At 46.0% G+C, this 72089-nt stretch overlaps 4 non-coding genes across 4 annotated transcripts; 3 read left to right on the top strand and 1 right to left on the bottom strand.

Moving 5' to 3' along the window:
- Positions 1-15672: 15672 nt before the first annotated feature.
- trnal-cag lies at positions 15673-15755 on the top strand. The gene has a single exon. It is a non-coding gene; the product is annotated as a tRNA-Leu (tRNA).
- Positions 15756-24453: 8698 nt separating this feature from the next.
- On the top strand, positions 24454-24536 carry trnal-cag. The gene has a single exon. It is a non-coding gene; the product is annotated as a tRNA-Leu (tRNA).
- A 17848-nt stretch (positions 24537-42384) lies between these two features.
- On the bottom strand, positions 42385-42466 carry trnas-gcu. The gene has a single exon. It is a non-coding gene; the product is annotated as a tRNA-Ser (tRNA).
- A 15830-nt stretch (positions 42467-58296) lies between these two features.
- On the top strand, positions 58297-58368 carry trnaw-cca. Its single transcript has one exon. It is a non-coding gene; the product is annotated as a tRNA-Trp (tRNA).
- Positions 58369-72089: the final 13721 nt, after the last annotated feature.

Raw genomic sequence — 72089 nt, 5'->3', positions numbered from 1 at the left:
GCCCACTCACCCAGCCTATCCAAGTCATCTTGCAGCCTCCTAGCATCCTCCTCACAGCTAAGACTGCCACCCAGCTTCTTGTCATCCGCAAACATGGATATGTTGCATTCAATTCCCTCGTCCAAATCATTAATATATATTGTAAAAGCTGTGGTTCCAGCACTGAGCCTTGCGGTACCCCACTAGTCACTGCCTGCCATTCTGAAAGGGGCACGTTAACTCCTACTCTTTGCTTCCTGTCTGCCAGCCAGTTCTCTATCCACATCAATATTGAAACCCCAATACCGTGTGCTTTAAATTTGTATACTAATCTCTTATGTGGGACCCTGTCTAAAGCCTTCTGAAAATCCAGATATAACACATCCACTGGTTCTCCCTTATCCACTCTACTAGTTATCTCCTCGAAAAATTCTATAAGATTCGTCAGACATGATTTACCTTTCATAAATCCATGCTGACTTTGTCCAATGATTTCACCACTTTCCAAATGTGCTGCTATCCCATCTTTAATAACTGACCCTAACAGTTTCCCCACTACCGATGTTAGACTAACTGGACTGTAATTCCCCGTTTTCTCTCTCCCTCCTTTTAAAAAAGTGGGGTTACATTATCTACCCTCCATTCCTCAAGATGTACTCCAGAATCCTTAGTGAAGACTGCACCAAAGTAGTTATTCAATTGGTCTGCCAAGTCCTTGTTCCCCATGATCATTTCACCTGTTTCTGACTGCAAGGGACTTACATTTGTTTTAACTAATATTTTTCTCTTCACATATCTAGAAAAAAAATAGCAGTCAGTTTTTATGTTCCCTGCCTGTTTTCTTTCATAATCTATTTTCCCTTTCCTAATTAAGCCTTTTGTCCTCCTCTGCTGGACTGAATTTCTCCCAGTCCTTTGGTAGGCTGCTTTTTCTGGCTAATTTGTATGCTTCATCATTTGTTTTGCTACTATCCCTGATTTCCCTTGATATCCACGGATGCACTACCTTCCCTGATTTATTCTTTTGCCAAACTGGGATGAACAATTGTTGTAGTTCATCCATGCAGCCTTTAAATGCCTTCCATTGCATATCCACCGTCAACCCAGTCTATCTTGGCCAATTCACGTCTCAAAGTTTCAAAGTTACCATTCTTTAAGTTCAGAACACTTGTTTCTGAATTAATTATGGCCCTCTCCATCCTAATGAAGAACTCAACCATATTATGGTCACCCTTGCCCAAGGGGCCACGCACAACAAGACTGCTAACTAACCTAACTTTCAGCTGGCGTTTTGTGGAAACCTGGTAAGGTTATGACTGTATAGCGAGCCACAAATCATACAATCATATTCAAGCCATAAGGTTGTCCTATGTTATGGGGAGAAGGTGGGAGAATGCGGTGAGGAGGGAGAGATTAATCAGCCATAATTGAATGGAGGATTAGACTAGATGGGCCAAATGGCCGAATTCTGATCCTGTGAGGGATAAGATGATTAAACCACCATTGTGAGGGGCCGAACGGTTGTAGTCACCGACCTTGTGATGGGCCGAGTAACTGGAAAAACCAACCTTGTGATTCGAACAAACAGTCAGACCTTCAGAGCTGTTGATAACATTGTCCCATAACAAGATGAGGTAAGGAATGTAGCTGACAACGCAGAAGCTATTCTTTAGGTCAAAGGCAATTAATTAGGTTAGGGCACAGATACTGCGCATGCTTAATCAGTTAAATGAATATTAACTTTACGCCCCTCATGACAAAGAACCTAATTTAAATGTACATGCGATGTATGATGTGGGAGGAGAGGGAATGATTGATGACGCACGGAGGAGAGGGTTGGAAGATTGTGAACCTCGGTACCCTGATTGGAAGGGGTCAGAAGGGGAGGCGTCCGATCAATAAAGGCTGTATACTGAATTGTATAAAAATAGACGTTTTTCCTTTGCTCGGTGTGTCTCAACTTGGAGAGGCACCCGATTCTGCAGACTCGCAAATAAAGCATTTCTTGTTTCCACGATTTAGTCTCTGAGTAGTGATTGTGAGCACAAACAATATATCTCACAAGTTGGGGGCTCGTCCGCGATCGCCACTCCGGCCACTTGACGGAGGCACGAAAGGAAGGGAAGGTGCACCCTGCTGATTCAGCAGTCTCTGATCTCCTTGCTTGCCGTCAGTGGTTTGAGCGAGTGATATTCGGACAAGAGACTCTGGAAACAAGAGGGAATCCGGTGAAAGCAATCGAGCAATTTCTGTGCACAGGACTCGGGTAAGAATATTGACTATTAAGTATTACTCGGGCGATTGGGTTCTGTTGGACGGGAAAAGGTCTGACAGGGATGGGTAACCGGAACGGGCAAAGTAAGGGCCCGGGGAAAAAGGCTCAAACTGGTGAAGAGCCGCACATTCCGCCTAATAGTCCATTGGGGCGGATGTTGCACGGATGGGGTGAGGGGGGGACTCAGGGTAAAAGTAAGAAAGTCATGATAAAGTATTGTTACTTTGAATGGCCAAAGGAACCCATAAAAGGGAGTTCAGTGTGGTGGCCAAGGTTGGGATCCAATGAGGATTGGGTAAAACAGGCCTTGAAAATATTCGTAAATGAGAAAGAACCGATAAATCAGATAGAAATAGATTACGCCCAGTGTTGGATACCCTACAATGGGATGTACCCACTAAAAACAGATGCTCAGAAGGTATACGTACGACGAGATGAGGAACGACAGAAAGGAAAAGCAAAAATGATGTTACAAGCAGTGCAGCAGGTAGTAGAAAAGAACAACAAAGGTGACAGAAGGCTGGGCACTTATGGTGACCAAGAACGAGGTAGAGGTAGAGGACGCGGAAGAGGAAGGGGTGAATGGAGGGACCAAGGTTGGGGTCCCCCGGGAAATAAAGAACAAGGATCAGGGGGATGGCGCACCGGGCCATCCCGGTGTTATCATTGTCACAAAGAAGGACACTTTAAAAGAGAATGTCCAAAGATAAGGCATGAAGTACAATCATACACACTGATGGAGGAATAGAGGGGTCAGGGGTTCCCCTCCTTGGGGTTTGTAGGACGTACACGGGAACCCTTGGTAAACTTAAAATTAGGTCCCCAAGGAGAAGACACGGTATTTATGGTAGACTCAGGGGCGGAAAGATCAAGTGTAACCAGGATACCGGAGGGAATGGGATTAGGGGAAAAGCAAGTCAAAATCTCTGGAGTAGGGGGAAAGGTAATGAAAGCTCCCGAGATAGAAGGAGTAATGGTAAGATATGAAAATCGAGAGGCCATGGAAGACTTAATCCTGGTGCCCCAGGCAGGAATAAATCTGATGGGAAGGGACTTACAAGTTCAATTAGGAATGGGCACAGCTCCCGTAGGTGGACAGATTATAGTACAACTATATAAATTGACGACCGAAGATGAAGAAAGAATAGTCTCACAGGTGTGGGCAAGAGAGGGAAATAGGGGAGGGCTAAGAATACCACCTCTGAGGATAGCCTTGCGAGAAGGAAGTGAAGTAGTGCAAGTAAGACAGTATCCGATTTCAATGGAAGGAAGGAAAGGGCTGCAGCCAATTATAGAAAACTTACTGAAGGATGGAGTATTGGAGAGTTGTATGTCCCCCTACAACACGCCAATACTCCCTGTAAGAAAGACTGACGGAACGTTCCGACTGGTCCAGGACCTAAGAGAATTGAATAGGGTAGTTAGGGCTCGACACCCGGTAGTCCCAAATCCTTATACCATAATGGGACGTATACACCCTAACCACAGGTGGTTCAGTGTGGTAGATCTGAAAGACGCCTTTTGGAGCTGCCCCCTGGCTGAGGAAAGTAGAGACCTTTTTGCATTCGAGTGGGAAAACCCAGACACACTGAGGAAGCAACAGTATCGATGGACTGTGCTCCCTCAGGGATTTACTGAATCCCCGAACCTGTTCGCGCAAATATTAGAACAAGTATTAGAGGATGTTCCCAGGACCTATGGGACACAATTATTGCAGTACGTAGATGATTTGTTACTCTCAGGCGGAGAAGAAGTGCCAGTAAGGGATGCAACCATAACCCTCTTAAACCTTTTAGGGGAAAAGGGATTGAGAGTGTCCAAAAATAAACTACAATTTGTGGAACAGGAGGTTAAATATCTAGGACACCTGATTAGTGACGGGAAAAGGAGAATAAACCTGAAAGAATAGCTGGGATCACCGGGCTGCCGATGCCAAGGAACAAAAAAGAAATCAGGAAGTTTCTGTGGTTAATTGGATACTGTAGATTATGGATAGACAATTACACCCGACAAGTCAAGTTCTTGTATGATAAATTGTGTGAGGAGACTGATAAAGTACAATGGGATTCTGAGGACGAACAGAGATTTGGAGAAATAAAGAATAGCCTGATCACCGCACCGGTACTGACCCTCCCGTCCATTGATCAACCATTCCATCTCTTTGTTAATGCGGAGAATGGAATTGCGTTGGGGGTACTGACACAAAAGAGAGGAGGGAAGCGACAGCCAGTCGCATTCCTTTCTAAACTCTTGGATCCGGTATCACGAGGGTGGCCTGTATGTATTCAAGCGGTCGCAGCAACAGCAATATTAGTGGAAGAAAGTAGAAAATTGACATTTGGAGGTGACCTGGTAGTATCTACTCCCCACACGGTCCGGACAATACTAACTCAGAAGTCCAACCGGTGGTTGACTGACTCCAGGATCCTAAAGTACGAAGTGATACTTATGGAAAAAGACGATTTGACCATTCTGACCGATAAGAATTTAAACCCTTCCCAGTTTTTATACTCGGCGGACGACGAGCAGGATGGGCAGAGACCAGAACACTACTGTAGCGAAGTTATAGAACTACAGACCAAGAGCAGGGAGGATTTGGAGGAGCAGCCTCTGGTAGAGCGAGAAAGGTGGTTTATAGACGGTTCTTCCCGCTGTATAAATGGAAAAAGATATAGTGGGTATGCCATAATAGGAGGAGAAGGATTTGAAGGAGTGGAGGCGGGCAGGTTGCCAGGTAGTTGGTCGGCTCAGTCATGTGAATTGTATGCCTTAATACGGGCGTTAGAATTGTTGGAGGGGAAGGAAGGAACGGTGTACACCGACTCCAAATATGCATTTGGAGTAGTGCACACGTTTGGGAGAATATGGAAAGAAAGGGGGATGATTACAGCAAGAGGAAAGGAGTTGGCACATGAGCAATTAATTGAGAAGGTGCTGGAAGCATTACATTTGCCAGAAAGGATAGCGGTGGTCCATGTGGCGGGACACCAAAAGGGGAACTCATTAGAAGCAAGGGGAAATGAAGCGGCAGACGGAGCCGCCAAAAAGGCAGCGACAGAAGGAACAGTGAGGATGTTGTCTTTAATACCATTAAGGGAAGGAGTAGGAAAGATACCTGTATTCTCACAGGAGGAGGAGGATAAAATGAATGAGTTAGGGGCTCGGCGTTCCACTGACGGGAGGTGGTGGACGCCGGATGGGAAACAAATGTTAACCAAAGGATTAACTCGGGATTTGACGACACAACTGCACTCCCAGTCACATTGGGGAGTGCAGGCCCTGTGTGACACACTACTACGGACCTACGCTTGCCGAGGTATCTATACTTTGGCTAAGCAGACAGTCTCCGGTTGTGTGTTATGTCAGAGGGTTAACAAGAAGGTAATGAGAGCTGTCCCTGGTGGAGGACAACAATTGGCTATAAGACCCTTCCAGAGAATACAGGTAGATTTTACAGAACTTCCAAGAATACAAAGGTGGAAGTACCTCCTAGTAGTTGTAGACCATTTCACCAGGTGGGTGGAAGCATTTCCCACGATAAATGCCACCACTCAGGCAGTAACCCGGATATTATTAGAACAAATCATTCCCTGATACGGGGTCATCGAATCCATAGATTCCGACCGAGGAACACATTTTGCCTCTAAGGTTCACCTGTTGGTTTGCAGTACCTTGGGAATAAATTGGAAATTGCATACACCCTGGCACCCCCAGAGTTCTGGGCGAGTGGAAAGGATGAATGCAACCCTTAAAACACAGATAACTAAGTTAATGGAGGAAACCAGACTACCCTGGACTAAGTGTTTACCGATTGCATTATTAAGAATACGAACGGCACCCCGTAAAGATATTGCGGTGTCTCCCTACGAAATGTTGTTTGGGCTGCCCTATCTTGGAAAGGTAGAGGGCACGCCGACCTTCGAAGGCAGCGATGTGTTCCTGAGGAACTATTTACTGGCAGCGTCTCGTTCCCTTGCAGAATTAAAAATAAAAGGACTGTTGGCACAAAGTCCACCACTCGACTTTCCAATACACGTTATAAAGGCCGGTGACTGGGTACTGATTAAAAGTTGGAAGGAGGAGAAACTGCAGCCCCGGTGGACTGGCCCATACCTGGCATTGCTGACAACGGAGACAGCAGTACGAACAAAAGAAAAAGGGTGGACACATGCGACCTGGGTTAAAGGACCCGTTGACCAGACGTCAGTTCCTGAGAAAGACGATCAGTGGACGGTAAAACCAGGGAATAAGCCCCTGGCATTAACTTTCAGTAAGAAATAAGTGTATGACACTAACAGCATGAAAGGAGCAGTTGCAGTATTACTAACTATGTATGTAACCATTATAAGAAGTGTTAATAACTGTGATAAGTGCTACCATCCTATCAGATATGGAGGGCGAACAACCAGAGCATTTACCTATCATTCCCATGTAAGTGATGTTTGCTACGACCTAAGGACTAGAGCTGTTTGTCAGGACGGAGGGAGGGGGTATTATGTAGTAGAAAATAAGGGACATGTAGGAAGTGTTGGGCACATTACCTGCCCAAAAGGGGAGAAATGGGTCTGCATGACCAAGGGAGGACAGTTCGACATCCCTTCCCGAGCCAGGGATGAAACATTAGACAGAATTAAGGAGGTAGTGATAGGGAAGTTAGCAGAAGCAGTAGTCAACAAACCTCCCCCACCTTCCCAGTCTTCTACTCAACTGCACCAGACTATGTATGATGAAATAAAGCAGCAGATTGAGATCCCCGAAGTGGGGAAAAACCTGTTTGTGGACTTGGCCCTCCGGATAGCCAGAACCCTGAATGTGACTAACTGTTGGGTTTGTGGAGGACCGCTGATGAGCTCACGCTGGCCATGGAGAGGATCTATCATTGAGGTATGGGACCTGATAAAGTGGAATTTGACGGTGGGAAGAGATCGAAGTCCCCAGGAATGGGTCCTGACACACACCCCGGTTGGAACTGAGTGTATCGCCAGGCCCTGGGCAAAGGATGCCATCCTAGTAGGCAGCAGCCCCTGCCAGCGCATCATCACCCAGTGGCCAAATCAATCCCGAGTGTGGTGGCCAGAGGAACCTCAATGGTATCCCACTGTAAAGGATGAAGGAAACTGTGCTATCTGGATGAAGACTGATGGAAGCGAATCGACTGGATATGGAATTGCACCGGGAACAACCCTTACCAGGGAATCCCAGTGTTGCAGGACATATGGAACAATGTTACCTCTAGTGGACAGGCCCCTGAAGGACTGCTATGGATATGCGGACACAAGGCATACTCGGTATTGCCAGAAAAATGGAGTGGGACTTGTTTAATTGGACTGGTACAACCAGGGTTTTTTCTGTTGACCACTGAGGAGGGGCGGTCGCTAGGAACACCCATCTTTGACGATCTACACCGAACGAAGAGAGGAATGGACATCGGAAAATGGGAAAATGATGAGTGGCCACCTGCAAGAATCATCTCATATTATGGACCAGCCACTTGGGCGCAGGACGGATCCTGGGGCTACCGGACCCTAGTGTATATGTTAAATCGGATCATAAGACTACAGGCAGTGCTGGAAGTAATTACTAACCAGACTGCATCTGCACTAGAGATGTTGGCGAAGCAGCAGACACAGATGAGAACAGCGATATACCAAAACCGTTTGGCCTTAGACTACTTACTAGCCGAAGAGGGAGGAGTATGCGGAAAATTCAACCTCTCTAATTGCTGCCTAAACATAGATGACAACGGGCAAGCAGTAATGGATATATCAGAAGGAATCAGAAAAATAGCACATGTCCCGGTACAGAGATGGAACACAATCATGGGAGCAGGATGGTGGGATTACATTTTAGGAGGAGCCTGGTGGAAAGCGGTGGGACTGGTGATTTTATGGGCATTAGCTGCATTGATCATTATTCCCTGTTGTATACCATGTCTCAGGGTTCTTATAACTAGAAGTATAAGCCAAATGCAGGCAGTTGTAGTCCCCATGGGGGAGAAAGGGGGCGTCCAGAAGATAATGATAATGAGGCCGAGAGAGGACCCAGAGGAAAGAGAGATAAAAAGAATGTTATTAGCTTTGGAACAGCAGGAAGTCTAGGAAAGGGGTTTAATACAGGATGCGTAGCAAAAGAAAAAGGGAGGATTGTGAGGGATAAGATGATTAAACCACCATTGTGAGGGGCCGAACGGTTGTAGTCACCGACCTTGTGATGGGCCGAGTAACTGGAAAAACCAACCTTGTGATTCGAACAAACAGTCAGACCTTCAGAGCTGTTGATAACATTGTCCCATAACAAGATGAGGTAAGGAATGTAGCTGACAACGCAGAAGCTATTCTTTAGGTCAAAGGCAATTAATTAGGTTAGGGCACAGATACTGCGCATGCTTAATCAGTTAAATTAATATTAACTTTACGCCCCTCATGACAAAGAACCTAATTTAAATGTACATGCGATGTATGATGTGGGAGGAGAGGGAATGATTGATGACGCACGGAGGAGAGGGTTGGAAGATTGTGAACCTCGGTACCCTGATTGGAAGGGGTCAGAAGGGGAGGCGTCCGATCAATAAAGGCTGTATACTGAATTGTATAAAAATAGACGTTTTTCCTTTGCTCGGTGTGTCTCAACTTGGAGAGGCACCCGATTGTGCAGACTCGCAAATAAAGCATTTCTTGTTTCCACGATTTAGTCTCTGAGTAGTGATTGTGAGCACAAACAATATATCTCACAATCCTATCACATGATCTTGTGATACTTGTGGGCGCTCCGGACAGCCCACTGGAAAGGAGTTACACAGCTTATAAATGACTCCACATTGAGTTTGGCGGAATGGAAGGGAACCTTAGCTACAACACATGGAGGGGAAGGTCTGAGACCCAATCATACGCCTTTTTTAACCACACGGAAGGTTGGTTAAGAAGGTTCAATGGTTGGGCATTAATGGTGGAGTAGCAAGATGGATTCAACAGTGGTTGAATGGGAGATGCCAGAGAGTAATGGTGGATGGCTGTTTGTCAGGTTGGAGGCCAGTGACTAGTGGGGTGCCACAGGGATCTGTGTTGGGTCCACTGTTGTTTGTCATGTACATCAATGATCTGGATGATGGTGTGGTAAATTGGATTAGTAAGTATGCAGATGATACTAAGATAGGTGGGGTTGTGGATAATGACGTAGGTTTTCAAAGTCTACAGAGAGATTTAGGCCAGTTGGAAGAGTGGGCTGAAAGATGGCAGATGGAGTTTAATGCTGATAAGTGTGAGGTGCTACATCTTGGCAGGACAAATCAAATAGGGACGTACATGGTAAATGGTAGGGAATTGAAGAATGCAAGTGAGCAGAGGGATCTGGGAATAACTGTGCACAGTTTCCTGAAAGTGGAATCTCATGTAGATAGGGTGGTGAAGAAAGCTTTTGGTGTGCTGGCCTTTATAAATCAGAGCATTGAGTATGGAAGTTGGGATGTAATGTTAAAATTGTACAAGGCATTGGTGAGGCCAATTCTGGAGTATGGTGTACGATTTTGGTCGCCTAATTATAGGAAGGATGTCAACAAAATAGAGAGAGTACAGAGGAGATTTACTAGAATGTTGCCTAGGTTTCAGCAACTAAGTTACAGAGAAAGGTTGAACAAGTTAGGGCTTTATTCGTTGGAGCGCAGAAGGTTAAGGGGGGACTTGATAGAGGTCTTTAAAATGATGAGAGGGATAGACAGAGTTGACCTGGATAAGCTTTTCCCACTGAGAGTAGGGAAGTTTCAAACAAGGGGACATGACTTGAGAATTAAGGGACAGAGGTTTAGGGGTAACATGAGGGGGAACTTCTTTACTCAGAGAGTGGTGGCTGTGTGGAATGAGCTTCCAGTGAAGGTGGTGGAGGCAGGTTCGTTTTTATCATTTAAAAATAAATTGGATAGTTATATGGACGGAAAAGGAATGGAGGGTTATGGTCTGAACGCAGGTGTATGGGACTAGGGGAGAATACGTGTTCGGCATGGACTAGTAGGGTCTAGATGGCCTGTTTCCGTGCTGTAATTGTTATATGGTTATATGATTATATGGTTATATTTACTCGTGTTGCCAATTATAGGGAATGATGGGCCACAATATCCTTCTGCATAACAATGCTGTCGAGGGCTTGCCATTACCTGTGTGTATTCCACCTCCCAACGGGCGTCACTTCACAATCATTGAGATAAAACCCCATCTGCCATTTCTACCCCTATTTGTGTACGTGATCTATATCACAAAAGACAATAGACAATAGGTGCAGGAGGAGGCTGTTCGGCCCTTCGAGCCAGCACCGCCTTTCAATGTGATCATGTCTGATCATCCCCAATCAGTACCCCGTTCCTGCCTTCTCCCCATATCCCCTGACTCCGCTATTTATAAGAGCCCTATCTAGCTCTCTCTTGAAAGCATCCAGACAACCGGCCTCCACCTTTGTGTATTCCACAGACTCACCATTCCCAATGAGAAAAAGTGTTTCCTCATTACCGTTCTAAATGGCTTACTCCTTTTTCTTAAACTGTGGCCACTGGTTCTGGACTCCCCCAACATCGAGAACATGTTTCCTGCCTCTAGTGTGTCCAAGCCCTTCTCGTTTTATACTCTTCAGCCAAATTAGTTGTTATATATTGGATAGTTAGTTATATATTGGATAGTCAGTTATATATTGGATAGTTAGTTATATATTGGATAGTTATATGGATGGGAAAGGAATGGAGGGTTATGGTCTGAGCGCAGGTATATGGGACTAGGGGAGATTATGTGTTCGGCACGGACTAGAATGGTCGAGATGGCCTGTTTCCGTGCTGTAATTGTTATATGGTTATATTATAAATGACACGGTCCAGTCCTGACGATATGAATGCTATTAATTTGTTGTCCGCAATGCTCTCGGCGCTGCGGGAAATCAATGACAACTCCTGGGTTGCACTTGAGAGGATCAACGCTCAGTATCATTAATAATCGTCATTACTCCTACTGCCCCTCACGCTCGGTGATGCTGACTTTCACAGCGTCACACACGTGCTGAATATGTTGCCCATCAGAGCCATCGATGGAATGGGTCAGGCAACTTAGCGGGTCAAGCAACATTTGTGGAGGGAATTGGATTCTGTTTTCAGAGTCAAAGCAAATTCAGGAACAAAGGAGCGGCGTGAAATCAGGGCGCCTGCTGTTGGATGGCCAGAGCTGCAGAAGTATCCTCTCTCCCGTCACAACCAAAGATACAACAAGCCGCGGGCCGGCGGTCAGAGCTCTTCTCCGGCGAGGAATCACAGACTCTGCGAGGGAAAGTGCACGCTGCCCCGCGATTAGAAGCTCCGCAGACCGTGGCTTTAGGATGTTATAATCCACGGGCCAGCGATCGGAGCAATTCTTCTGGCGGCCCCCGGCTGCGCGATCTGAGCTATAGGAAGAGATCGGGCCGGCTACACGACAGAAAGTAATTTTTTTTCTTACATTTCGTCGTTAGTGGGGAACCCGAAGAAAGACAGATCGGGTCGAGCACTTTATGGGAGAACAGCACGCTACGCTTGTAGATGTGGACGCCTTGACAGAAGCCGATTAAATAAAACCTCATATATTTGATTCACAAAATGGCGCAAAAAACATTACCCATGACGCCCATGACCAACTACGGCTTTTTCGCCTAGTGGTCTATCTTGCTCCTCTAGTATCTTTGGTCACCACTGAATCTCTTCGCACGACCACGACTCGCCGCTCTTCCACAGCACACACTCTCCCGACCCATTGCATCATCTTCCATGGACGTTCTCCCCCATCAAGGACACGTCATTGATTCTCCTCCCATGGCCGACCCATACTCCTTATTTCCCCCTCCCCTCTCCTATTGCATTCCCTTCTATTACCTCCGGATAACCTCTCACATCTTCGGTTCTCCTACCCATTCAATCCACTCCCACGGACCATGACACTCTCCCTGATCAATCACTCCCACCACTTATTGAATCCCATCCCACAGCGCCGGGACATTCCCCCATCACCCACACGCCATAACCTCTGAATCCCCTCCCATCACATGTAGACACTGCCCCCCACCAGCGATTATCTACACAACTGAACATCCCACAGCCCAGAGTCACTCTTCCCCGTCATCGATCCTCGCCATCCACGAAGCACTTCACACGGAGCACTTCCCCCATCCCACTCTTCCCAACTACTGATTTCCCTCCCTTGATCCATGAACAATCTCCGTATCACCGATTCTCCCCACCCACGGAACGGAAATTCTCCCCCATAGCAGAATCTCCCCAGTAACCGAATCCCCTACCACAGCCCTGTCGGAACTATTCAGACCAGTTCAATTCTACATTTCAGACCTGTTATTCCTCAACCGGACCAAGAACACCATTCTCACAAGGCTAGGGTTAGCGGCGGGTGCTGGCGTGTCTCCATAGGATATACACATGTAGAGGTTGGGAACAGGTTGGCTACGTTCTGAATGTCCGAAAATACAAATCAGCGCAGAAATGTATTCAATGGCAGGTACAGTCGTCGTGGGTGAAAGGGGACATGTCGCAAAAGCTTGGGTCCGCCAAACATTGCCGTCAAGAGTGAAGAGTATTATGTGTCATAGGTAGTGTCACCAGTCTGAAGAATGGTCTCGACCTGAAACGTCACCCATTCCTTCTCTCCAGTGTGCCTGACCCGCTGAGTTACTCCAGCATTTTGTGTCTACCTTTGATATAAACCAGCATCTGCAGTTCTTTCCCACACAATGACACTCTTACTTGTTGCAGCTTAACAGGCGTCTCATGAAGTGCTTCGAGAGACTGCACTGGTGATGGCGCTCATTAGCCTTCCAGACAACCTTCAGCTACCACAGATGGACACAACATGCTGGATTAACTCAGCGGGCCGGACAGCAGCTCTGGAGAGAAGGAATGGGTCACGTTTGTGGTCGAGACCCTTCTTCAAACTTCCCATTCCTTCTCTGCAGAGATGCTGCCTGGTCCGCTGAGTGACTCGAACATTCTGTGTCTATCTTCGGTGTAAACCAACACCTGTAGTTTCTTCATGAACACTTCAATCACTGCAGTTTGTTTACTGTCAATGCGGGGCCTCCAGCCGTCACCTTCGTTCCAGCGATCCGACGTGCCTCCCCTCGCCCGTCCACCTTTGTTCTCTGGGGGGCGCCTCCCGGAGGCCAGACCTGGGGCCCAATGCCTACCGGCCTTGCTCCTCGGCGGTCGCGTCCTTCGCATTCACCGGGTCAATGGTCTTTGGGGTATGAGCAGAGGCCGGCTCGGTGACTACACCCTGCAGGCCGCGGCCCTCTTTGGTCTCCTGTTGTCAATGGGAGCGATTGAAAGGCAAAATCATAAACTACCGTCTGCCGTGATTCGGATTTCAACCGTGGTTGCTGCGGCCACAACGCAGAACACTAATCACTATAGGGGGTGTGCACGTAAGGTCATTGGGGCATATGGCTTGACGCACGGAGCCGATCAATTCATCTGGAGGACATCCGTAACTTCCGGCATATGTTATTAATGCAAGAAACGCGTACCTGTTAAAACCCGCTAAAATGTTGAATTTTTGCGCTGTTAAAAAATGTGGAAGTCGGGGTAAGTGTGAGAGACATGTACCCAACTTTAGAATTCCAAAAGTGAAGCGAAATGAAGGTAAAGAGAAGCGAGAGCTGAAGGAACAACAGCAGCTAAAGTACTTGGCTAACATTGGCTGTGCAGATATCGGAATTGAAAATATTGGGAATTATCGCGTTTGCACACTGCATTTCATTAACAGTAAGGCATTATTTGTGTTTTTTCTTGATTCCTTTGGTATCTAAAAAGTCTCAGAAGTGATAAATCTGGCTGTAAATTTTGCTTCAGAGGCGTTTTCTTTTTGTATGTAAAAACCCACGAGAACCATGGGCGATTTAAAAATTTTACAGCCAGATTTATCACTTCTGAAACTTTTTAAATGTCAAAGGAATCAATAAAAAACACAAATAATGTCTTAGTTGATGAAATGCAGTGAGCAAACGGCCAATGTTCGCCAAGCACTCTGGCTGTTGCTCTCGCTTCTATCTACCATCATTTCTCCTCACTTTTGGAATTCTGAAATAGGCTAAACGCCTCTCACGCTTATCCCGATGACCATAATTATTTACAGCGCAAAAATTGACAATTTCGCCGGGTTTTAAAGGGCCCGCTACGCTGGAAACAATGGTAAGTGCTTACCTGCAGTTCATCGCTTGTACTCCATTTGGCGTAGCGTAGCAACAGTACGGGTCATGGGTCATGACCCGACTGTCGTGAAACCTCCCCAGACGATCGCACCATTCAAATGTATGCTAACTGCGCGGTTAAAACCTCTGATACTCGTGTGACTCGCCCACCGACGCTCCTGTGACCAATGTTAAAACAGTCTGATTAAGGGTCCCGATGGTAAACATCACCTATCCGTGTTCTCCAGAGATTCTGTCTGATCTACTGGGTTACTCCTGCACCTTATGTTTTGTTTTGTAATCCAACAACTGCAGTACCTGGTTTCCACATTAAACCAGTGACTCAAGTATCCCGGCTGCACTTTACACTTTCACACTGGCAGGTCTGAATCTGTGACCTGATTAGATAGGGGGGGGGGGGGGGGGGGGGGGGGGGGGGGGGATAACCGTTCCTTTAACTAGTGGTTGAGAGAGAAATAGATCACGGTCTTTAGAGACTGTTTGAAGAACGGTCTGGACACAAAACCACACCTGCCCACAGCCTCTACAGATGCTAGCTGACCCGCTGCGACCCCCCCCCGGCACTTTGCTTGTTTACCCCCTCATAATTCCAGCATCACAGCCCCTTGTGCCTCGCCTTTAAAGGCTACTAGCTCCTTGGTGTTAGCTACAAGGATATGTTGGACTATCTACGAGCATCGGAGGCTGAGTGGAAACATAAAATACGTTTATAAAAATACGAGAACCGAATATTGCTTAGATGATCATACTCCTTATCCCAGGGTGCAAATGTCAAATACAGGAGACTACAGTTTTAAGGTAAGTGGGGTAAAGGTTAAAGGATGTGCGGAAAAAGTTTATTACATATTACAAATTTATGCGGGCTATCTTTCCTTCCCTACGCTGAGTCCTGATGAATCGCCCAAAATCCCTTTCCCTTTGGTCTCGAGGCATGTTTCTCGGTACTGCTGTAAATATATAGAATGTGGCTCTTCCCAGTTCTGATGACAGGGGCATTAATTTGCTTAATCAGCTCATTTCCACTCACCGGTGAATTTGTAAGATTTTAATAAACCCTTGAAGTGAATGTAACACTTATTTTTTTATCTATAACGACAGCAAAACAAATCCTCGGATTCTCAACGGTAGAAAAATGAATATAGTTTAATCATCCTCATTGATTCCTGAATTGACACTTATCTTATCTGGAATGATTTGTGGTCATGATGGCCGAGCGGTCTAAGGCGCTGCGTTCAGGTCGCGGTCTCCACTGGAGGCGTGGGTTCGAATCCCACTTCTGACAATTTCACATTTTAAATTCTACCTAAAGACCCTATGGTTCTGCCTCTGATTGGTTCTGCTGGCCGCCGATGTTGTCTTGCTGGCTTATTCCCCCGGACTTTGGATACACTTGGTCCTTCCAAACGATCACAACTGCTCTCGTTTGACTTTTACAAATCCTACTGCCTTACTCGATCTTCGATTTGCCATTCGCTACCACGGGCAAGGTCATGACCCATCTTTCCCCACTGTACTATGCTATTCTGTATATTACATTGTTTAATGAACTCAGAGACTAAAGGAGTAAAATGATAATTGGGCAACTGCAACACTCTTACCTGGTTCTATTGCCTCTTGTTCAACTGCTTCATCCCTCCCCCACCCGCGTTAGCAAGACTCGCTACTCTCCCCACCTGACTCCATATACTCGACATACCCAAGATATACACAAGGGCTGCAGTAACTGAACGGGTCACTCAGTATCTCTGCAGAAAGGGAATGAATGATGTCTCGTTTCGAGACTGTTTTCAGACCCGGAGAAAGGGAATAGGTGACGTTTCTTGTCAAGGCCCTTCTTCAGACTGGAGAAAGGGAATAGGCGACGTTGCGGGACGAGCCACCTTCTCCAAACATACCCATTTACCTGTTTGTTTCTTCCTTCCCGTCCCCTCTCTGTCATCAACCATCTGCCGAACATCCATTCCCATTTTGGCTCCGCTTGTCAACTACCAGCTTCTGTCACTACCCTCCCTCTCCCCACGCCCATCTGCTCCCATCTGCCTAATCTGCCCTTAATTCGTTTCCACTACAACTTTCCAGTCTCTGTTTACTCCTCATTCTTTCTGACCTCTCGAGGCTTCAGGGTCGAGGTCGGTAACGTCGGCCAGGCCTTTATCTCTACTGATTTCCAACAGCGGTTTAAAGTCAGCTCCACATTCCAACATCAGCGGTCTCCGTCTTATTCAGTTCTCAGAGCAAACTGGAGAAACCAATAAACAAAGCGTTCAATCGAATAAATGGAAAATACAAAGGAATATGTTCACTGCCATGTAAAGATAACAATAACATATAACATATTCGCCGTATGTCATCCTGACTCTATTCAGGATGACATACGGACGGATGCACAATAAACCCCAGCTGTTGGCACCTGGAACAAAAAAAATCGAACTGCTGGAGGATCAGTACAGTTCACAGCATCTGTGGGTAGAAAGGAATTGTCGACGATTCATCAGGACGCACCGTATAGAAGGGAGGAAAGCCCGCATACATTGGGAAAAGTTGAGGGTTAAGATAGTTGCTGGTAGATGACAGGTGGACAGGAATGAGCGGAGGATGATAAGCAGATGGAGCTAAGTGCGGAGGGGGAATGATAAATTCGAGAGACAAAAGCAAATGAGTGACAGCAGACAGGGTAAGAAAGTAGGTGGAGCACGGTTGGGGAGGGGCATGAACGACCAAGTGCCTTTATTCCCAATGGAACGGAGACGTTTGAGTTAAATTAATACATACATTAATGAAGAAGTGGATAGAAAAGTAGTTAGAATTATTCCCCCAGGGTAACCTAGAATAGGAGGGCATATTAAATTGAGAGGGGAACACGTTTAAAAAAGATCTGAGGGGTAGAAGCCACTTAGCAGAGGCGTTGGTGAAGACAGATACAACTACAACGTTTCAAAGGCAGTCGGATGAGTCATTGAATGGAGAAGTGGAAGAAGTACATAAATTGCTGGAGTTATTCAGCGGTTAGGCATCATCTCCAGAAACAACGAACTGGTGTACAAGGCGGGTGTACCAGAGAAGAAACAAACTGCGAGAGTAACAAACAGGAACTGTTTCACAAAAGAAGACACAAAGTGCTGGTTACCTGAGCGATTTGAGTCTTCTTTATCAACCAGAATCCGCAGCTCCTTTCTTTTACGTTTCCATATTCCGTTGATTCTACTGGCGAGGTCGATCCCGCAAGATTTGTACGGGAATTATGAGCTATGCAAGGCGCTGAATTGGGAGAAAGCGTTGGTGATAGATACACAAGGCTTTGAGATTCAGTTGTAAGGCGGGAAGGAATGTGCGATAGTGCCAGAGCGAATCTCGATACCTAGTGAGAAGTTCTTTCATGGACATATAGAAACATAGAAAATAGGTGCAGGAGTAGGCCATTCGACCCTTCGAGCCTGCACCGCCATTCAATATGATCATGGCTGATCATCCAACTCAGTATCCTGTACCTGCTTTCTCTTCATACCCCCTGATCCCTTTAGCCACAAGGGCCACATCTAACTCCCTCTTAAACATAGCCAATGAATGGCCGCATCTACATTCTGTGGCAGAGAATTCCACAGTTTCACCACACTCTGTGTAAAAAATGTTTTTCTCATCTCAGTCCTAAAATATTTCCCCTTTATCCTTAAACTGTGACTCCTTGTTCTGGGCTTCCCCAACATCGGGAACAATCTTCCTGCATCTAGCCTGTCCAACCCCTTAAGAATTTTGGAAGTCTCTATAAGATCCACCCTCAATCTTCAAAATTCTAGCGAGTACACGCCGAGTCTATCCAGTCTTTCTTCATATTAAAGTCCTGACATCCCAGGAATCAGTCTGGTGAACCTTCTCTGTACTCCCTCTATGGCAAGAATGTCTTTCCTCAGATTAGGATATCTAAATTGTACGCAATACCCCAGGTATGGTCGCACCAAGACCCTGTACAGCTGCAGTAGAACCTCCCTGCTCCTATACTCAAATCATTTTGCTATTAATGCTAACATACCATTCGCTTTCTTCACTGCCAGCTGCACCTGCATGCCTACTTTCAACGACTGGTGTACCATGACACCCATGTCTCGTTGCATATCCCCCTTTCCTAATCGGCCACCATTCAGGTAATAGTCTACTTTCCTGTTTTTGCCACCAAAGTGGATAACCTCACATTTATCCATATTATACTGTATCTGCCATGCATTTGCCCACTCACCCAGCCTATCCAAGTCATCTTGCAGCCTCGTGGCATCCTCCTCACAGCTAACACCGCCCCCCAGCTTCGTGTCATCCGCAAACATGGAGATGTTGCATTCAATTCCCTCGTCCAAATCATTGATATCTATTGTTAATAGCTGGGCCCCCAGCACTGAGCCTTGCGGTACCCCGCTAGTCACTGCCTGCCATTCTGAAAAGGACCCGGTAATTCCTACTCTTTGCTTGCTGTCAGCCAGTCAATTCTCTATCCACATCAATACTGAACCTCCAATACCATGTGATTTAAGTTTGTATACTAATCTCTTATGTGGGACCTTGTCGAAAGCCTTCTGAAAATCCAGATATAACACATCCACTGGTTCTCCCTTATCCACTCTACTAGTTACCTCCTCGAAAATTTCTATAAGAATCGTCAGACCTTTCATAAATCCATGCTGACTTTGTCCAATGAGTTCACCACTTTCCAAATGTGCTGCTATCCCATCTTTAATAACTGACTAGCAGTTTCCCCACTACCGATGTTAGACTAACTGTTCTGTAATTCCCCGTTTTCTCTCTCCCTCCCGTTTTAAAAAGTGGGGTTACATTAGCTACCCTCCAATCCTCAGGAACTACTCCAGAATCTAAAGAGTTTTGAAAAATTATCACTAATGCATCCACTATTTCTGGGGCTACATCCCTAAGTACTCTGGGATGCAGCCTATCTGGCCCTGGGGATTTATCGGCCTTTAATCCATTCAATTTGCCTAATACCACTTCCCGGCTAACCTGGATTTCACTCAGTTCCTCCATCTCATTTGACCCCCGGTCCCGTGCTATTTCCGGGAGATTAATTAAGTCTTCCTTAGTGAAGGCAGAACCAAAGTAGTTATTCAATTGGTGTGCCATGTCCTTGTTCCCCATGACCAATTCACCTGTTTCTGACTGCAAGGGACCTACATTTGTTTTAACTAATCTTTTTCTCTTCACATATCTATAAAAACTTTTGCAGTCAGTATTTATGTTCCCTGCCAGTTTTCTTTCATAATCTATTACCCCGTTCCTAATTAAGCCCTTGGTCCTCCTCTGCTGGACTCTGAATTTCTCCCAGTCCTCTGGTAGGCTGCTTTTTCTGGCTAATTTGTAAGCTTCATCTGTTGTTTTGATACTACCCCTGATTTCCTTTGTTATCCACGGATGCACTACCTTCCCTGATTTATTCTTTTGCCAAACTGGGATGAACAATTGTTATAGTTCATCCATGCAGCCTTTAAATGCCTTCCATTGCATATCCGCCGTCAACCTTTTAGGAATCAATTGTCAGTCTATCTTGGCAATTCACGTCTCATACCCTCAAAGTTACCTTTCTTTAAGTTCAGAACCCTTGTTTCTGAATTAAGTATGTCACTCTCCATCCTAATGAAGAACTCAACCATATTATGGTCACTCTTGCCCAAGGGGTCACGCACAACAAGACTGCTAAGTAACCTAACTTTCAGCTGACATTCTATGGAAACTTGTTAAGGTTATGACTATATAGCGAGCCACAAATCATACAATCATATATGATATAAAATCATGAAAATTTCACATTTTAACTTCTACCCAAAGATCCTATGGTTCTGCCTCTGGTTGGTTCTGCCGGGCCGCTGATGTTGTCTTGCTGGCCTACTCGCCCGGACTTTGGATACACGTGGTCCTTCCAAACGATCACAACTGCTCTCGTTTGACTTTTACAAATCCTACTGCCTTAATCGATCTTCGATTTGCCATTCGCTACCACGAGCAAGGTCATGACCCATCTTTCCACACTGTACTATGCTATTCTGTATATCGCATTGTTTAATGAACCCAACGACTAAAGGAGAAAAGGATAATTGGAAAACAGCAACACTACAACCTGTTTCTATTGCCTCTTGTTCAACTGCTGCATCCCTCCCCTACCCGCGTTAGCAAGACTTGCTACCCTCCCCACCTGCCTCCATATACCCGACATACGCAAGATATAGACACATGCTGCAGTAACTGAACGGGTCACTCAGTATCTCTGCAGAAACGGAATGAATGATGTCTCGTTTCGAGCCTGTTTTCAGACCCGGATAAAGAGGATAGGTGACGTTTATTGTCAAGGCCCTTCTTCAGACTGGAGAAAAGTAATAGGTGACGTTTCGGGACGAGCCACCTTCTCCAAACATACCCATCTACATGTTTGTTTCATCCTTCCCATCCCCTCTCCGCCAACAACCATCTGCCAAACATCCATTACCATTTTGGCTCCGCCTGTCAACTATCAGCTCCTGTCACTACCCTCCCTCTCCCCACGCCCATCTGCTCCCATCTGCATAATCTGCCCTTAATTCGTTTCCACTACAACTTTCTAGTCTCTGTTTACTCCTCCTTCTTTCTGACCTCTCGGGGCTTCAGGGTCCAGGTCGGTAACGTCGGCCAGGCCTTTATCTCCACTGATTTCCATCAGCGGTTTATAGTCAGCTCCACATTCCAACATCCGCGGTCTCCGGCTTATTCAGTTCTCAGAGCAAACTGGATAAACCGATAAACACAGCGTTCAATCGAATAAATGGAAAATACAAAGGAATGTGTTCACTTCAATGTAAAGATAACAATAACATATAATATATTCGCCTAGCGTGCTCCCTCCACTCTATTCAGGATGACATACGGATGATAATAATAATAATACATTTTATTTATGGGCGCCTTCAAGAGTCTCAACCCCAGTTGTTGGCATCTGGAACAAAAACAAATCAAACTGCTGGAGGAACAGCACAGTTCGCAGCATCTGTGGGTAGAAAGGAATTGTCGACGATTCATCAGGACGCAGCGTAGAGAAGGGAGGAAAGCCCGCATACATTGGAAAAGGTTGAGGGTTAAGAAAGTGGCTCGTAGATGACAGGTGGACAGGAATGAGCGGAGGATGATGAGCAGATGGAGCTATGTGCGGAGGGGGAATGATAAATTCGAGAGACAAAAGCAAATGAGTGACAGCAGACAGGGTAAGAAAGTAGGTGGAGCGCGGTTGGGGCGGGGCATGAACGACCTTTATTCTCAACGGAACGGAGACGTTTGAGTTAAACTAATACATAAATTAACGAAGAGGTGAATAGAAAAGTAGTCAGAATTATTCCCCCAGGGTAACCTAGAAAAGGAGGGCTTATGTTTAAGTTGAGAGGGGAACATTTTAAAGAGATCTGAGGGGTAGAGGCCACAACAACGTTCCAAATGCAGTCGGATGTCCTTGAATGGAGAAGTGGAAGAGTAAATACATTGTTGGAGTAATTCAGCGGTTAGGCAACATCTCCAGAAATAACGAACTGGTGTACACGGCAGGCGAGGTAAGGGAAACGAGTAGAGTAGTTATGGATACTATGAGTTTCAAAGTAAAAGAAGTACTGACACTTTTGAAAAATATATAAGTGGATAAGTCACAGGTCATGACAGGATATTCCCTAGGGCATTGAGGGAAGTTAGTGTAGAAATAGCCGGGGCTATGACAGAAATATTTCAAATGTCATTAGAAACGGGAATAGTCCACGAGGATTGGCGTACTGCGCATGTTGTTCCATTGTTTAAAAAGGGTTCTAAGAGTAAACCTAGCAATTATAGACCTGTTAGTTTGACTTCAGTGGTGGTCAAATTAATGGAAAAGATACTTAGAGATAATATATATAAGCATCTGGATAAACAGGGTCTGATTAGGAACAGTCAACATCGATTTGTGCATGGAAGGTCATGTTTGACTAATCTTCTTGAATTTTTTGAAGAGGTTAATAGGGAAATTGACGAGGGTAAAGCAGTGGATGTTGTCTATATGGACTTTAGTAAGGCCTTTGACAAGGTTCCTCATGGAAGGTTGGTTAAGAAGGTTAAACTGTTGGGTATAAATGCAGGAATAGCAAGATGGATTCAGCAGTGGCTGAATGGGAGAAGCCAGAGGGTAATGGTGGATGGCTGTTTCTCGGGTTGGAGGCAGGTGACTAGTGGGGTGCCTCAGGGATCTGTGTTGGGTCCTTTGTTGTTTGTCATGTGCATCAATGATCTGGATGAAGGGGTGGTAAATTGGATTAGTAAGTATGCAGATGATACCAAGATAGGAGGTGTTGTGGATAATGAAGAGGATTTCCAAAGTCTACAGAGTGATTTAGGCTATTTGGAAAAATGGGCTGAAAGATGGCAGATGGAGTTTAATGCTGATAAATGTGAGGTGTTACACCTTGGCAGGACAAATCAAAATAGGACGTACATGATACATGGTAGGGAATTGAAGAATACAGTTGAACAGAGGGATCTGGGAATAACCGTGCATAGTTCCTTGAAGGTGGAATCTCATATAGATAGGGTGGTAAAGAAAGCGTTTGGTATGCTAGACTTTATAAATCAGAGCCTTGAGTATAGAAGCTGGGATGTAATGTTAAAATTGTACAATGCATTGGTGAGACCAAATCTGGAGTATGGTGTACAATTTTGGTCGCCCAATTATAGGAAGGATGTCAACAAGATAAAGAGAGTACAGAGGAGATTTACTAGAATGTTGCCTGGGTTTCAACAACTAAGTTACAGAGATAGGTTGAATAAGTTAGGTCTTTATTCTCTGGAGCGCAGAAGGTTAAGGGGGGACTTGATAGAGGTCTTTAAAATGATGAGAGGGATAGACAGAGTTGATGTGATCAAGCTTTTCCCTTTGAGAATAGGGAAGATTCAAACAAGAGGACATGACTTCAGAATTAATGGACAGAAGTTTATGGGTAACATGAGGGGGAACTTCTTTACTCAGAGAGTGGTAGCGGTGTGGAATGAGCTTCCAGTGGAAGTGGTGGCGGCAGGTTCGTTGGTATCATTTAAGAATAAATTGGATAGGCATATGGATGAGAAGGGAATGGAGGGTTATGGTATGAGTGCAGGCAGGTGGGACTAAGGGAAAAAAAATTGTTCGGCGCGGACTTGTAGGGCCGAGATGGCCTGTTTCCGTGCTGTAATTGTTATATGGTTATATGGTTATAGAAGAAACAAACTGCGAGAGTAACAAACATTAACTGTTTCTCAAAAGAAGAGACAACGTGCTGGTTACCTGAGCAATTTGAATCTTCTTTATCAACCAGAAACCGCAGCTCCTTTCTTTTGCGTTTTCATGTTCCTTTGGCGAGGTCGATCCCGCAAGATTTGTGCGGACATTTTGAGAAATGCAAGGCTCCGGATTAGGGAAAAAACGTTGGTGATAGGTACACAAGGCTTTGAGATTCAGTTGTGAGGCGGGAAGGAATGTGCGATAGTGCCAGAGCGAGTCTCGATACCGAGTGAGAATTTCTTTCAGCTGACATTCTGTGGAAACCTGGTAAGGTTATGACTATATAGCGAGCCACAAATCATACAATGTTATTCAAACAATACGGATGTCAGATGTTATGGGGAGAAGGTGGGAGAATGGGGTAAGGAGGGAGAGGTTGATCAGCGATGATTGAATGGCGGAATAGACTAGATGGGGCCAATGGCCGAATTCTGCTCCTAACATATGATCTTGTGAAACTTGTGGGCGCTCCGGACAGCCCACTGCAAAGGAGCTACGCAGTATATAAACGACTCAATGGTGAGTTTGGCGGAATGGAAGGGAACCTTAGCTGCAACATATGGAGGGGAAGGTCTGAGATCCAATCATACGCCTTTTATAACCGCTATATTTACTCGTGTTGCCAATTACAGGGACTCCTCATTGATTCCTGTAATGACACTAACCGTATCAGGAATGATTTGTGGTCAGGATGGCCGAGCGGTCTAAGGCGCTGCGTTCAGGTCGCAGTCTCCACTGGAGGCGTGGGTTCAAATCCCACTTCTGACAATTTCACATTTTAAATTCTACCCAAAGAACCTATAGTTCTACCTTTGGTTGGTTCTGCTGGACGCCAATGTTGTTTTTCTGGCTTATTCCCCCGGAATTGGGATACACTTGGTCCTTTGAAACGATCACAACTGCTCTCGTTTGACTTTTACAAATCCTACTACCTTACTCGAACTTCGATTTGCCATTCGCTACCACGAGCTAGGTCATGACACAACTTTCCACACTGTACTATGCTATTCTGTATATTGCATTGTTTAATGAACTCAAAGACTAAAGGAGAAAGGGATAATTGGTCAACAGCAACACTCATACCTGCTTCTATTGCCTCTTGTTCAACTGCTTCATCCCTCCCCCACCCGCGTTAGCAAGACTTGTTACTCTCCCCACCTGACTCCATATACCCGACATACCCAAGATTTACACAAAGGCTGCAGTAACTGAGCGGGTCACTGAGTATCTCTGCAGAAACGGAATGAATGATGTTTCGTTTCGAGACTGTTTTCAGACCCGGAGAAAGTGAATAGCTGACGTTTCTTGTCAAGGCCCTTCGTTAGACTGGAGAAAAGGAATAGGTGACGTTTCGGTACGAGACAGCTTCTCCAATCATACCCATCTACCTGTTTGCAATTTGAATCTTCTTTGGCAACCAGAATCTGCAGCTCATTTCTTTTGCGTTTCCATGTCCCTTTGGTTCTACTGGCGAGGTCGATCCCGCAAGATTTGTACGGAAATTTTGAGCCATGCAAGGCTCCGGATTAAGGAGAAAACGTTGGTGATAGGTACACAAGGCTTTGAGATTCAGTTGTGAGGCGGGAAGGAATGTGCGATAGTGCCAGAGCGAGTCTCGATACCGAGTGAGAATTTCTTTCAGCTGTCATTCTGTGGAAACCTGGTAAGGTTATGACTATATAGCGAGGCACAAATCATACAATGATATTCAAACACTACGGATGTCAGAGGTTATGGGGAGAAGGTGGGAGAATGGGGTGAGGAGGGAGAGATTGATCAGCCATGATTGAATGGCGGAATAGACTAGATGGGCCCAATGGCCGAATTCTGCTCCTATCACATGACCTTGTGATACTTGTGGGCGCTCCGGACAGCCCACTGCAAAGGAGCTACACAGTATATAAACGACTCAATGGTGAGTATGGCGGAATGGAAGGGAACCTTAGCTGCCACATATATAGGGAAAGGTCTGAGACCCAATCATACGCCTTTTATAACCGCTATATTTACTCGTGTTGCCAATTACAGGGACTGCTGGGTCACAATATCCTTCTGCATAACAATGCTGTCGAGGGTCCATTACCTGTGTGTATTCCACTTACATTCGACCACCCAAAGGGCGTCACTTCACAATCACTCAGATTAAACTCCATCTGCCATTTTTACCCCTATTTGTGTACGTGATCTATATCTCGTTTTATACTCTTCAGCCGAATGACACGGTCCAGTCCTGATGATATGAATGCTGTTAATCTGCTGTCCGCAATTCTCTCGGCGCTGCGGGAAATCAATGACAACTCCTGGGTTACACATGAGAGGATCATCGCTCAGTATCATTAATCACCGTCATTACTCCTACTGCCCCTCACGCTTGGATATGCTGACTCTCACAGTGTCACACATGTGCTGGACATGTTGCCCATCAGAGCCGTCGATCGAGTGAGAAAGCACAGAGACAGGTCTTTGCACACTACGTGCCCGCGCTCACAACGGAGCTATTTATTCTGGCACTTTCACATCGGGATGTTTTATAGTTGTCAATGTAATTCCAGATCACATATCTGGCAGACTGGCGCGGAAACTGGGATACCCAGCGGAAATTCAACAGTTGCCCGTAGTCACAAAAACAACAAGGCAAGTTATTGTTAAATCCGGAGAGAGCGGAACTAATGATGTGTCACGGGCAAAACGCTCCGGCGTAAAATCAGGGACAGATCAGCGAAATTAAAAGTAATCGGACCACAACTGAAACCCGGGATTGAACCAGGGACCTTTAGTTCCTCAGTCTAACACTCTCCCAACTGGCCAACGCCTTATACAGCCGCATCATAACATTCCTGTTTTTTTGTATGCTAGCCCTCTTAAACTAAATGCTAACATTGTTTTTTTCTTCCTGACTGCCGATTTGATATGCAAATTAACTTTTTAGGAATCCTACACCAGCACTCCCAAGTCCCATTGTACCTCCGATTTCAGGATTCTCTTCCCATTTACTAAATAGTCTACGCCTTTTTTCCGACCATCAAAATGCACGACCTCATAATTTGCTGCACTATATTTCATCTGCCACTTTCCCACGCACTCTCCCAAGGTGTCCAAGTCATTAGGCAGACTCTCAGCTTTCTCTACACTACCTGCCCCTCCACCTCTTATTGTTTTATCTGCAAAGCCATCAATCCCCTCATCCAAATCATTAATACAAAACGTGAAGAGCAGCTGCATCAGCACCGACTCTGCGGAGCTCGGCTAATCATTGGCAGCCATCCAGAAAAAGTTTCCTTTCTTGCCAATCTACCTTCTGCCATCCAGCCAACCTGTTATACATGCTAGTATCTGCCCTTTGATACCGTGGGTTCTCATCTTCCTCGGCAGCCTCACATGTCGCACTTTATCAATGGCTTTCTGTAAATCTAGGTAAACACCATCCACTGCCTCTCCTTTTGCCTGTCCTGCTATTTACTTCTTCAAAGAATTCCAGCACATTTGTCAGCCAAGATTTCCCCTTCATAAAAACCATGCTGTCTTTGGCATATTTTATGATAAACTTCGAAGCACTCTGTAACCTCATTCTTTATAACGAACTCTACAATCTTACCAAACTCTGAAGTCGGACCACCTGGACTATAGTTCCCACTATTCTGCTTATTTCCCCTTCTAGTACAGTGGGGGTAATATTGGCAATGTTCCAATCATCTGGAACCACTCCTGACTCTAGTGATTCTTGAAATATCACTATTCATGCCCCCACAATGTCTAAAGCCACGTTTTTCAGATCCTTAGGGAGCAGTCTATCCGGTCCAGGTGACTTATCGACCTTCAGCCCTTTCATCTTCCGAAGCACCTTTCCTTTACAGGCCCGTACGAAGCTTTTCTAAAAGGGGGGTGGCATGACAGGATTGCAAAAATGTATGTAAAATAATGTGCACGCAGCGCACACCATGAGTGCGAAGTCCCTCGCGGCCGGGGTCCAGGGGTTTTAGATGCTCTGGGGTTTTAGATGCTCTCCAGTGCATTCTGAGCCTTATTTTGGAGCATTTTTGCACCAAATCTATGAGCAATATTTCAGAAATAATTTTTGTTGAGTCAAGAGTAATGAGTGGGTGGAATGGGTGATTGGGGTAATTGTTGTATACATATTTTTAAAACAAAAATTGAAGTTGTCCTTGTTTTAATAATCAATTGTACTGTTGTAAAATGTTGGGCAAAATGTTATAAATGAGCATGCAAAAACTGAAAATAAAAGACTGTGTTTTTGTAGTGAAGAAAACCTTTTTTTAGAAAATGTTTCGTGTTGATTTGATTGCCTGTTACTGTTAGACTGTCAGTGTGTGCAGTGCACCCTTAATGGTACTCCTGACCCAACAACTTCCCATCACATCACATCAATTTCAACACGGAATAGTGATGTGAATACAACATTTAGTTCGACTTTAACTTCCATCATGAAAATTGAAGTCAAACATAGTTTGCATTACTATGATCGCTTTCAAACATATTTTATTATCATACTATTATAACAAATCGTAGTTCCATATCATTCAAAAACAAGATCACAAAACACAATGTGATTGGACTAATTGCAGAGCTAACGAGTTTTACTGCGCATTTCCATATGTTGATGGCTGAAAATCAGGGTTTTGACGGGGAAATCGGTATTTCCCACTTAAATGCAATAGAACATACTACACAGAAACTGGATTTTTGAAAATCAGTATTTTGCATGCAACCTCAAATATCAGCATGGAATACTGAAAATCGGTACTGAATTGTGAAACGATTTTTGAAATGTGAATTTATAATTCTTGATTTTGATTCAATCATATCATATCTCTATAATTATAAAACTTTGATCTTGGATGCGTGTGTGTGTGTGTATATAATCACATCTGCTCGAAATAACGATGCTCTAACGGTAACATTTTACATATTCTGGTAGAGATTTATCCCGTGGACTGAAAAATTAATGCTTTATTTCTCGAGTAATTAATCAAAATGTACAAAAATCTGAGAGAACTTAGAAAAAAAAACCCGCTTTGCTTTGGTTGATGACGTGATGACGTCACAATGGATCTGCTTCGAGCGGCTTGGGCTATGTTTCACCGCCTACAGTGACGTTATCCCCCCGACCACTCCCCCCCGTACTCAGGCCATGGAGCCTGCAGCCTGAAGCCTGCAGCCGGGAGACGCCAGCCGGGAGCGAGGGAGTATTGGGTTCGGGATCCAGCCATCCCCTTTGACGACCCATCCCCCGGGCTCTGTATTGAAGCCGCTGAACACAACAGTCCTTTGGTTGACGCGCGCCGCGCTGCCCGCCTCCCACTACCCGCTCCCTTCCTCCTCTCCCCCTCCTCCTCATCTCCCTCCTCTCCCCCTCCTCTCCCTCCTACTCTCCCCCCTCGTCTCCCCCTCCTCATCCCTCCCCCGGCCTCTCTCCTCTCTCCCCATCTTCTACCCCCTCTCTCCCCCTCTCCCCCTCTTACCCCCCTACCCCCTCGTCCCCCCCTCTTCCCACCCTCTTTTCCCCCGCCCCCCCTCTTCACCAATTCTTCCCCCCCTCGTCCACCCCTTCCTCCACTCTCCCCCCTCTTCGCCCATATCTTTCCCCCTCCTCTCCTCCTTCCTACCCCATCTCCCCCCTCTGTTCTCCTCCATTCCCCCCTCTTCCCCCTCTTCCCACCTTTCAGCCCTCTCTTTCCCCCCAACTCCCCCCATCTTTCTCCCCCCTCTGCCCCCCTCATCACTCTCTGCTCCCCCTCTCTCTTTTCCCTCTCTCTCTGCCCATCTCTCTCTTTCTCTGCCCCATTCGCTCTCTCTGCCTCTCTGTCTCTGCGCCCTTTCTCTCTGCCCCTCTCTCTCTGCGCCTCTCTCTCTGCCCCTATCTATCTGCCCCCCTCTCTCTCTCTCTCTGCCCCTCTCTCTGAGTCTCTGCCCCTCTCTCTGAGTATCTGCCCCTCTCTCTGAGTCTCTGCCCCACGACCTGTGTCTCTGCCCCTCTCTGTGTCTCTGCCCCTCTCCCTGTGTCTCTTCCCCCTCTCTCTCTAATCCCCCTCCCCCTCCATCTCCTGACGCGCGTGTGAGTTAGGGGTTATGCATGGGTGGATAGGGCGGGGATGGGGTAAAAGATGCGAATGAATAATATTAATATAATATCAATGGGGATTGTTAGTGTGTGTGTGAGTTCAAGTTCCAGTGAGTTTATTGTCATGTGTCCCTGAATGGACAATGAAATTCTTGCTTTGCTTCAGCACACAGAACATAGTAGGCATTTACTACAAAACAGATCAATGTGTCCATATACCATAATATAAATATATACACACATGAATAAATAAAATGATCAAGTGCAAATGACAGATAATTGGTTATTAATAATCAACGTTTTGTCCGAGCCAGGTTTAATAGCCTGATGGCTGTGGGGAAGCAGCTATTCCTGAACCTGGTTGTTGCAGTCTTCAGGCTCATGTACCTTCTACCTGAAGGTAGCAGGGAGATGAGTGTGTGGCTAGGATGTTGTGGGGTTTTGATGATACTGCCAGACCTTTTGAGTCAGCAACTGCGATAAATCTCCTCGATGGAAGGAAGGTCAGAGCCGATAATGGACTGGCCAGTGTTTACTACTTTTTGTAGTCTTTTCCTCTCCAGGGCGCTCAGGTTGCCGAACCAAGCCACGATGCAACCGGTCAGCATGCTCTCTACTGTGCACCTGTAGACGTTAGAGCGAGTCCTCCTTGACAAACCGACTCTCTGTAATCTTCTCAGGAAGTAGAGGCGCTGATGAGCTTTCTTAATAATAGCATCCGTGTTCTCGGACCAGGAAAGATCTTCAGAGATGTGCACGCCCAGGAATTTGAAGCTCTTGACCCTTTCAACCATCGACCCGTTGATATAAACGGGACTGTGGGTTCCCCTCCTACACCTTCCAAAGTCCACAATCAGTTCCTTGCTTTTGCTGATGTTGAGGGCCAGGTTATTGTGCTGGCACCATATGGACAGTTGCTCGATCTCTCTTCTATGCTCTGACTCATCCCCATCAGTGATACGTCCCACAACAGTGGTGTCGTCAGCGAAATTGATGATGGAGTTCGCACTGTGACCGGCTACGCAGTCATGAGTATAGAGTTAGTACAGCAGGGGGCTGAGCACGCAGCCTTGAGGTGCTCCCGTGCTGATTGTTATCGAGGCTGACACATTTCCACCGATACGAACAGGCTGTGGTCTGTGGATGAGGAAGTCGAGGATCCAATTGCAGAGGGATGCGCAGAGACCCAGTTCTGCCAGTTTGGTAACCAGCTTGGAGGGGATGACTGTGTTAAATGCCGAGCTGTAATCGATGAATAACAGCCTGACATATGAGTTTTTGTTGTCCAAGTGGTCCAGAGCGGAGTGGAGGGTCAGCGAGATCGCATCCACCGTTGATCTGTTGTGGCGGCAAGCGAAATGCAGTGGGTCCAGGTTTTTGTCGAGGTAGGAGTTGATTTGCTCCATGATCAACCTCTCAAAGAACTTCATCACCAGCGGCGTTAGTGCCTCTGGCCGATAGGCTAGTGTGTGTCTGCCGCAGGCCGCCCCCCTCTGCAACCACGCTTTAAGCGACGGGACCCAACGGGTCCCACTTGGTCTAGTAACTAATAAAAGTCTGATCTTGGATTGCGTGTGCTTGTTCATGTGTGTATTTGTTAGTGTTTGCATTTGTTTGTGTATAATCACTTCTTCTCGGAAAAAAACGACACGCTAACGGTAAAACATTTACATATTCTGGTCGAGATTTCCCCCCTGGAGTCCAAAATCGCATTTTCTGAAAATGTCATGCTTTATTTCTCGAGTTATTAATCGAAATATTCAAAAATCTGTCAAACTTTGAAGTCTGCGCTGCCTTGCTCGCGCTGCGACTGTCGTCACCCCCACCCCTCCCTCCTCCTTTGGTTGATGCCCGCTCCCCGCTGCCCTCTCCCTGCTGCCCCCTGCCCGCTGCCCGCTGCTACCCCCCCTCCATCCACCCCCCCTCATCTTCCCCTTCACCCCTCTCCGCTCCCACTTCCCTCTCCCCCCTCCTCCATCCTCTCCCCATCCCCTCCTCTCCCCCATTCTGCCCCCTCTCCTCCTCTTCCTTGGTTCTTGGTTCTTGGTTTCTTGGTCCTCCAAAATATTCCAAATGGAATTTAAACTGGAGGTGGTGAAGGGAGGGCTTAAGCCGGAAATGGTTATTGGGAAGAAAGAGCTACTTTAAATTTAGTTGCATCTGGTTGGGTAACTATAGTTGGGTGGAGATTATTCCATGCTTTAATTGTGCGGGGGAAGAACGAATTGCTGTACGCATCTGTCTTTGTAGCTGGGATCACACATTTGATCGAATGCCCTCGTCTGCTCCTAATTGGTTTGGGTTTGGTGTAGGTCTTGTAGTCTATGTCGGGCTGACCATTTAACATTTTGTAAAAACAGGTCAAACGGTGAGCTTCACGTCTGTCTTGGAGAGGGTTCCACCCCAGAGAATTCAGAAGTTTGGTGACACTCGCTTCTCTCTCATAGGTGTTAGTAACAAATCGAGCTGCCTGCCTTTGGACACGTTCGATGGAAGAAATGTTTTTATTTGTGTATGGGTCACATGCTGCAACTGCGTAGTCCAAATGAGGTCTAACGAGGGTGAAGTATAGCTTCTCCTTGACAGAAGTTGAACAATGATGAAAGTTGCGCCTCAGAAGGTTTAGGACACCTGTTGCTTTCACCGTTGCATGATGAGTCTGACCATTCCAACGCAGATCATTCTGCAATTTGATGCCGAGATACTTGGTTTGTTTGGATTCTTCAAGGGTGGTACCAAGTGTCTTGTAAGATGTTTCGCCTGGATTTCTCTTTCTGGTGACACGCATAGTTTCACATTTGGAAGGGTTGAACTGCATGTCCCATTGTTGTGACCACTCAACCATAGTATCGAGATCCTTTTGGAGAGCATCTTCATCATCGGCTGATTATTGGACGGTACAGCAAACAATCATCAGCGAAATGTCTGGTCGTACTTGCGACTTTTTCATGGATGTCATTTTTGAAAAGCAAAAATAGGTGTGGGCCAAGTACTGTGCCCTGTGGTGTGCCACTCAACACTGGATGCCAATTGGAGCTCTTTCCGTTCACACACACACGCTGAAGACGTTTTGTCAGGAAACTGGAAATCCGTCGTTTCGTGTTGGAACGAACACCATAGAAGTCAAGCTTCCGAAGTAGTCTCTGGTGTGGGATGACATCAAATGCTTTAGAAACGTCCAGCACAACTAAATATGTGATGACGTTACCATCAAGGTGCTTGGCTGGGTCATTTGTCGTCAGGATAAACTGAGACTCGCATAATCTATGCCTCCTAAATGCATGTTGGTTGTCAGCAAGAATGTTATGTTTGCTCACGTGTCGCATCAGATTACTATCAATTAAATGCTCCAGCAATTTGCAGCAAGTACTTGTTAACGAAACAGGATGTTAATTCGCTGGGTTGGTGGTTGAACCCTTCTTAAAGAGAGGAGTGATGTTAGCCTTCCTCCAATCCAGCGGAACATCACCTGAGTCAAGCGATTGTTGGAAAATGGACTGCAAAACTGGAGCCAGTTCTTCGGCTGCGATCTTGAGGGCTTGATTCTGTATCTGATCTGGTCCAATTGCTTTTGTGGTGTTGATGTTGAGCAATAACTTCTTGACACCTTCAACCTCAATTTTAATAGCAGGCATATCAGCATACTGGGCGGTAGGGCTGGAAATGATGAAGGCTCCACATTTTCCCGGGTGAAAAGGTGTTGAAATTGGTTTGCAAGAGCTTCTGCTTTCGCCTGGTCCTCAGTGATCAGACAGTTGTTCACTTTAAGCATCTGGACACCAGTGTTGTCTGTCCGTGTGGATTTCACATATCTCCAAAAAGCCTTATGTTGCTCTCCCCCAAGAATAGAAGAAACATGTTGTCTATGAGCACTCCTAATTGCACGATCGACTTGCTTTCGCACTCTAGGAAAATTGTCCCAGTCCAGTTTTGTACCCTTTTTTTTGGCACGGATATAAGCCTTCTCTTTCTTACTGCAGAGACGTTTCAGTTTTGCCGAAAACCAAGGAGGACGCATACGGCCCTTAATGAGTTTTTAAGGAACATGATTTGTAACAGCATTATTTAAGGAGTTTCTCAGCCACACCCAGTTGTAATTTCGGATCTTTTATCTGATGTTCAAGAAGGAACTGCAGATGCTGGAAAATCGAAGGTACACAAAAATTCTGCACCCGCTGAGTTTCTCCAGCATTCTTTTATCTGGTTGCAAGTTGAAGACATCTTTTCCTAGTTTTTTTGCTAAGCCTTTAAATTCCTCGCTGTTCACTTTTTTCCAGAGGGAAATTTTACGCGGTGGTTTTGAAGGGACTTTAAGCTTTAAGTGCAGTTTTGCTTGGATAATATAATGATCGCTAATTCCAGCACACGATGAAACTTCCGAAATTAAATCTGGGTGTGAAGTGAACAATAAATCTAAAGTATTTTCGGTGCCACTTGTCTCATCACCCCTGGTAGGGAAAGTGACTTTTTGGGACAGGTGATTTTCCAGAGTAAGGTCAGCTAGTGCTTCCTGGAGAGCCCCTTTTGGTTCGCTTTGTATGCGGTCAGACCAATCTACACCCGGGACATTGAAATCGCCCCCAGGATGATAAGTGCAGAGCGTGACGAGGCGTTAATTTTGGAGATGTTTAACCCAAGATCTAAAAGAGGCTCAGTTTTCATGTCAGGTGGTCGGTAAAATCTTCCGATCTGTAACGACTGACTCTCGAGTATAGCTTGACACCAGATTTGCTCAGAGTCGCTGTCTAAGTCTGTTCTTTCAAAACAGGGAATTATATTGTTAACTCCAACGAAGACACCGCCCGCATGCGTGTTTCTGTCCTTTCTAAAAATTTGGAGGTGAGGAGGGAAAATCTCAGCAGATTTGATTGATGGGTCCAGCCAAGATTCAGACCCGATAAGGATATCAGGCTTTTCAGTTCCAATAAATGAATTGATCACCGCACATTTTCCTCTTATACTGCGACAATTTATAACAGCGATTTTGATCCCATGTTCATTGCTGACATCATAGCGATCACTATCTTTGTTGGTACCTTGAACGTTGACGGGCTGATCATAACTCCCGAAGCCGGCGGCGTTCGTGCCCTCTGCGTCGAGGCGACCTGCTCCTGCATCGGGGGGATGTCAGCTCCCCCGCGCTGGACGATCGAACCTCGCGTCGGGGCTGGTCGAACCTTCCACGGCGTTGGAGCTCCCGACTCGGCCTCACCCGAGACTGCGAGCCCTTGGTGGTGATTCCGCGGTGGTCGCGGTGGGAGCCACCCCAGGCAAGGGATCAGCTCCGAAATTAAGTCCAAGCCCTGCGGTGGGGCTCACGACAGTCCGAGGAGGCTTCCAGCTCCATCGATGGTAGGTCGCAGAGCCCGGAGAATGTGATCCGAAAATTGATCACATCTCCGGGAAGGTAAGAACCTGAAAAAACGTTTCCCCCGATCCCCTCCCCCCTCCCCCCTCTCCCCTCCCCCAACATAAAACAAACCGAAGAACATTAAAACAAAACTTTTAACAAACTAAGAAATAACAAAAAAGAGTGAAAAGCCGAACAGACTGCCGGCAGGGCAGCGATCGCTCCGGCGCCCCTGGTGGTCCGTGTGTGGATGAGGTCACACGTGCACAGCGGGTTGGCGGACTGAGGCATGTAGACATCATCACAACGGCGTGTTAGTATTTCCTCGGCATATAGCATACACAAGACCCACAGCGGTCAGTTAAATGTCCATGTTACACACACGCTCCTTAACCGTGATGGGTTGCGCCATTTGTTGTTTTCGAAAATAGCAAATCCACCACCTTTACACTTGCCACTCTCTCTGCAGTCCCTGTCCGCCCGAACAGTATGAAAGCCGTCCACATTCGCTTTGAAATCAGGGATGAACTAGTGGAGTCATGTTGCCGTGAAACACATCACACAGCTCTCACGGTGCTCCCTCTTGCGCGTCCATCTTGTTAGCCATCCATCTCACATTCCCCATTGTGACGGAAGGCAAGTATGGCTTGTATCTCTTTTATACCGTGCGTCGTTTCATTCCCGACCGGCATCCCTTGTATTTCCTCCTCAGTTCCTTGGGGATTTCTGATGTAAAACTCTGGCAAAGCCAGCCGGTCGGGGCGGTTGGAGTTCCAGCAGTGGATGCATGGTGAAGGCAACAAATAGACCAGATCCTAGTTGTCGCAGTGCAGCCAGAGACAATGTGAAAAGTATCTCCACGACGAGGAAATAGATAAAAAGTTTCCCCCACCATGGTACAATTAACCAACTAATTACCCACCCCCCCCCCCCAATTAATAGGAATTAAATGAAAATAAAACACTGTTGGTTGGCTGCCTAATAGGCAATCATGCCCTAACTCCTTTTGTTCCTCCGGTGGTTTGGCGAGAAAGGATGCTGGATTGATGGTGGTTTAATACTTTAATGGCAATTTGCGGTTGTTCAACAGGTATATCTCGTATTTATTCATGCGGCCCGTAGTGAGGCGTTGAGTCTGCAACTGTCCCAGCAGGGCAGCAACTGAGTGAGAACTATATACAGTTGTGTCTTGTTGTGGAGACAAATTGGCAGCCGATCAGAAGCTGTTGTGGATCGCAGTCAAAATCTGTGTAGATATGGGATGTCCCCGTGCTACTGGATCAAGTTTCGAGGAGTAATAGGTCACCGGTCGATGTTTGTCTCCAGGTTTCTGAGTAAGGACCGCAGTGGAATATCAACGAGAAATGTGCAGTACAACTGGAACGGTCGGTCATAGAGTGGCCTTCCTAATACTGGTGCATGTGACAGATCTTTTCAGATTTTCAAAGGCTTCTTGAGCTTCCTCGGATAGTCGAAACTCACACTCAATACTGGCGCGTGGCGTCAATTGTTTAGTTTCTAGAGCAATGTTGGGCATCTATTGCCGACAATATTTCACCATGCCGAGCCACTGCCTCATCTGCTTCCCCTCCCGTGATACGGGGAATTTGCAGATGGGCTCGACCCGGCTGTTCTTCAGACTCCGCTGTGTTGCTGATGGAACCACACCGAGGAACTTTACCTTATGTTAGGCTACCAGTGCTTTTGATTGGGAAACTACATATCCCAGTGCTGACAGCTGATTCAGTAACTGAGCGGTATCTTCGCGGTTGCATGGTTCATCCTGACTGGCTACAAGTACATCATTCGCGTAATGGACGAGGGTGGAGCAACGTCGAAAGCTTAATGTCTGCAGCTGTCGTTGGATACACCTGGAGAATAACGTTGGGGAATTTACGAACCCTTGGGGCAACCGATCCATATGTACTGTTGTCCGTTGTAGGTGAAGGCGAAGAGGTACTGACTGACCTGGTGCAGGGGCAGGGGAAAATAATGCATGCTGTAGGTCCACTATTGAGAAGACCTTTGCATGTGCCGGAATTTGTGTCAGAATATGGGGAGGATTCGGCACCAGTGCGTGGAGTGGCTCTACTATAGCATAAATAGACCGCAAATCCTGGACCAATCTATACTGATTCGGTTTGCCTGTCTTGGGGACTGCGAGGATGGGCGTGTTGCATGTGGATTGGCGGGCCATTTGACTCGGACTATTTTCAGGCCAGTCCATGTTGTTAGTTTTTATTGCCTCTGTGACAGTGGTGGGAGACAATTTATCAGAATAGCATAATGCTGGGGTATATTCGCTCATTTCGATAGTTAGTATCCCCCGACTGAACGATGTATATCTCCGAAAACCCTTTCAAAAATGCTTCTGCCCCCTCTCCTTTCCGGGGTCCAGTATCCAAGACTATCCAGGAGATGTCACTAGGTTTTTGCAGAGTGGTAGTCAGGGCGGTAATGATTGCATCCTCCAGGGCCGGTCTCTGGGCAACCAGATTGGCGCGCGCATCATGACCCCAAGTTTGTTAGGAATCTCGCGTGTTCTACTGGGGTTAGGACTTGTTGCACCAGGGCCACAAGTCTCTGGAATTGGAATTATAGACACGTATAATGGTTCGGAGGAAGCTTACAAATGAGGCGGGTGCCTTCTTTCTATCTGGCCTCTGGCTCAATATGGCCATTATCTCGTTCGGGTATGGGAAGTACATACTAGTACGGGTTCTACTTTCCCAGTCCTCCAAATCCTCGTCGCCTCCCTCTGTCAGACCAAGGCCAACCATTGGATTTTGAAATCCTTTTTCTTATCCACCTCTAACTCACCCGGGGTCCTTCTGGACTCCTTTTTCTGTCGTTTCTTATGAGCGTATCCTTCTTCCAGTAAATCTACAGATTTGGTCATTCCTCCCTCCATAAGTTTTATTCCCATTTTGGAGCATTTTCCTGCCAATTGGCCACCATTGTGGCTTATTTTTGATCCTGACAATGTTCTTTCCAAAGACTGATATGCTCCTTGGCAGTAATACTTCTACTATATTTACAAAATAGCCGATTTTACACCTTTCAGGGTTCTAGCCCCCCCCCCCCCCCCCCCCCCCAGAGGCCACAATTCGCTCCCCAATTTATTATTTAATCTACCTGACACAACTAAATTGTGTTGATTCGTCACGATATTTATCACGCAGTATTTGTAAGGGACTCCTGGAATCAGTTGTGATAACTAAACAATTTGCCATTTCGGCCAAAGATATCCACACAATAATTATTTCCACACAGCAAGATAGACGGGGCCCCACACACAACTTCTTAAAGCAACATTATCTCCTTAAGGGGTTAAGCAGTTAACAATGCAAGAACAAAATCAGACAAACGTTAATGAAAGTATTGGACTTTAACACTTTACATTTAAAGCAGAGGAATGCTGGAAGTTATCATTGATATCATACAAATTTAGAATATCACGAACGCGTAGTTACACGTTATTAAACATTTTTACCTCAGTACCGACTTTTAAAGGAATTTACTAATTGTTCCTCAGTACTGGCCCTCAATACTGTCTTTTAATACTGACCTTTTACCTCAGTACTGACCTTTTAATTAAAATAAAGTTTGCCTCAGTACTGACCCTCATTAACTTTAAATTATGGACCAAATACCCTCAGTAATTCTAAGTTACTGACCCTCAGTACTGACCAAATATCAACCCTCAGTAACCTTATGTTTCTGATCCTCAACAGCTCTGTTACTGACCCTCAGAACTGACATAATATTCAACTACTAGTATTTGCGAGACTGACCTTAATCTCGTCGGGCCGCCACTCGGGAGACAACAAATGGCTTTTTCGTCGTCACACTGGCGGATCGGAGGAAAAGCGAGTGAATTATACTACTTACATCGGGGGCTTAATTCCTTAGTCCGCGTTCCGCGATGATTCAGCCCGTGGACCGCTAATTCGCGGAAGCAGAAAGGGGTGGAGATGGCAACATATGGGCAGTAGTGAGATCACTTTGGAGATGGCGAAAATATTGGAGGATTTTATGCTGTATGCGACGCCTGATACGGTGGAAGTTGAGGACAAGGGATCTCTGTCCTTGTTATGAACAGGGGAAGGGGGAGCAAGAACGCAGCTGCGGTATATCGAGGAGACCCTTGTGAGAGTCTGCTGTACCGTCGTCGGTCTGCTGACGGGCTTCATCACAGTTTTGTACGGGAACTGTTCTGCCCACAGCCGCAAATCACTACAGAGAGTGGTGAAACATAGAAACATAGAAAATAGGTGCAGGAGTTGGTCATTCGGCCCTTCGAGCCTGCACCGCCATTCAATATTGGATTGGATTGGATTCAATTTTATTGTCATTGCACTTTTCAGTGCAACGAAATGGTTTAGCCTGCAGTCATAACATAGAATAATAACAAAACAAACACTCAACACAGTTTAAATTCCCAAGTAATTGTCTCTTCCCTCCTTGCTCTCCCTCTGCGCCGAGGCAGTCCAAGCCTCCGATGTTGCGATCCCGCGAGTGAATTAAACTACTTTCATCGGGGGCTTAATTCCTCAGTCCGCGTTCCGCGACGATTCAGCCCGTGGACCATGATATGATCATGGCTGATCATCCAACTCAGTATCCTGTACCTGCCTTCTCTCCATACCACAAGGGCCACAAGGGCTACATCTAACACCCTCTTAAATATAGCCAATGAACTGGCCTCAACTACCTTCTGTGGCAGAGAATTCCACAGGTTCAACACTCTGTGTGAAAAATGTTTTTCTCATCTCGGTCCTAAAATACTTCCCACTTATCCTTAAATTGTGACCCCTTGTTCTGGACTTCCCCAACATCGGGAACAATCTTCCTGCATCTAGCCTGTCCAACCCCTTAAGAATATTGTACGTTTCTGTAAGTCTATCCAGTCTTTCTTCATATGAAAGTCCTGACATCCTAGGAATCAGTCTGGTGAACCTTCTCTGTACACCTTCTATGGCAAGAATGTCTTTCCTCAGATTAGGAGACCAAAACCGTACGCAATACTCCAGGTGTGGTCTCACCAAGACCCTGTACAACTGCAGTAGAACCTCCAGTTGTACAGGGCCTTGGTGTGACCGGTGAAGGCGGTACAGCACATCATTGGCATCTGTCTCCCGGCCATTCAGGACATTTTCCACCTGCGGTGCCTGCGGAAGGCACACATCATCATCAAGGACCATAGCCTCCCAGCACGCAGACGGTTCTCCTTGTTGCCTTCAGGCAGACGATATAGGTGCATGGCTGCACGTACCAACAGACTTAAGAACAGTTTTTATCATTATGCCATCAGGCTTCTGTACTCATACACACATCATATATGTTGATTATTGTATATATTTTATTGTCTTTTACCGACCAATGTTACTTTTATCTTATCTTTTTTTACCTTAATTTTATCCTTTTACTGTCATTGCTGAGGTGACCCGTTGTCTTGTCAAAAACATTTCATTGTACCGTTGACCCTGTGTTAACTTACATATGACAAATAAAACGGAACTGAACGGAACTGAGCCTCATCTATAATAGAAGAGGGGAAACCTCGTTTCCTAAAGAAGGAGGACATCTCCGATGCCCTGGTATGGTATTTTCGCCACCTCCAACGTGAACCCACTACTGGCCACATCTTCCCATCTCTGTCCTTTCCTGCTTTCCGCAGAGAGCGTACCCTCTGAAACTCCCTGGTTAGCTCGTCCCTTCCCACCCAATCCACGCCATCCCCAGGTACTTTCCCCTGCGACCGCAGGAGATTCAACACCTGTCCCATTACCTCCCCCCTTCGACTCCATCCAATGACCCAAACAGTCTTTCCAGATGAAGCAGAAGTTCACTTGCACCTCCTCGAATCTGTATCAACTGCTCCACTTGTCAACTTCTCTACATCAGCGAGACCAAGCGCACGCTCGCGATCGTTTCGCTGAACATCTCCGCTCAGTCCGTCTCAACTTACCTGATCTCCGGGTTGCTCAGCACTTCAACTCCCCCTCCCATTCCGTATTGGACCTTTCTGTCCTGGGCCTCTCCATTGTCAGTGTGACGCGATGCTCTAATTGGAAGAACAGCACATCAGTTTACAACCCAGCGGTATGAAAATTGACTTCTCTAATTTCAAATAGCCCTTGCGTTGCCTCTCCATCCCCTCGCCTTTCCAAGTTCTCCCACCAGTCTTACTGTCTCCTACTACATTCTATCTTTCTCTCGCCCAATCCCCTGACATCAATATGAAGAAGGTTCTGGACCCGAAATGTCACCCATTCCTTCTCCATAGATGCTGCCTGTCCAACTGAGTTACGCCAACATTTAGTGTCTCCCACTAAAACCTCCAATAAGCACGAGTCTCATGAGCGGAAAATTACAGACATTCGCTGGGCTCTGCTGAAACGTTTATATGGCCGACAAGAAGTGAGACTGCGGTAAACAAGAATCAAATTCGAACGCGGATAGAAATATAGGTCCTTTTGCAAGACCGGCAGCGTATTTTGTAACAATGCACCTTCGTTGGAAAGTGTCGCGTCGTGAACACAACTCCGCATCCACCGCATCTATCAGTCTGAAGAAGGGTTTCGGCCCGAAACGTCACCCATTTCCTTCGCTCCATAGATGTTGCTGCACCCGCTGAGTTTCTCAAGCATGTCTGTGTACCTTCGATTTTCCAGCATCTGCAGTTCCTTCTTGAACACTCCGCATCTACCTTGTCAGGCTCCTCACGTGTTTGGGTAGGATCACCTCTTACACCTAAAATATCTGCCAGCACGTGTTTAGGGTCTCGCATAGCATTGCAAGAAAGGTACGGGAAGAGGGAATATAAAGCATAGAACAGACAACACAGGGACTGTTCGTTCGGCCTCCAACGTCTGTGCCGTTCATGATACCAAGACCAACCCTCATCTGCCAAATGTAGTTCGTGTCACTCCATGTATATCAATCTGCTTGTCCAAGAGCCTCTTAAATGCCATTATCACACCCGAAAGACGCGCAGATTGTAGATTAATTGGGATCTGTACATTTCCCTTCGTGTGCAGGGACTGCATACGAATGTGGGACGGCATCGAACTGGTGTGAACGGGTGGGCTATGATCGGCGTGGACCCGGTGGTCGAGTGTCATTTTTTCCCTTACTGTATTTCTAATCTAAACGAAACAAAACAAACTGTGCCGAACGGCTTACGACGAGGATGGGATTCGAACCCACGCGTGCAAAGCACAATGGATTAGCAGTCCATCGCCTTAACCTCTCGGCCACCTCGCCTCATTTCTGGAGCATATTGCTTTTCGATTCATTCAAATTGCTTTCATTTTTCGCACATTTAATTTAATATTCACCCTTCGCTTTCCAAAAGCAGTTTCTTTGCAGAATTCTTAGAAGCCCCCAATCCCAAGTGTTTTGCTTTGTTTCGGGAACTTAACTATCTTATTCAATTAACTTAACATGTCGATTACTCACGCAGGTCGTTAAGGTTTATAATATTTTTCCTTGTGCTTTATTGCTTGGTGGAAAGTACAACTTTTTTGAGGATTTAAATTCCATATCCCATTGCGGAATGTAGACCTTTAGCCAACAGCTGTCGTGTGCGGTAATGCATCTTGCTCATGTCCCACCACTAAACTACCCTGGTTGATCCATATTTCATTCATATGTTTAGATAGATCTCAACGAATCCAGTCTGAAATAATCAGTTTGAAGTCCATCCTCTCACCATCTCTGTTTCGGAGAGGAAATATTACATCTGGAACAAAAGTGAACCTCGTCTCGTGGGATGCCAAAGGAAACTGCAAATTCCTTTCACGAGCTGGAGCTTCACAGAATGACCCAGGGATATTATTGGACGTCATCATTTACATTAGTGGTAGTAATTTGACTTACCCAGTATGGTTGTGTGAAAGGCGGAGATAAATTGCGAGGCATCCAAGAATTTTGTACCACTCCCAAAGCAAACGATAAAAACGGACTCTTCGCCCAGTCTTCTATTCTGACAACAGATCCAAAGAAAAATAAATCCTCCATATAATCCGTGAACCGAACATAGAATGGCTGACATGGAATCTTGTACAAATAACGTTTACGCTTTTCCCCGATGCTTTACGGATTACCTGCAGCTGTAAGTATAAATACAGCGCGGGGTTTGCTTCTACAGAGGCCCGGGGAGCCGTTGGTGAGAGGAGGACTTACCTGGAGCTGTGAGTATAAATACAGCGCGGGGTTTGCTTCTACAGAGGCCCGGGGAGCCGTTGGTGAGAGGAGGACTTACCTGCAGCTGTAAGTATAAATACAGCGCGGGGTTTGCTTCTACAGAGGCCCGGGGAGCCGTTGGTGAGAGGAGGAGTTGCCAGGAGCTGTGAGTTACCCAAATCTGTAACGTTCCATCTCACTTCCAGAGAAGGATTCTGGTGGAAGCCTCTGATTGGTGGAATAGGATCAGAGGAAGCAGCTGATTGGCTTGTATCCCGGGTAAGGCTTTATTGTATTCGGATAAGGGGGAGAATGAGGGCCAGGGCAGTTTACTGTTCTGGATGTCAGATGTGGGAGGTCATGGAGTCTGAGTGCTCTCCAGACGTCCACATCTGCGCCAGGTGCGTCGAGATGGGGCTCCTAAGGGACCGCGTTAGGAACCTGGAGCAGCAACTCGATGACCTCTGTCTGCTCAGAGAGAGCGAGGAGGTCATAGAAAGGAGTTACAGGGAGGTGGTCACCCCAAGACCACGGGAGACAGAAAACTGGGTCACAGTTAGGAAGGGCAATGGGCAGAGGCAGGGACTGGTGAGTACCCCGGTGGCTGTACACCTTGAAAATAAGTACTCATGTTTGAGTAAGGGTGGGGGAGACAGCCTACCTGGGGGCAGCGACAGCGGCCGGGCCTCTGGCACAAAGACCGGTCCTGTTGCTCAGAAGGGTAAGGAAAAGAAGAGGAGGGCAATTGTAATAGGGGACTCTATAGTCAGGGGGTCGGATAGGCGATTCTGTGGACGCAGACAGGAGTCCCGGATGGTAGTTTGCCTCCCTGGTGCCAGGGTCAGGGATGTGTCTGAACGTGTCCAAGAAATCCTGAAATGGGAGGGAGAGGAGCCTGAGGTTGTGGTGCATATAGGTACCAACGACATAGGTAAAAAAAGAGAAGAGGTCCTGAAAGAAGAATTTAGGGAGTTAGGTAGAGAGTTAAGGAGAAGGACTGGAAAGGTAACAATCTCAGGATTACTGCCTGTGCCACGCGACAGTGAGAGTAGGAATGGAGCGAGGTGGAGGATAAATGCGTGGATGAGAGACTGGTGCAGTGGGTATGGATTCAAGTTTCTGGATCATTGGGACCTCTTTTGGGGAAGGTGCGAACTGTACAGAAAGGACGGGTTGCACTTGAACTCAAGGGGGACCAATATCCTGGCGGGGAGATTTGCAAAGGCTACTGGGGAGACTTTAAACTAGTATGGTTGGGGGAGGGACTCAAATTGGGAAAGCTAGCAGTCAGTGTGTGAAGCAGGGGGCAGAGAATGGTAGCACTCTGACCCAAAATGTAGGGGAGAGAGAAGAAAAAGAAAATAATCAGAGAATAAGAGAGGGTGGGTTTCTTAAATGCGTATATTTAATGCTAGGAGCATTGTAAGAAAAGTGGATGAACTTAGAGCCTGGATTGACACCTGGAAGTATGATGTTGTGGCGATCAGTGAAACATGGTTGCAGGAGGGCTGTGATTGGAAACTTAGTATTCCAGGATTTCGTTGCTTCAGGTGTGATAGAATTGGAGGGGCAAGAGGTGGAGGTGTTGCATTGCTTATCAGGGAAGATATTACAGCAGTGCTTTGGCAGGATAGATTAGAGGGCTCGTCTAGGGAGGTTATTTGGGTGGAACTGAGAAATGGGAAAGGGGTAGCAACACTTATAGGGGTGTATTATAGACCGCCAAATGGGGAGCGAGAATTGGAAGAGCAAATATGTAAGGAGATTGCAGATATTAGTAGTAAGCACAAGGTAGTGATTGTGGGAGATTTCAATTTTCCACACATAGACTGGGAAACACATTCTGTAAATGGGCTGGATGGGTTGGAGTTTGTAAAATGTGTGCAGGATAGTTTTTTGCAACAATACATAGAAGTACCTACTAGAGAAGGGGCGGTACTGGACCTCCTGTTAGGAAATGAGATGGGTCAGGTGGCAGAGGTATGCGTTGGGGAACAGTTCGGGTCCAGTGATCACAATACCATTAGTATCAATATAATTATGGAGAGGGACAAAACTGGACCTAGGGTTGAGATTTTTGATTGGAGAAAGGCTAACTTTGAGGAGATGCGAAAGGATTTAAAAGGAGTAAATTGGGACAGTTTGTTTTATGGGAAAGATGTGGAAGAGAAATGGAATACATTTAAAGGTGAAATTTTAAGAGTACAGAATCTTTATGTCCCTGTTCGGTTGAAAGGAAATCGTAAAAATTGTAAAGAGCCATGGTTTTCAAGGGAAATTGGACACTTGGTTCGGAAAAAGAGGGAGATCTACAAGAGTTATAGGCAGCATGGAGTAAATGAGGTGCTTGAGGAGTATAAAGAATGTAAAAATAATCTTAAGAAAGAAATTAGAAAAGCTAAAAGAGGATATGAGGTTGCTTTGGCAAGTAAGGTAAAAGTAAATCCGAAGGGTTTCTACCGCTATATTAATAGCAAAAGGATAACGAGGGATAAAATTGGTCCATTAGAGAGTCAGAGTGGCCAACTATCTGCAGAGCCAAAAGAGATGGGGGAGATATTGAACAGTTTCTTTTCTTCGGTATTCACCAAGGAGAATGATATTGAATTATGTGAGGTAAGGGAAACAAGTAGAGTAGCTATGGAAACTATGAGGATCAAAGAAGAGGAAGTACTGACACTTTTGAGAAATATAAAAGTGGATAAGTCTCCAGGTCCGGACAGGATATTCCCTAGGACATTGAGGGAAGTTAGTGTAGAAATAGCAGGGGCTATGGCAGAAATATTTCAAATGTCATTCGAAACGGGAATAGTGCCGGAGGATTGGCGTACTGCGCATGTTGTTCCATTGTTTAAAAAGGGGTCTAAGAGTAAACCTAGCAATTATAGACCTGTTAGTTTGACGTCAGTGGTGGGCAAATTAATGGAAAGAATACTTAGAGATAATATATATAAGCATCTGGATAAACAGGGTCTGATTAGGAACAGTCAACATGGATTTGTGCCTGGAAGGTCATGTTTAACTAATCTTCTTGAATTTTTTGAAGATGTTACTCGGGAAATTGATGAGGGTAAAGCAGTGGATGTTGGGTATATGGACTTCAGTAAGGCCTTTGACAAGGTTCCTCATGGAAGGTTGGTTAAGAAGGTTCAATGGTTGGGTATTAATGGTGGAGTAGCAAGATGGATTCAACAGTGGCTGAATGGGAGATGCCAGAGAGTAATGGTGGATGGTTGTTTGTCAGGTTGGAGGCCAGTGACGAGTGGGGTGCCACAGGGATCTGTGTTGGGTCCACTGTTGTTTGTCATGTACATCAATGATCTGGACGATGGTGTGGTAAATTGGATTAGTAAGTATGCAGATGATACTAAGATAGGTGGGGTTGCGGGTAATGAAGTAGAGTTTCAAAGTCTACAGGTAGATTTATGCCAGTTGGAAGAGTGGGCTGAAAGATGGCAGATGGAATTTAATGCTGATAAGTGTGAGGTGCTACATCTTGGCAGGACAAATCAAAATAGGACGTACATGGTAAATGGTAGGGAATTGAAGAATGTAGGTGAACAGAGGGATCTGGGAATAACTGTGCACAGTTCCCTGAAAGTGGAATCTCATGTAGATAGGGTGGTAAAGAAAGCTTTTGGTGTGCTGGCCTTTATAAATCAGAGCATTGAGTATAGAAGTTGGGATGTAATGTTAAAATTGTACAAGGCATTGGTGAGGCCAATTCTGGAGTATGGTGTACAATTTTGGTCGCCTAATTATAGGAAGGATGTCAACAAAATAGAGAGAGTACAGAGGAGATTTACAAGAATGTTGCCTGGGTTTCAGCAACTAAGTTACAGAGAAAGGTTGAACAAGTTAGGGCTTTATTCTTTGGAGCGCAGAAGGTTAAGGGGGGACTTGATAGAGGTTTTTAAAATGATGAGAGGGATAGACAGAGTTGACGTGGAAAAGCTTTTCCCACTGAGAGTAGGGAAGATTCAAACAGGGGACATGACTTGAGAATTAAGGGACTGAAGTTTAGGGGTAACATGAGGGGGAACTTCTTTACTCAGAGAGTGGTAGCTGTGTGGAATGAGCTTCCAGTGAAGGTGGTGGAGGCAGGTTCTTTTTTATCATTTAAAAATAAATTGGATAGTTATATGGATGGGAAAGGAATGGAGGGTTATGGTCTGAGCGCAGGTATATGGGACTAGGGGAGATTATGTGTTCGGCACGGACTTGAGGGGTCGAGATGGCCTGTTTCCGTGCTGTAATTGTTATATGGTTATATGGTTATATGGTATGTATTTTCAAGATTTAATTTGCATTCCGCAATGGGATATGCATGAGGGAAATGCGTAAACCTTATTTGTACAAGATTGCTGTACTTGGTAGTACATCTTACTCACCTACCACCTTCAAGCCACCACTGGTTCATTCTTACTTTCCCCTGGAGGAGCATCCAACCAGCCTCGCCGCCATCATTACCACACGAAACCAAGGACAGTTTGGGATAGAAAACGAAACACATTATTCTTCCCCCACACTCCGCGCCCTCCTTTCCTTCACACAACCTTTCAAGGCAAAGCGTCACACTTTACCGCCCACACAGCCACTGAAGGCAAAGCATCGCACTTACCATGCACACATCGCTTCACTTCCACACGGCCGCTTCCAACACAGGTGCTCGACTTTTATCTAGCTTATTTTATACATAGTTTTAGGGAAGTCACTGCACGATACCACCTACTTTCAGCTTGTTCTAATAGCCACCTCAGCTCATTAATTGTGGGCCATCGATAATTGACTGGCGTTCGTACCAATCTCGAGAAACACAGAATACAAATTATTTAATTTGTTAAATAATTTTAAATAATTAATAATTATTAAACACTCAGATTCACTGTTTGGCTAGTTTACTACGGAAACTATCATGAGATTAACAAATTCCACGAATCAGTTCACAGTTCAGAAGACGATAATTGCTCGTTTCCAAGCGTCTCCCCAGTCTAGTTTCAGTAAAAACACCGAATCAAGCACTTCAATCAACTAAATGTTATTTTACCAAAAGCGCGTCACAGATCACACACTGTACCTCTCCCACCGCAGGTTCGATCCTCGCGTCTGCCTGTTGAAGCCCTCTAGGCCTCGATCAGACAGAGGTACTCCAGAGGTACTCCAGAGGTACTCCAGAGTTCATGAGCGCTCTTCCAGAAGATTGACGCTGAGCCTCGTGATCACGGACGTTTATATGTCCCGGGACCTCGAGGGGCCGAACCACACAGAGGTGGTCTCTTAATCACCTAATTACAATTATCGATAACCCCTTACATAACAGGTGTTTCCCTAACCCAATGATAAAACAGTTCAATACATTGTATTCACAACGGACTTCGAAATGAAGTCATCTTGGAAACATTTACCCTGATTAACAGAAAACTCAGACAAGGCTCAACACCCCATCCCATCAACACTTAGCAAAATCAAACTCTGCAACATTATTTACAACTATTTACAAGGTGCACGTCTGGTTTTCAGCCATCCAATCCATTCTTTTTGCATCAGATTGATAAGGGTTGCAAGGCTTCCCATTCTTTGCTTGCAAATTGTATCCAAGCTCCAAACACCCTGGCAACTCCTGCAGCCTGTCCTAGATCTGCAGACTACAGGCAGCAAATCCAATATCACAGCACCCCAGACAGAGTTCAGGCAGCAAGTCCAATCTCACGGCACGCCAAGCAGAGTGCTGGCCAGCAAATTCACACACACATACAGACACACCCTCCATCTCACACACACACACTCACGCACACATACACACTCACACCTGGACACACATACATACCCACACACATTCACATTCACACACATACACACACAACAGATTCACACACAAAGACACACACACGCATTCACTCACACACAGACATATGCACACACCCACTCACACACACAGACACTCACACACACAGTCACTCACACACACACAGGCACTCACACACACACAGACACTCACACACACAGTCACTCACTCACACACACAGACACTCACACACACATACACTCCCACACAGACACTCACACACACAGACACTCACACACACAGATACTCACACACACACAGACACTCACACAGACACATACACAGACACACACAGACACTCACACACATACACACACACACACACTCACAGACACGCAGATACTCACAGACACTCACACCCACATACACCCACATACACTCACAGACACACTCACAAACACACACACACACACACACACACACACACACACACACACACACACACACACACACACACACACACACACACACACACACACACACACACACACACACACAGATACTCACACACACACACAGACACACACACATCCACTTACACTCAACACACACATTCACACACTCACATACACATATTCTCACACTCACACACACGCACTCACACATACACACACACTCACACAAACACACAAACACACATTCACACACTCACACACAGACACTCACATACACAAACAAAGATACACAGGCACTCACACGCACAGCCACTCACACGCATACACTCACAGACACACACACGCACACGCACACACGCACGGACGCACACACACACGCACGCACGCGCACACACACACACACACACACACACACACACACACACACGCACACATATACACACACACACATGCACTCACACACACACACCATATATATGGCAGTAAACTGTTTTGAATACTCACACGGCTCAGCGCGGCTTCTCCACTGTGCGCCTTCAGCAGTCAGCAACACTTCCGCATTCAGCACGAACTCTGCACTCACCGGAAATGACGCAATCAGCGCGACCTGTTCACTGAGCGGAAGTCACGGAAATGAGTGGGACTTTTGTAGTAAACACGGTCGGATCTAATAAAGCGTTTATTCCTTCCAAACACAGTTCGAAATAAAGCACATAAAACAACATAAAACCGCATGCAACCATATAAAACCACACAAAGGGCACTCACAGTTCAGTAGACACTAAGTGTTCTGTTGTTCCCAGCTCAGACCGAGAGACGTGACCCCTCCCTCGCCATCTTGCAACAACTGAGCCACATCCAGACTTCCTGGTTTATTAGTTCCTCCCCTCGGTAGGGGCGTGGCCTTCATCGCGGTGATTGACAGGAGAGAGAATCTCAAGATTTTAAAAACCTTAATAAGTATTTTATTTTTCATCGTTGGGGAACGTCACGTGGGCCTAATCATTGGAGGAGGACTCTGAATAAGATGGCCAAAAATCACAGCCATATATGGTAGCGATTTTTCTAAAATCAAACAACAGCGCAAACAGGAAGTGGTCACGATGAGACATCTTACTCCAGCGGTGTACCTTCAATACTTCCACTGCTTAATATTGAATAACTTTTCAGTATTGCACTTTAAGATAGGTGTACTTGGGGTACTTGCCATGAGTGCAAGCTTGCCGAGCGGCTACTGCGCCACTTTCCCCATATTCTAGCTTCTTACAATCATATATGAGTTAGCACACCACGGTATCCTAATATGCTTCGAACATTCAGTTTTTCCATCCAAGCTGACCTGTTATATTTTCAGAAGAGAAGAGACAGTAGTGTGGGGGGTAATTGGACGGGTCAGACAGCATCTATGGAGAACATCGATGAGTGATGTTTCGGGTCGGACCCTTCTTCAGACCGAGACCTTCCTTTCGTTACCGTCTGACTCATCGTGGCAATGGAAATCACCGAACGGACAAAAGTCTGCGTTTGAACGAAAAGCGAAGTTAATATGTTAGGAGCTCGCGATGCCCTCAGGGACAGAATGCAGTTACCCGGAAAAGCCGACGCCCCATTTTGTTGATGTCAAGAGACGGCGTGGCTGTCGTGGAATGCAACGGATCAGGTTTGAGGAAGTTCACGTGAAACTTAGCATCTTCTAGAAGGGCTGTTTCACAAGCTGGATGGTGGTAATTGAAAGGTCAAGGGTCGTATTGCCCTTTCGTAAAGTAAAATTCCAATGGACGGAGAGAGATGAGTGGGAGGAGTATAATTGGGACGACGGTCTCGGTGACTAGCAGAAACAGGGAAGGGACAGATCATTACATGTTGTGTAAATGTTTGGCGGTTATGTCGGACAGATCGGAAGTGCATTAGGAGGTATAACATTCAAGGCAGAACGGTTGTAATCGTTTGGAAGAACAACGTACTTTCAACGTCCGGTGTAATGAAGCAACAAGACTAAACTGATGGTCACCGAAAAGAAAAACATCAAAGCAAAACAAGCAAATGGAGAACTGTGTTTTAAATTATTGAGTTGTCAGGAGTGGGTTTCGAATCCACGCCTCCTGTGGAGACTGCGGTCTGAACGCGGCGCCTTAGACCGTTCAGTCATACTGACCACATGCAACCGATGAGAAGGATTAAAGTACTTTATATTTATGTCACATATTAACCGAGCTCTCTCACGTCAACCTGTTCTGGTATATCACCGCTTAAAATCAAATCACTGATTTCATACCTAATAAATACGTCTCATTAGTGTGCCTGTGCAGTAAATTGGAAGCAAAGCTGAAAGTTGAATGAGACAAACGTCTCTGCCACGTGGTTGGCCCCATACCGTGTGACAATATCATTCCGATCGGAAGTCTCCTGTCCTGAACACGTTTCGCCGTCTACCTTGTCATGCCCCTCAGGTTTTACATGTAAGATCACCGTTAAAACTCTAAATTCTAAATAAGCCGGACTGAACATGTCCATGCTCTCGTTATAGGACTGCAAGAGAGAACTGGAAGAAGGAACAGCGAACATAAAGATCCGGAACAGATTATTCTACCACAATATCTTTGCCGAACATAATGCCGACAAACACTATCTTCCTGCACGTGATAGATATCTTTTCATGCGCTGTATTACATGTGCCTACCCAAAAAGCTCTTAAATGCCGCTCTCATATCCACCTTTAGCACTACCCCGGCAGAGTGTTCCATGGCCCTGTGAGAAAACATTTGCCTTGCTCATATTCTTAAACTTTGCCGTTCTCACCTTAACCCATGAAGTCTAGTTTTTGATATTTCAATCCTAGGGAAAAGGTTCTGAGTGTGTACCCTGAAAAGATTCTGAGTATGTGGGAGAGAGGAGAGCGGGATGGCTCTTCGCCCCCCTGCTCGATATTAGATACATTCTTACTCTAACTAATGTGGTGGAAATTTCCGATGGTCATGATCACCCTCTGCTTTCAGGAAACATACAGTGGGACATTGCGTGACGATAATAACACTTTATTTTTCGTAATGATTTAATCAAAAACATTCAGCTCTGCTTAAAGTCACAGCGGCCCACGACGAGGATGAGATTCGGACCACCGCGTACAAAAGCGCAATGGATGAGCAGTACATTGCCTTAATCTCTCGGGTACCTCGGCTCGTTACTTGTTCGTTTTTAATTGCTTTCTAGTACTTACAAACTGCTTTTATTTTTCGCACTTTTTATTTTATTTTCGCTTTCCAATGACATTTTCCAGGTCCTCCTTTGGAAAATTACAAAATGCATCCTATCAACGGGCATATTCCTTGTCGATTAATCACGCCGGCAGTTAAGATTTATACGCATTTCGCTTATGCTTTGGTAACGTCCCAGTTTTACAAGATTGAAATTGCATATCGAAATGCAGATTCTTATCCGACTGTTGTGTGTGTAATACATGTTGCACACCAATCACAACCAATCACCACCCGTTCGTTAGGTCTTCATGGATCCATGCAAACGGTACCGTTTGAAATTCATCCTGTTACAATCATCACTTCCGAGAGTACATTTTGCAACTCGAGCAAAATTTAACCCCATCTTGTTCGGATCCAAATTGACACTAAACAGTCGGTTCACAGGATGGATTTTCACAGAATAATGCTGAAATATGCGAGGACGTCGTGCTTTACAATATCGGCAGAACAGTTACCTACCCAGTCTGTATGGGTGTGTGAAATGCGATGAAACACTGCGGGGCATCCACTATGTGTGGAGGAAGAAATTGCAGATGCCGGTTTAAACCAAAGATAGACACAGAAGCTGGAGTAACTCAGCCGGACAGGCAACATCTCTGGAGAGAATGAACTGGTGACGTTTCGGGTCGAGACCCTTTTTCAGACTATGTGTGTATCCACTCCCAAAGCAGACGTCGTAATTAGAGTCTTCATTCTTTGTTCCAAATTCAATATTTTGTCATAGAAACATAGAAACATCGAAAATAGGTGCAAGAGTAGGCCATTCGGCCCTTCGAGCCTGCACCGCTATTCAATATGATCATGGCTGATCATCCAACTCAGTATTCTGTACCTGCCTTCTCTCCATACCCCTTGAACCCTTTAGCCACAAGGGCCCCATCCAATTCCCTCTTAAATATAGCCAATGAACTGGCCTCAACTACCTTGTGGCAGAGAATTCGAGAGATTCGCCACTCTCTGTGTGAAAAATGTTTTTCTCACCTCGGTCCTAAAAGACTTCCCCCTTACCCGTAAACTGTGACCCCATGTTCTGGACCCCCAACATCGGGAACAATTTAGAATGTTGTAAGTTTCTATAAGAACCCCCCTCAATCTTGTAAATTCTAGCGAGTACAAGCCGAGTATATACAGTCTTTCTTCATATGAAAGTCCTGAAATCCCGGGAATCAGTCTGGTGAACCTTCTCTGTACTCCCTCTATGGCAATAATGTCTTTCCTCAGATTAGCAGACCAAAACTGTACGCAATACTCCAGGTGTGGTCTCACCAAGGCCCTGTACAACTGCAGTAGAACCTCCCTGCTCCTATACTCAAACCCTTTTGCTATGAATACTAACATACCGTTCGCTTTCTTCACTGCCTGCTGTACCCGCATGCCTATTTTCAATGACTGATGTACCATGACACCCAGGTCTCTTTGCATCTCCCCTTTTCGTAATCCGTCACCGTTCAGATAATAGTCTACTTTCCTGTTTTTGCCACCAACGTGGATAACCTCACATTTATCCACATTATACTGCATCTGCCACGCATTTGCCCAATCACCAAACCAATCCACGTCACATTGCAGCCTCCTAGCAGCCTCTTCACAGGTAAGACTGCCACCCAGCTTCGTGTCATCCGCAAACTTGGAGATGTTGCATTCAATTCCCTCGTCCAAATGTATTATAAATATATATTGTAAATAGCTGGGGTCCCAGCACTGAACTCTGCGGTACCCCACTAGTCACTGCCTGTCATTCTGAAAAGGACCCGTTTACTCCTAATCTTTGCTTTCCGTCTGCCAGCCATTTATCTATCCACATCAATACTGAACACCCAATACCGTGTGCTTTAAGCTTGCATACTAATCTCTTATGTTGGACCTTGTCGACACACTTCTGAAAGTCCAGATATAACACATCCACTGGTTCTCCCTAATCCACTCTACTAGTTACATCCTCGAAAAAAATTATGAGGTTCGTCAGACATGATTTACCTTTCATAAATCCATGCTGACTTTGTCCAATGATTTTTACCACTTTCCAAATGTGCAGCTATCTCATCTTTAATAACCGACTCTAGCAGTTTCCCCACTACCGATGTTAGACTAACTGGTCTGTAGTTTCCCGTTTTCTCTCTCCCTCCCTTTTTAGAAAGTGGGGTTATATTAGCTACCCTCCAATCCTCAGGAACTACTCCAGAATATAAAGAGTTTTGAAAAATTATCACTAATGCATCCACTATTTCTGGGGCTACTTCCTTAAGTACTCTGGGATGCGGCCTATCTGGCCTATTATCGGCCTTTAATCCATTCAATTTACCTAACACCACTTTCCGGCTAACCTGGATTTCACTCAGTTCCTCCATCTCATTTGACCCCCGGCAATTACTTCAAAATAAAAATATATTCCTCCACAGGATCCATTAAAAGAGGATAGCACTAAAGCAAACTAAACTAATGACTGACATTGAATCGCCGATGGTCATGGTAAACATAAACAAAACGAAGCTGTATCATTCAACCTGCCCTCTCAGGCGAATGAACCTTCAGTCCAGATGAAATCCTGAACCCACTTTCCAGCGATATGTTCGCGGTGAAGTAGTGGTGTTGAGGTCAAGCATTTCTTTCCATGGCCAGTTTAAAGAAACTGGGTTCCCTTCCTTTGGAAGAAAAACGATAGATAAGAGAATTGAAGATTTATACTTTCGTGATTTGATTTACTTCGGATTTGTGATATCGATTAAGTGCACGGTATTGGGGCTTCTTGACATCAGTTCTTTGAATGGTATATACTTCTGAATAGAATAACCATAGAAACATAGAAAATAGGTGCGGGAGGAGGTAATTCGGCCCTTCGAGCCAGCACCGTCATTCATTGTGATCATGGCTGATCGTCCACAATCAATAACCTGTGTCTGCCTTCTCCCCATATCCCCTGATTCCACTAGCCCCTAGGGCTCTATCTAATTCTCTCTTAAACCCGTCCAGTGACTTGGCCTCCATTGCCCTCTGTGGCAGGGAATTCCACAACTTCACAACTCTCTGGGTGAAAACGTTTTTTCTCACCTCAGTCTTAAATGGCTTCCCCTATATTCTAAGACTGGGCCCCTGGTTCTGGACTCGCCTGTCATTGAGAACATGTTTCCTGCATCTAGCTTGTCCAGTCCTTTTATACTTGTATATGTTTCTATAAGAACCCCCTCATCCTTCTAAACTCCAGTGAATACAAGCCTAGTCTTTTCAGTCTTTCCTCATATGACAGTCCCGCCATCCCAGGGACCAATGTCGTGAACCTACGCTGCACTGCCTCAATCACAAGTAACAAAGGGTGAACCCTTTGGATGTTATTGGAAACTACGGGAAATTCTTCAGAGATATTGGAGCCGAAACACAGTTCGGTATTATCAACTTAACACATAATTACATTTCAAAGGAAATCGAGGGGAGCCTTCCGTTGTGTGAAGACGCAGAACATGGTGAATTACTTTCTACATGTTTCCACCGGTTGCGAACGGGCAAACTCTGGCGAACGTGTACACCACTATACTGCGGAATCTAGCGATGGGCAAGAGGGAGCGCATCAGAGCAGACCGCACTCGGGATATTTTGGGCGTCAGTTTAGACACAGTTGGCTGGCGATTGACCTTGTTGCGTTTAGACGAGGGAATTAAATGTAACATCTCCAAGTTTGCGGATGACACAAACCTGGGTTGCAGTGTGTGCTGTGAGGAGGATGCTATGTGATGGCAGGGTGACTTTGATAGGTTGGGTGAGTGGGCAGATGCATGGCAGATGCTGTTGAATGTGGTTAAATATAAGGTTATCCACTTTGATGGCAAGAACAGGAATGCAGATTATTATATGAATGGTAAACGCAAAATGCTGGAGTAACTCAGCGGGACAGGCAGCATGTCGGGAGAAAATGAATGGGCGACGTTTCGGGTCGAGACCCTTCTGCAGACTGACGTCAGGGGAGTGGACGGGACATAGATAGGTAGTCGGTCGCAGTAATAATGGTACACGGGAAGGGAGGGAATGGAAAGGGAAGACAGCAAGGGCGATTTGAAGTTACAGAAGTCAATGTTGATACCGCTGGGGTGTCTGCTGCCCAAGCGAAATATGAGGTGCTGTTCCTCCAGTTTAAAATTGATAACGGAAGAGGCCTATGGCAGAAAGGTCAGATTGGGAATGGGAGGGGAAGTTGAAGTCCTGAGCAATCGGGTGATCAGGAAGGTTAAGGCGGACTGAGTGGACGTGTTCAGCAAAACGATCGCCCAGTCCGCGCTTGGTCACGCCGATGTACAGATGTTAGCACCTGGAACAGCATATACAGCGGTGAGGTTGGATGAGGTGCAAATAAACTCTACCTCAGCTGGATAGACTGCTGTGGTCATTGGGTGGAGTGGAGGGAGGAGGTAAAGGGTAATTAATTGCATAGTTCGCGGTTGCAGGAGAAATGACATAGGGAGCGGGTGGTTTGGGTGTGAAGGGATAAGTTGACCAGAGAGTTTCAGAGGGAACGGTGTATGCGGTAAGCAGAAAGGGATAGAGATGGGAAGATGTGGCCTGTAGTGGATCCAGTTGGAGGAGGCCAAAGTTTTTTTAACTCTCATTCTTTAGGAAACGGGGTTCTTCCATAGATAAGGCTCTCACTAGGGTCTCCACGATACCCCGCAGCTCAGCATTTGCTTCCCTTCCCCTTCCCCTATACGTACCGATGATTGAGTCCCCCTTGTTCTCACCTTCTCATCAACCGTCGCATACACCTTTTGATCCGCTAACACGTTCGCCACCTCCATTGTGTTCCCACCACTGGCCACGTCTTCCCATCTCCACCACTTTCAGCTTTCTACAGATATCGTACACTCCGCAACTCCCTGTTCAACTCTTCCCTTCCCAGCCTCGGCAGGTACCTTTCCCTGCAACCGCAGAAGTTGCAACGCCGGCCCCTTTACCTACCCTTTCGACCACATCCAAGGATCCCAACAATATTTCCATGTGAGGCAAAGGTTCACGTACCTCCTCCAACCTCATCTGCTGTATCCCCTGTTCCATGTGTCTACTTCTGTGCATCGGAGTCACCAAGCAAAGGATCGCCGATCATTTCGCTGAACACCTCCGCTCAGTCCGCTTTAACCTACCCGATCTCCCGGTTGATCAGCACTTCAACTCCCCCTCCAATTCCCATTCTGTCATTGGCCTCCTCTATCGTCAGAGTGAGGCCCAGCGCAAATTGGAGGAAAAGCACCTCACATTTCGCTTGGGAGCTTACACACATCGGTATGATAATTGATTCTCTAACTTCAAATGCCCCTTGCTTTCGCTCTCTTTCCATCCCCTTCCCCTTCCAAATTATCCCACTATTCTTACCGCCTCCGACTCTCACAATCCGCCAACGCAATTACTTCCACCGCTTAAATATTGGCACCAGACCTCGTGGCGCAACGGTAGCGCGTCTGACTCCAGATCAGAAGGCTGCGTGTTCGAATCACGTCGAGGTCACAAAGGCTTTAATGAATTTTGGGAACTCGGTCCTTTCGGCAAACTCAGTAGTTCCTTACAGATCCGTGCATGCTGCCGCTCTAAATAACAATATTTATATTGTAATTTCGTCACGTTTTCAAAATACAAGACAAAATTAATTTATTCTTTAAAAAGATGGGGCTGATGGAAATTTGAAATAACAAATAGACACAGAGAATACACTCACCGGGCGAGGCCGCATCTTTGGAAGGAAATAATTAACGTTCCCACATATACGGTGTGAACTCCTTCTTTATTATTATTATTCTTTACTATCAGTCTCCGGAAAAAACATGCCCGCTGAATATTGGCAACGTTCTCGATGCTCACATTTCACAAAGTTGAACAGATACAAACGGTTGTTACAGGAGAGCATTCGGAGAAAACGGAACGGAACCCGTTTCCTTCTTATGCATGCTCATCGAAACCCTGCACTCCTCCGGAGATACATGCCATCCTGGCTGTATATACCTGATCCATGCCTCCTTTCCCCTAAACAGACCCTCAATTTATTTCGTAATCCATTGCCTCGGACTCTCACTGTAGAACTTTTAATAGCATTCTACTTTCAAGATGTCCCTTTGCATGTAAACCACCCACCCAATCAACGTTTACAATCTTACATCTAATGCCATCACATTTCCCCCAAATATAGAGCACCCATGTGTGGAGAAGCCCTGATCTTATATGCCTTATTATGTTTTTTAAATTCCAACAGGACTGTAGTCACTGATCACAGAACGAACGCCAAACTGGTACTTCAGTTACTTGTTCAATTCACGAAACAAAGATGAAAAAGTAACCTTTCTCTTGTAGACGCCTCTAAATATGTTTTCAAGGAAACTCTTCTGATTACACTTGACACAATGCCATCCTATCTAATCCTTTGGCACAACGGCAACCCCTGTCTGTAACGGTGACGTTAACATTTCCTCCACTGGCAAACCTGGCAAACTGGTTTGACGCTGCCTGCAATCTCCCGGCAAATCTTGTTCCTTGACTATTTGGGGCCCACAGTACAATAAAAAAAGGCAACCTTCCATTTGTTTCTCTGCTCCATGCACGTAATCTCAGTGGAATAAGAGCGTGGGAAGGATCTGTCGAAGTTGGTTTAAACCGAAGATAGACTCAAAGAGCTGGAATAACTCAGCGGGGCAGGCAAAATATCCGGAAAGAACGAATAGGTGACGTTGCGGGCCGAGACCATTCTTCACACGTCTGAAGGGTCTCAACCCGAAACATCACCCATTTGTTCTCGCCAGAGATACTGCCTATCCCGCTGAGTTACTCCAGTTTTTTTGTATCTTATCTCAGTGGATGATTGTTTAATCGTGTCAACGGCGCGAATCGTTAAACTGTAAAACAACCCCACTCCTCTATTCCAGCCTCTAATTCGCTTGTTTTACCTGTACCCTGGATCATTAAGTTGCTTGTTATGATTCCACATTACCCACCTTTCCGTAGTAGTAATAAGTTTCAGGCCGTCCATATCAATCCACGCCCTGAGTTCACCCTCCTTAATGATGGACTGCCTCATTGTTCAGGTCTCATTCCCCCTCCACACAAACGTAACAAGGATAGAGTTTCCCTTTTGCTTACATTTATTCCACCAGCCTCCGCATCCGCCAAATCATCGTCCAACATTTGCATCATCGCCAATATGATCCCAAAACCAGTTGCATCTTCCCATAACCGCAGAGACCATAGAACGCTCCACACGCAACTCCAGTTGTCACACAACCACTCCTTTCCAAGCTGTTTCCGCTGCAAACGCTGAAGATGCTCCACCTGTTACTCCTCCTCGCGCACATCCATCCAAGAACGCCAGCTGTCTTTCCTGGTGAAACAGAGGCTCACATGCACCTCTTCTAACTTAATCTATTATATTTGCTGGTTGATATAGCTCACACCCTAGAGTCCTGTAAATGCCCTAGTAAATCTTCTATGCACCCTTTCCAGCTTGACAACATCTTTCCTATAACACGACGAGCAAAACTGAACACAGTACTCCAACTGTGGCCTCATCAATCTATCTATATAACGAACACTCTCATCTTGTCTGTGTGTATGTATATGTGGGTGTGGGTGTGTGTCATCTGGGCAAATCTGCTTGATTCTAATTTCCTTACTGACGCTAGTCAGACTGTTCTTTCGTGTCTTGTTCAGTTGCCTCCACCCCCCATTCCAGATTGTGAAATCGTAGTTTTATGCTTAACAAGATACAAGCTCCCTGTGAAATGTTTCCCTATCAGAATCTATCACGAGGAGAACCCACCAACTAGGTATTACTTATTCGGCTAAAGTTCGTGCCACGCTGTTATATCCGGACATGGATAGCGTTGACCGAACGCGTAAAACGATCAACTGCCACTAAACAACGCATTATATTTTCAGACTGTGGCAAGGGTCCAGTGAAATATATGTGCATATGTTCCATTAGTCCGTTTACTCGAGGTTCACACCCTTTTGTATTTTCGGTGTTTTGCCCGGTTCGTATTGTGCAATGGTTAAGCTCCGCTTAATGAATAGCTATATCTCTGCATCCTATCCACCACCACCAACGAATCACCAGATCTGCATGCTATCTGTACATAAGTAAAACTCTGATCATGTTATCTTCCGGTTTGGCGGTAATTCTATTTGCGCAAAAACGGTTCGCGATAGCGCTACGATTTGTCACTAGCTCACTCGCCGTTCTCCTATGCTGCGAGTCCACCAGGTTTCGTTTCGATCGGTTGAATGTTGTCAAAGTTAGAGCGGTCTAAAAATCTTAAAAGCCGCGCGTGCGCAGATCGACCTTTTCTCCTGCCTTCCAGCGCCGCGCAGATTAGTCTCTTTCCCCTGTCACTCTCCAGCCTTCCGCTCCTGCGCCATCGTCGTCTTTACTGGAGCAGAGGAAATGGAGGGACCCGAAGCAGCCCGCCCTGCAGCCCAGCCGCCCAGCAGCCCAGCAACCGAGCAGCTCAGCAGCGCGGCGCTGTCGCCAAACGGAAAACCGAGAGTCTGACCTCGATGGAGGAGGACATCCAGTGTCCGCTGTGAGTCCCAAACGCACTGTAATCGCAACGCCCCGCAGCTCCACCCCTTTCCCCTCTGGTCCCCGTCGCTGGCTATGCCCGCTCCCCCGTGGTAGACCCCTCCCTCATGGCTCTTCCCCCATCTTTTCTCCGAGGTCTCCCCCCACCCGCCCACACGCCGCCGCGGCCGTAGCTGCTGGTACTTCCCGGTCGAACCGAGGCCTGGCTCTGACGGCGCAAACGGTATATCCAGGACCTGTGCCTGGAATTCTATGGCAAAGTTCCCCGGACTGAAGGCGGTGCTTTGATCTTTCTATGAAATATATACCACCATTAGCAAGCCTATGAGCCTGCATTACTTCTCATTTTTATTTTAAACCAAGTCCATTTCAAAGTATCTGCTTCTCTGAGGCTGTCAAAGTTCTTCGCATTCTGTCTGTGTAATTTGTCCCCATATCTTTCTGATTACTGTCCGAATTGGAGCTGCTGGGACTGCAGTTAATTTCTTTACATTCATATCATTGGATGTGTATATTCCATAGTCCTAGTCATAGCCGTATCTGTATATCTCATTCTTTAAGCTTCCCCAGACAATGTGGTCTCCGTTCTTTGGAAACGTTCTAGGCGCTACCATTCCTCCGCATATTTATTTACAGCATGTTACCCCGAATGTGTGTGCTTTGATGCTGCTATCTTTAGCTCTTGCTGGTTCCTTGCCATGTCTGCGAGTAAAATTACTCCTTTTTCGCATCTAGCCCATTCTTAATCACATGTGTGACCAAAATGTGAACAATTTAGGAATACATATATTCTAATTCTGAAAGCATTACATGCATATTTTTTTTGTACTGTATATATGATTAATATTTTTTTTCGAAATTTAACAAGTAAAACATTTATTTTATGCTGACAATGTTTGTTCAGGGTCAGAGGTCAAATACGACTGGTCACGTGTGTGGCCTCACACGGAAGCATTTTTTCATAACTCAGTTTTATCTTACAAGCTTTTGTAAGCTCTTGTAAATTTTAAAAGCTAGAACGTTCATATCTTTAGCAGACATGCATTCAGGTTCTGTAGGTAGGAAGATATCAATGAATAAGATTAATCTCTTAACAGAATGTTTTAATATATTACTTTATTTGATGTCATTTCGTAACGTATATGAAATTTTGGTTCACTTTCCAAAGAAGGGCATATCTACGGGCTTCCTGTCCCTGTCACCAAGCTTTTTCTCAACTGGTGATGCTTCAGGAACGTATCACAGTTCTATGATTTGTTTCGATTGTTTTTTTATTATGTTGGACTATAGTTTGTACTGTGGAACCCTAGGACCCCCCATTTGATGGTGTTTTGGTATTTGTAGCCAAACTCAATACAGCGTATGCTCCACTGATACAGGGGATTTTGAGGTATGCCGGCGCTGGCGTTATATCAGATCCTGCTCAGTATTAGGAAGACACAAAGAATAAAACATCTCGTAAAACTATGGTAAGTTCTCAAACATGTCGGTTTATTCAAGGATCTAACAGTACACACACTGGAAAACACTCGAAGATTCACAGCACTCATCGTATTTTACCCTCATAACGCGATGTACTCGTGGATTCATTATTTTTTTGACATCTTTCATCATTGATCGAATTTATCATTCATCATAGCAGCCGTTCCTCTTTATATTTCCCGAGAGATATTGATAACCATGTACTCTCTGTTGTTTAGTAAGACATTACAAATGGACGCAATAAAAGTGTTTACTTCCTGGTAGTTTTATTATCTTCAGCTTAGTTTACAACCTCCAACGCTTCTTTTAATTAAACAGGATATACTGTGGAACCTGAACAGAATGATAAACATATTTACTGCCTCACTTAAGTTCTTAAGTTCTTAAGTTCCCTCTATTGGCCATTTTACCAACACGCTTCCCCAGTGTATAAGGTATTGGGTTAAGCAGACTACAAACTACTGTTCTTCCTTATAATTTTCGTAATTCCTAGCATCACAAATTTATGTCAATTTTGTTCTGCACCTACTTGCCTGGTGGAGCAGATATTTGTGGTTACAGGCGCTCATCTCCACAAATGGGAAACGTTTAGCTGCCTGGATATTGCTTTGTTTATAAACACCTATACAATTTCTTGGCATCTCGTGGATTGAATTGAAGTGGCTGGAGACTAGCTTTGATAACTTCTGTCATCGTTAGAATACTCAGAAATGCATGAACTATTCGGTATTTCTATACCTGAATGGGTATGTGACCATATCTATATCACTAAAACTCTGTTCTTGACCGGTTTTGGCAATCACCTACGGCCGTCATTTTTGGCCACCTCGCTCAGAGCCCACCTCCGCCGTATATGTGCCGAGCATTTTTCCCGTCGATGAAATATGGCAGAGATATTAATGTTTTTACAAAATTCCTCATTCTCTCTGCTGCCCCGGCTGGAGGCAGGGGAAGAGACTATAAAACCAGGAATTGGTGTGCCTCAATTATTCTCTGCAAGCTGGAGCTCTGTCAATTAGTTTCTGTCATTCTGAGCTCTGAATGACACTGAACAAATGTGAGGCAATGTGAGTACCCTTAATTTGGTTTGAAAATGAAAAAATAGTTAGTTTGAAGTAAAAAAGCACTGCCTGCAAATGGTTGTTTGGGTTGAATTAAAAAAAATTCTCTCTCTCTCTCTCTCTCTCTCTCTCTCTCTCTCTCTCTCTCTCTCTCTCTCTCTCTCTCTCTCTCTCTCTCTCTCTCTCTCTCTCTCTCTCTCTCCTCTCTCCCCCCCTCTCCTCTCCCCCCTCTCTTCTCCCACCCTCTCCTCTCCCCCATCCTCTCTACCCCCTCCTCTCCCTCCCCCTCCTCTCTCCCGCCTCCTCTCCCCCCCCCCTCCTGTCCCCCTCCTCTCTCTCCCCCTCCTCCTCTCTCCCCTCCACCTCTCCTCTCTCCCCCCTCCTCTCTCCCCTCCCCCTCTCCTCTCCCCCCACTCTCCTCTCCCCTCTCTCTCCTTCCCCCCTCTCCTCTCCACCCTATCCTCTCTACCCCCCCTCCTCTCTCCCCCCTCCTCTCCACCCCCTCCTCTCCCCCCATCCTCTCTCCCCCCTCCTCTCTCTCCCCCCCTCCTCTCTCCCCCCTCCTCTCCCCCCTCCTCTCTCTCCCCCTCTCTCTCTCCCCCCCCCACCTCTCCTCTCCCCCATCTCTGCTCTCCTCTCCCCCCTCTCCTCTCCCCCCTCTCCTCCCCCCCCCTCTCCTCTCCCCCATCTCCTCTCCCCCCCCTCCAGACCATACCATAACCCTCCATTCCTTAACCGTGTGGTATTGAAATGTTAGTCGATCAGGCATTACGTTATCACACGTGCTTGAGAGGTTCGCGTTCGGCCACTACTCCTATTTTGGATGTTGGCCTATATGCAAAAGAAAGGACGAGCAAAAGCATAATATATTTCACTGGAAGCTGGTCAGTGGAATATGTATGAAATCGGAATGAAGAGAATACTGGAGCTTTTCCGATTTTCTCAATACCTCAAGATGACAGACATTTGGGGATTTTGATGGATGCTAAATTTGAACATATTGAACATGTTAATACAATAGATATTATGATCGAAATTATGAGTGCTGCGCCTGAGAATATATGTTGTCGTGTTATGACATTGGAGCGTATGAGAATTGATTATGTAGAGGTGCAGGTTAACATGAGGAGCAAAGATATGAATGCGTCATCTTCATCCGTAGAATACGGGAATCCAGAATTTTCAAAATGAGAGTGACAATTTTAATTGTCTAGTTATACGGATAGAGCTTTCAGAGGTACCGATTGAGGCCGGTTCAGTGCAAACTTTGAATGAACCGCTTCTTCTTAACGATGCCACATCACAGGATTCAGCCAGAGTTGAACACACTTCTCGGCATCTGCATCCAATGCCGTCTCTCCACCGCGTCTTGTGCTTCTTGTGCGTGGTGGTGAAAAGATTGGTGGAACGCTCTTTCCTTTACCCCGATAAACCCGCGAGCAGGTATAAATACAGGGGACGGTTTCGATGAATATTGCTAAATGAGGCCACCCGCTGTTAGCGTAGGTCATCACGGTTCCGATTTAAACTATCCCAGATTTTCCTCACGTGGCGGGGAAAAGAATGTTATCTGCATGCTAAACATTCTACTTGTGCTTAATATATAAAAGAGTAGACCTCGAAAGAAAACTTCATATGTGGGATAACCAAACTTCACCACAAACTCCCCTTCTTTATGTTACTGTATGTTACTGAGTGTTCACGCTTCACCATGATATATGTCTATCTTACTGTCGGACTCTACTCAGTCAAATTTGATATCTCTCCTTGGCATGACGCACCTCCATCACTTATTTTTTTTAATCATTACTCGCACGGCGTCGGCCAGACGTGTGGCAATGTACATTGTTGGCCCCTAATGCCCATTAACAAGCAGTGGCGCCAGCACTAGATTAGATTAGATTTCCTTTATTGTCATTCAGACCTTTCGGTCTGAACGAAATGCTGTTGCCTGCAGCCATAACAACACACAATAAACACAAATTAACATCCACCAAAGTGAGTTCACCAAACACCTCCTCACTGTGATGGAGGCAAAAGTCTTAGAGTTACTGTCTCTTCCCTCCTCTTCTCCCTCTGCGCCGAGGCGATACCCCACCGGGCGATGGTATCAGTCCCGCGGTTCAAGCTCCGCGGCCCGGGGGTGGTCGAAGCTGCCGCCCTGCAGTCCAGCGGACGCAGCTGTTGTAACGGGAGCTCCGGAAAACAGGCACCAGCCTGTGCCCTGCGAGCTACCGACGTTGTCATCCACTGGCCAGCGGCCGAGCCCCGGATCCAGGTCGCCGCCGCCAGAACGTCGCCTCAGCCGCCGGAGCACCGTCTCCGCCCCTCACCGGGCCGCCCACACGGCAGCGTCTCAGCCCCGCACCGGGCTGCCCCCACGGGAGCGCCTTCCAGCCGGGAGCCGGTCCGCCGTCACCGGAGCTCCTTCCAGCCGGTATCCAGGCCACCCACACGGCAGCGTCTCATCCCAGCACCGGGCTGCCCCCACTGGAGCGCCTTCCAGCCGGAACCCAGGCCGCTCACACGGGAGCGCCTTCCAGCCGGTAGCCGTGCCGCCCGCACGGGAGTGCCTCAGCCCCGCGCCGTCCGCCCTCACCGGAGCGCCGAGTCGTGCCGCTGCCCGGACGTCACCACAGCTCGAAGACGGCCAGCCTCGCGTTGGTGAGTCCTGGCTGGCTCTACCTCCGGACCCTCGAGGTCGGTCGCAGGTTGGATGCCGCCAGCTCCGCCATTAGGCCTCAGCGCAGACGGGGGAAAGAGAAGGGGGATACGACAAAAAAGTCGCATTCCCCCGAAGGGAGAGACCGAAAGCCCTGTTTAACCCCCCCCCGCCACAAACACATAACACCACTTAATAACCAAAAAATATACTAAACTAGACAAAAAAAACTACACAACAAAGTAAAAACAGACAGACAGACCTTGCAATCATCAATCTTCCAGCCTGAAAAACAAACTTCTATCATTCTTACCAGCTTTCTGCATATTCTGTCAATTGAAAATTTGACCTTGCGCATCGGACTTGAATGGATATTGAATGGGACTACAATGTTATTTTATGATTCATGATTTTGCGTCTTAATCACGGCAGAATGTTTTCTACAGCCTTCTACTGTTTAATAGTTACTCCGTGTTGTCTCCACATTTATTAATCATAAGCGACGAGTAAAGTAAATGTGGGCTGTTACTTTATCCAGATATTTCATTGGGTCACCATGGTGACGATCCAACCGTTCTCCAAACAGGAAGAAAGCCGAACTGCACAGCACCGAAAAGCACTAGGCGGAATGGCGATGAACATAAACATGATAATCGCAATCCTGGTGATCTTTTGGCCTTCCGTTACCGAAATGGGTATCGATTCACGTCGCGGTAAGTACATCATCATTATACATTATTTGCAGAACCTTTGCCAGAAAACACAAAACGAAAACATCTGAGTGGACTTGCAAGATATTGCACCGATATCCAACACCCATTTCCTACGTCTCTCTATCTGTCGTAGGCCAAATAATTCTGATACATTTGGCTTAATGGGAAACTGTACGTCTCCCAGACATGCAGAGTGTCTGCCGTGGATCGTACGGACCCTCTGGATGAGGAAAGGAATATTTCCGCATCTTCCCGTCCGATTGTTGCGATATTTTATATTTATTATTCTGGTTATCTCACACATGCGCGACCTGATGAGAAACAATGGTAAATCTTTCCACACAAGGGTGCGACGTGCTAAATGTGAAAGCAATGCAGATGCTCAATCGCGGAATGCGTTGTAGAATCAGACGGACGAACAAAGTATTACTGTGGAGACGGTAGAATATTTTAAGTGATCAGGGAATAGGCGTGGAATACAATAGCAAACAGAACGAAGACGAGAAATATGAAGCCGGAGGGCTCAATGCTTTTCCCTATCGCCGCTTGCTGATACGGTTAATGTAGCTTATACTCCCATTGCAAGTGAACTATATTTCTCGATTTCAGATCTGCAGCATAGCTGTGTCCATGAAGGAAACGTTTGTGTGTTTAAACCGTGCCCCAGCTACGGGTTAGCTCCTGTTCTCGCTCATTGTGCCGGTAACATGTACTGTTGCAAGCGCCAGGTAGGAACAGGCGGACGAAATCTGTTTAATTCAAGATTCGCGTGACTGGATGGGCCTTGCGAACGGCACGATATGTTTAGCTAAACATATTCTAAATAAACTGATGAATCGCGCACTGTTTAACATCCTTAATTTACTTACAGTTGGAAATAGGAGGAATAGGAGGGCTCTTTTGCCGTGGGATGTGGTCTGGGATGATAGTATACAATTGAGAAGAAGCGATGACATGTCAGGCGATGGACAATTCAGAGTCGACCGTTTAAAGTCAGAAGGAAGTTGGAATAAATGTGGACGATGGAATTTGACAACCTAGTATCAAGTATACTGGAATCATTCGTCAGATACATATAACCATATAACAATTACAGCACGGAAACAGGCCATCTCGGCCCTACACCTCACACTTATCAGCATTAAACTCCATCTGCCATCTTTCAGCCCATTCTTCCTAATGGCCTAAATCTCTCTGTAGACTTTGGAAATCTACTTCATTATCCACAACACCACCTATCTTAGTATCATCTGCATACTTACTAATCCAATTTACCACACCTTCATCCAGATCATTGATGTACATGACAAACAACAGTGGACCCAACACAGATCCCTGAGGCACCCCACTAGTCACCGGCCTCCAACCTGACAAACAGCCATTCACCATTACTCTATGTCATCTCCCATTCAGCCCCTGCTGTATCCATCTTGCTACTCCTGCATTAATACCCAACAATTGAACCTTCTTAACCAACCTTCCATGAGGAACCTTGTCAAAGGCCTTACTAAAGTCCATCTAGACAACATCCACTGCCTTACTCTCATCAATTGGGTTAGATACAATACAGGATGGTAGGAGCGCATCTGAAAATATATAGCATTACAGCTCAGGAACATCGGTCCACGTAGTTATTTGCCGAACATGACGAAGGTAATCAAGCTTCTGTCTGCATGTCATCCATATCCCTACTTCCCTAGCATATCCATGTGCCTTTCTGAAATATTCCTAAACGGTACGATCAAATGTATTTCCACCAGCACACTTGGTAGCGTTGCAAAATAATAATAGGTGAATTGTTATATCGGTGGGCGGCGCGACTCTCGTCAGCAGCGGCCTCTGCAGTCCGTCTGCGTTTTTATTATTTTATGTCATATGTTTTTATGTAGTTTTTGTTATTTTTGTTGGGGTATGTGTGTGGGGGGGGGGGGGGGGTGGGGGTGGTGTGGGGGGGGGGGGGTGGGGGTAACTTTTAAATCTCTCCCTGCACGGGAGACCCGACCTTTTCTTTGTCGGGTCTCCGTTGTCGTTGGGGCTGCAACGAGGAGCGGCCTCCAACAGGAAGACCGGGGGCTGTGGTGCCGACTACTCACCTCACCGTCGCGGAGCTGGCCGAGTCCAGAGCGGGTGGAGCTGTGGTGGACGCTGCTGCGACCCGACCCCCGGAGATTCGGTGGCTTCAACTGCGGGTTTGGCGGGCGGCACCGGGAGCCCGCGGGTCCCTGGAGGGAGACCGCTTTTCACGGCTTCCGCAACGGCGACTTCTCCCGCCCGAGTTGCGGGGTTGAAGAGCACCTGAGCGGGGCTTTACAGCACCGCCCCGCGCGGCTTGGAATGGCTGCGGGACTGCGAGCGCGCGCCGGGGGCTCTAACATCAAGACCCGGTGTGCGGCCTTGCATCACCCGGCGTGGCTTTAATGGCTGCGGGACAATTCGGCATCGCCCGCCGGGGGCTTTGACTTTGACTTTGACTCTGACATCGGGGGGGGGGGGGGAGAGTGCAGTGGAGAGATACGTTTTTTTGGCCTTCCATCACAGCAATGTGATGGATGTTTATGTAAATTATGTTGTGTCTTGGGTCTATTTGTTTGTAATGTATGGCTGCAGAAACGACATTTCGTTTGGACCTCAAGGGGTCCAAATGACAATAAATTGAATTGTATTGTATTGTATTGTATTGTATTGAGTTGCTGGAGGATTCTAGAAGTCCCTATGGTGTTCTCTTGCTTTAAGAAGCAAAATAGAGATAATCCAGAAAATTATAGACCGGTGAGCCTCACATTGGTAGTGAGGAAATATTCGGAGAGCGCTCCTGGAAATAGGATTTACTGATATTTGGAAGGGGTGGGCGAATTAACAACAGACAAAATTAATCTTTCCGATGAGGTTCATGTCTTGCGAACTTGATTTAGATTTCTGAGTTGGCGAAGGGTATTCTTGAGCGTAGTGCACATGGACGTCAAAGAGGCACTTGACAAGAAAAACTGATCTGAGATATCAGAACGAATTAACTGTGACGGGCGTTTGGGTTCAGAGCTCACTGTGTTAATCATAATTACGGTGGAAGGGGAATTAATTACGGTGACCAATGCTATTCCGTAGCGATCGGTCATGGGATATGTGCCCTTTGTGAGATATGTAAATTTAATTTGGTACATGGTAAATGGTAGGGAATTGAAGAATACAGTTGAACAGAGGGATCTGGGAATAACCGTGCATAGTTCCTTGAAGGTGGAATCTCATATAGACAGGGTGGTAAATAAAGCATTTGGTATGCTAGCCTTTATAAATCAGAGCATTGAGTATAGAAGCTGGGATGTAATGTTAAAATTGTACAAGGCATTGGTGAGACCAAATCTGGAGTATGGTGTACAATTTTGGTCGCCCAATTATAGGAAGGATGTCAACAAAATAGAGAGAGTATAGAGGAGATTTACTAGAATGTTGCCTGGGTTTCAACAACTAAGTTACAGAGAAAGGTTGAATAAGTTAGGTCTTTATTCTCTGGAGCGCAGAAGGTTAAGGGGGGACATGATAGAGGCCTTTAACATGATGAGAGTGATAGACAGAGTTGACGTGGATCAGCTTTTCCCTTTGAGAAAAGGGAAGATTCAAACAAGAGGCCATGACTTCAGAATTAAGGGACAGAAGTTTAGGGGTAACATGAGGGGGAACTTCTTTACTCAGAGAGTGGTAGCGGTGTGGAATGAGCTTCCAGTGGAAGTGGTGGAGGCAGGTTCGTTGGTATTATTTAAAAATAAATTGGATAGGCATATGGATGAGAAGGGAATGGAGGGTTATGGTATGAGTGCAGGCAGGTGGGACTAAGGGAAAAAAGTTGTTCAGCACGGACTTGTAGGACGAGATGGCCTGTTTCCGTGCTGTAATTGTTATATGGTTATATGGTTAATTGTCCAACATGCTGAGAATACTAAAATCGTTGGTTATCCAGTCCTTGGAAAAGGCGGCAAAGAATACACCACAAAATATATTACAGACCTGGGCGAAGACCGTGTGCGGATGTGGCGTCGAAGAAGGAGAAGCCGAAGTTTAGAAGTGGAAGCCAAATAACCGAACGGCCGCAACGTCGACAAGCCAAATAACCGAAAGGGCACGACGCCGAAAAGCCAACTAACCGAAAGGACGCTACGCCGAAAAGCCAAATAAGGGACATAACGTCGCCGGGGGCGGGACTTGTCAGCGATTGGTCTAGACACTCGCGCCCATCACATCACTAGCATTGGGAAACGGAAGGGCGGGAGTCATTTTTAATTTTCCTTCGCCGCATTTGGACTTTCCTGAATATAAAATAACACCCTGTGTGATTGGAACTTCGTTGATTTAACAAAATAATAATCAAAATTGGTTCCATAGATATTTACCCCAACTGTAACGACCTCCACAATACATTACACTACCGTGCTTCGAGAAAGCCCGTGGTCCTTTCGGTGTGAATCGAGAAACCAGTCCAAATTTTTTTTACTGTTTTTTAAAGAATATCTTAGCTCCCTGAGACGGTTCAATTATGTGAATAAGTGTGAATCGGCATGAGAACTGAATTGTTGTATTTGATTGATCCCGCGGGTGGGCCGCCCCCACCTTTGATTGCCTGCTCAATTTCCGCTGTCCTATTCGGACCCTCACGTTGCCCAGCAATCCCCTTACAACGTGCACTTTTCTGATAAATAACACACGTAACTATTCAGAAGGCTTATCATTCCTTTCCTTACGTACTCTGACAAAAT

Source organism: Amblyraja radiata, chromosome 37 (assembly GCF_010909765.2).
Source record: "Amblyraja radiata isolate CabotCenter1 chromosome 37, sAmbRad1.1.pri, whole genome shotgun sequence".
Taxonomy (NCBI): Eukaryota; Metazoa; Chordata; class Chondrichthyes; order Rajiformes; family Rajidae; genus Amblyraja; species Amblyraja radiata.
The sequence above is the reverse complement of the archived record's forward strand: the minus strand, read 5'-3'. Positions and strand labels throughout refer to the sequence as shown.